Genomic DNA, 53,027 nt, shown 5'->3' with positions numbered 1-53,027 from the left:
TCATTGGACTTTGCTCATCCGCAGGCAGCCGTCATAAATATGAGTCAGTTGCCAAGCGGCCAAATTGTGATCACGCGACCGCGGGAATGCTGCAACGGTCGTTAAGTGTGAATAATAGTCCAAAGTTACTTATTTTCAGTGAGGTCGTAGCTTCGAATGGTCACTCATTGAACTATTGTAAATTGAGGATTAATCATATTCCCCTGTCCCAACCAGGTAGTCCTCAAGCTATGGCCGAGGTGGCGCAGTGGTTAAATGCAGCACTGCAGGCTACTTCAGCTGACTGCAGTTCTGCAGTTCGGCTGTTCAAATCTCACCGGCTCAGGGTTGACTCAGCCTTCCATCCTTCCCAGGTGGGTAAAATGAGGACCCGGATTGTTGGGGGCGATATGCTGACTCTGTAAACCGCTTAGAGAGGGCTGAAAGCCCTATGAAGCGGTATATAAGTCTAACTGCTATTGCTATTGCTATTGCTAACTGAGCCCACAGCTTCGGTCATTAAACGGATCATCTCCTGACCATGCCCAATGTTGATTGTAAGTCAAGGGGTACCTGTAATTCAGGGACACGATGCGTTTAAGCTGGTTTAATTGAGGTTTTTTTCATTCTTTTGCTCTTTTGTGGCTGGGCTCACTTCTTCTCTGTGGGACTTGATCTCCTCCCAGGAAAGGTTTCAGAGTGATCTTTATTTTTATTTTTTAAAGCTTTGGTCCTCCTTCCCCGCTTCCCCTGGACCTAGGGCCCAAAAAGGCAGAAACCGATACCTTCCTCCCCTCCTCCCTCCAGTTCGCCGGTGATGGATGAAAAACAAAAATTAATGCTCAAGGTGAACACACAGTACTAGGACAAGGGAGTGTTGCTGACTCAGCGCAAAGCAGGACGGGGGTCATGTGCGACCGGGGTGCGTTGTGTGCGCGCTCGTGGGTCCTTTGCAGCAGGAAGGCTGCCTGAGGCTTAGTGGGGGGGCGGGAAATACTGGCGTGAGCAGCCACTAGGAGGCGCTGTACGGAAGGTTGGCATTTGGCCATGGGACCATTTCCATTTATCTACTCGTTTTTGCTGGAGGCCCAGTGAGGATTCACGGCTAAAGGGAAGATGTGCTGAAGTGAAGGGCAGGGAGAGTCAAATGGGTAACCAAGGGCGTAATGACAGGCAAGGGAAGCTCTGAGATGCTGGCAGAAAGGAGGAGGGGGAGCAGCATTTTCCCAAAGACCCTGCAGGAAGGAGCAAAAGAAATATTTACTACGGGTAGATGACTTAGTCCCCATTCGTCTTAAAATAAAGCATCCTTAAAATCTAAACATAAACTTCTTTCTTTTGTTCTTCTCTCTCTCTCTCTCTCTCTCTCTCTTGAGAGAGAGAGAGAGAGAGAGAGAGAGAGAGAGAGAGAGAGAGAGAGAGAGAGACATGGTGGCTCAGTGGCTAAGATATTGAGCTTGTCGATCAGAAAGGTTGGCTTTCTTTTGTTCTATCTGTCTGTCTGTCTGTCTGTCTGTCTGTCTGTCTGTCTATCTGTCTATCTATCTATCTATCTATCTATCTATCTATCTATCTATCTATCTATCTATCTATCTACTGTATCTGTCTACATCTATCATTTCTCAATCCATCCATCCACCCCCTTCATATCTCTATCTCTCTACTATCTCTCTACCTATCTCTCTCTCTCTCTCTCTATCTATCTATCTATCTATCTATCTATCTATCTATCTATCTATCTATCTATCTATCTCTATATCTATCATCTATCTCTATCTATCTATCTATCTATCTATCTATCTATCTATCTATCTATCTATCTATCTATCTATCTATCTATCTCTATATCTATCATCTATCTATCTCTATCTATCTATCTATCTATCTATCTATCTATCTATCTATCTATCTATCATCTATCTATCTATCTATCTATCTATCTATCTCTCTATCTCTATCTCTATCTCTATCTCTATCTCTATCTCTATCTCTATCTCTATCTCTATCTCTATCTCTATCTATCATCCATCCATCCATCCATCCATCCATCCATCCATCCATCCATCCATCCATCTCTCTCTCTCTCTCTCTCTCTCTCTCTATCTATCTATCTATCTCTATATCTATCTATCTATCTATCTATCTATCTCTATCTATCTATCTATCTATCTATCTATCTATCTATCTATCTATCTCTATATCTATCATCTATCTATCTATCATCTATCTATCTATCTATCTATCTATCTATCTATCTCTATCTCTATCTATCATCCATCCATCCATCCATCCATCCATCCATCCATCCATCCATCCATCCATCTATCTATCTATCTATCTATCTATCTATCTATCTATCTATCATCTAGAGATGTGGTGGCTAAGACACTGAGCTTGTCGATCAGAAAGGCTGGCAGTTCAGCGCTTCGAATCCCTAGCGCCGCGTAACGGAGTGAGCTCCCATTCCTTGTCCCAGCTTCTGCCAACCTAGCAGTTCGAAAGCACGTAAAAAATGCAAGTAGAAAAAGAGGGACCACCTTTGGTGGGAAGGGAACAGTGTTCCATGCACCTTTGGCATTGAGTCATGCCGGCCACATGACCACGGAGACGTCTTCAGAGAGCGCTGGCTCTTTGGCTTTGAAACAGAGATAACAGCACCCCCTACAGTCGGGAATGACAAGCACATATGGAAACACCACCCATAGCCAACTCTGCCAAGAGTGGAGGGCTGGGATGGCCCTTTCCCTGCCTTGAGCCTTAATTCCAAGAAAATGTCAAAGATGTTCTTCCAAGGAGCCCAAGTGCCGAGAGGAAAATGCAGGAAGAAGCAGTGTGCAAAATGAGGGACAGGGAAGCCACTTTTCTCTATCAACAAGGCAGTAATGTTATAGGACAGAGGGGGTCTCCAAACGTGGCAACTTTAAGGCTTGTAGACTTCAACTCCCAGAATTCCCTGGGCCGGCATGCTAATGAAGTTAAGATGCGTGAACTTCAATGGAGAATGGGGAGCAGGGCATTGGAGCAGGAAATGGATATGCTGAAATGCCAGTATGGCTGAACGTATGCCTCAAGAAGACCTCTTCTAGCCCTCATGCCTCCAACCACGTTTATGATCCTGTAGCTAGTCTCCCTTGCTCAGTCCTGAGATCAGTTTGGCCTAATGTTTTAAGGCACCAGGCTCGGAAGCAGAGTTCTAGTCCCACCTTAGGCCTGAAAGCCAGCCTGGGGACTTTGGGCTGTCCCTTTCGGTCAGCACCAACTCACCTCGCAGGGTTGTTGTTGTGGGGGAAGGGATGCTGGAGAAGTTCACCGCCTTGAGTTACGTATAGAAATAATAAAGGCAGGCTATAAACAAGCCAAGCAAATGCACAACCGATGATGGGGAGAACCCTATATTTCTGCCCGGGTTAATTAAAAAGGTAACGAACCAATAAACGATAGGGGGAAATTAAGGATGCTTTATGCATGCAGCGGGAAACAGTGAAGCATGAACCTGTGGTCTGAAGCCAATTTGCAAGGTCCCCGAGAGACACGGTGCAGGGTTTGCAGTCCTCAATCTCCTTTGATTCAGCTAAATTTGCAGATCAGCGGGTTGATTGAACTTTCTCTTGCAAAAACCTTTTCAAAGGTTTTTTTAAAAAACATCTACCGGGTTTCCCTGAAAATAAGACCCTGTCTTATTTTTGGGGAAACACGATAGATGTTTTTTTTAAAAGCCTTTTAAACAGTTTTTGCAACAGGAAGTTCAACCAACTCCCAGATCTGCAAATAAGACTTATTCTCTTTTGACCCCCAAAATAAGCACTTGGCCTTATTTTCGGGGAGGTCTTATTATTTTTGAGGTGCAGGAGGCGGCGACCGTGGTCACCTCATGGCTGCTGCTGTGTTGCAGTACTTTCGTGGAGGGCTTATTTTAGTGCATGCGCTCAAAAGCCCGATTGGGCTTATTATCCGGGGAGGTCTTATTTTTGGGGAAACATGGTATTAAACCCAAGTTTCTTCTTGTTCCATGTCATCCCGATCAGCAAATTCCCTGCTTTTACCTGGGTTTCAAGTATGTCCAGAAGAACTAAATTACAACCGCTTGGATCTTCCTTCTATGAGGTCATTCGCCTTCAGTTGTCAAATGCTCATCCACTGAAACGTGTTCCAGGTACTCATGCAAGGGGGGGGCGTCTCTCTGTCCTGCTTGCAGGTGGCAGCGCAGGGGCCACGGCCGAACTTTCTCCATGAGGAGGGGTAGAAGATGCCGGCTTTGCCCGCGCTGCTGCTGCTGCTGATACTCGGCTTCACCCACCAGAGCCTGGAGCTGTTGTCCTCCCTGCGCATGGGTGAGTAGAAGGCTTTTCCTGTGGGGCAGGGGGCATCAGTGGCATGGCTTGACTCCAGAGGTTGTGGGGGCTCCATCACTGGAGGTTTTGAAGAAGAGGCTGGAGAGCCATTCGTCTGAAATAGTTTAGGGCAGGGGGTGTCCAACTCAATTTCATCGAGGGCCGCATCTGGGTGGCGTTTGACTTTGGGGGCCTGGGGTGGGAATGGCCAGCACAACGTCACTTGTGCTGGGGGCGCCTTAGGTGGCCCAAGTGCTCTACCAGCAAAAACAGGCTTCCTTTCATTGTACTGGCCCGGGAATCTGGGAGATGTCACCTCCACGTATTTGGAAGGGTTGACAGTCATCTTTCGGAGGTGGGTGAGAAAGTCAACTTCTATGGCCCAAAAAGTTTCATATCAGATGAAAGTTTCTTTGGCAGTGATCAAAACAATCCTTCCTTCTTTCCTTCCTTCCTTCCTTCCTTCCTTCCTTCCTTCCTTCCTTCCTTCCTTCCTGCTTCCCTGCCTTCCTACCTTTTCTGATCCTTCCTTCTTCTATCTCTCTGATCCTTCCTTTGTTCCTTCCTTCCTTCCTTCCTTCCTTCCTTCCTTCCTTCCTTCCTTTTCTGATCCTTCCTTCTATCTCTCTAATCCATCCTTCCTTTCTTTTCTGATCCTTCCTTCTTCTATTTCTCTGATCCATCCATCCATCCATCCTTCCTTCCTTCCTTCCTTCCTTCCTTCTTTCCTGCCTTTTCTGATCCTTCCTTCTATCTCTCTAATCCATCCTTCCTTTCTTTTCTGATCCTTCCTTCTTCTATTTCTCTGATCCATCCTTCCTTCCTTCCTTCCTTCCTTCCTGCTTTCCTGCCTTTTCTGATCCTTCCTTCTTCTATCTCTCTGATCCTTCCTTCCTTTCTTTTCTGATCCTTCCTTCTTCTATTTCTCTGATCCTTCCTTCCTTCCTTCCTTCCTGCTTCCCTGCCTTTTCTGATCCTTCCTTCTTCTATCTCTCTGATCCTTCCTTCCTTTCTTTTTTGATCCTTCCTTCTTCTATTTCTCTGATCCTTCCTTCCTTCCTTCCTGCTTTCCTGCCTTTTCTGATCCTTCCTTCTATCTCTCTGATCCATCCTTCCTTTCTTTTCTGATCCTTCTTTCTTCTATCTCTCTGATCCATCCTTCCTTCCTTCCTTCCTTCCTTCCTTCCTTCCTTCCTTCTCTCCCTCCCTCCCTCCCTCCCTCTTTTTTGTACCCATCATCGGTTCCTGTCCCATAACCAGCTGCCATTTTGGATGACCAGACTGTGTGTGGCCGTGGGGAGCGACTCGCCTTAGCTTTGGCCCGTGAACACATCAACAGCATCATAGAAGTGCCCGCCAAGGCCCGGGTGGAGGTGGAGATCTTCGAACTGCAGCGGGATAGCCAGTACGAGACCACCGACACCAGTACGTTGGGTGCCCTCAAACAGGGCGTGGATAGTCTTCTCAACTCATGAGACCAGGAGGCTGAGAAGGTGGAGTTCTTGAAGTTAAGGAGGGACCACTGTAAGGAGCCATCAGTTCCAATAAAAAAGAATGAGAAGGAGGACTAGAGGAGGCATGATAGCAGTCTTCCAATATCTCAGGGGTTGCCACAAAGTAGAGAGAGTCAAGCTATTCTCCAAGGCACCTGAGGATAGAACAAGAAGCAACGGATGGAAACTAATCAAGGAGAGAAGCAACTTAGAACTGAGGAGAAATTTCCTGACAGTCAGAACAGTTAATCAGTGGAACAGAAGTTGTGAATGCCCCAACACTGGAAGTCTTTAAGAAGATGTTGGATAGCCTTTTGTCTGAAACAGTATAGGGTTTCCTGCCTAGTCAGGGGGTTGGACTAGAAGACCTCCAAGATCTCTTCCAACTCTGTTATTCTATTCTAAAGTATGAGTAACATGTTGAGCTGGCTCTGTCCATCCATCGAAGTGGGCTTAACTGTACAAAACCCACACTAGGACGCAACTGCGTGTTGTGTTGAACCTGTCAGTTGCACAGCTGGAGGTGAGCGGTGGATGAGTGAACCCTACTCTAAACTGCACATGTGTGGGATCTAGGTTGCGTTCTCCTCCTCCCTATCCCGAGTCCGTGGAAAAATTGTCTTCCACGACACCGGTCCCTGGTGCTAAAAAGTTTGGGGGCCGCTTTTCCAGAAGACCAAGAGACAGTGAAGTTTTGATCAGGGGGGTCGAACCTTGGCAACTTTTTAAGACCCGCGGTCTTCAGCTCCCAGAATCCCTCAGCCTGGGGGATTCTGGGAGTTGAAGTCCAGCGGCCTTAAAAGTTGCCAAGTTTGTACACCAGTGGTATTCAGCCATTTCTGAACGGTTCTGGCAAACCGGTAATGGAAATTTTGAATAGTTTGGAGAACTGGCAAATACCTGGCTGGCTCCGCCCACATCTATTCACTGCCTCCCGAGTTCCAGCTGATTGGCATCTTAGCTGATCAGCTGGGTCTTCTTCTGTTGCCCTGCACAAGAAAACGGAGCTGGAAAGCAGGTTAGTGGGGTGTTCTCACCCCCTCCTCCGTCCAGTAACGAATGCCGAGACAAGCTTAACTGAAATGTACTTTAATAGCAAGACACCAAAACCTCGGTGGCTGAAACAAACAGATAAGGACCTTGGCAGCAACTCAGACAAACTCAGGCAGCAATAAATACAGATAAGGCTTGGCAGCAATCCAGCCTGCCAAGCTCACAGTACTGTCCTCCAACATTCAATCCTGCGTTGACTTCTGCAAAGAAAGCCGTGTGCACCAGAAGCTTTTTATAGTCTGGAGAGGAGCCTAATGACCACCAGCTGAGTACAATCACCTCCTGTAATTGCGTAATTGTTCCTGACGCCTAGTACCTCTTCGATGGCGTGCATCCAGGAACAACTCACTATTGGCCTCCGGCTCACTCTCCCTTGTCTCCTCCCTACTGGTCCAAGGCTCAGGTGCCTCCTGGTGGCCAACCAGCCTCTCTGCGCCCTGCTCGGAGTCGGAACCCTGTCCAGGATCCTCAACATCCTCCAGAGCCGACTCAGAGGGTCCCTCGCTGTCGGAGTCTGGTGGCAGCTCCAACGGCACCTGCTGGGCCACAACAGTGGGGTGGGGAGGGAATGGAGATTTTACAGTATCCCTGTCCCTACTGTACAATCTCCATTTCCCTCCCCCAGATTGCACAGTATCCTTCGACCGGAGTGGTGGAGGGAATGGGTAGATTTTGCAGTATCCTTCCCCAGCCACGCCCACCAAGTCCGCCCCACCCACAGAACCGGTAGCAACAATTTTTTGAACCCCACCCCTGTTGTGCACCCCCTGGTTTAGATAGTTTGCTTCAGGGGAAGATTGTCAAGATGGCTCCTCCGGCAAAGTTCTCACAGCATCTCTGGAAGGCTGCCAGTCTCTCCCAAGAGTTGGGCCAGAGATTTCTGTCTGCAGGTGAGGAACAATAGAGGTTAGTGCTTAGAAGTAGCTCTTCTCTTTCTTGCTTTCTGGAGTACCGGCGGGTAACGAGACTAGAATAAAGACTTTTCACCCACTAAGTTCTCGACTCCGGTCTTTTCTACTTTGCCAGTATGACATGATTGGCAGAGAGTAAAAAGAGAAGTCGTACAATAGACGCTTGCAAAGCCTATAATTTTGCACAACACAGGAAGCTTGGATTGTGGAAACATCAGGATGTTTGGATGTGTGTTTGTGTGGAGTTTTTTTGCACAACCTTCTTCTTTTTCATGCAGTGTGTCAGATTCTGCCCAAAGGAGTCGCCTCGGTTCTGGGACCAGCGTCCAGCCCAGCCTCCGCTTCCATCGTCAGCCACATTTGTGGAGAAAAAGAGGTGAGTGGACCCTAGCCCAATCACCGTCCCTTAGATTTTTGGCATCGTCTAGCATTTAGCAAGAGCAATAGCACGTACCGCTTCACGGGGCTTTTACAGCCCTCTCTAAGCAGTTTACAGAGCCAGCCTCTTGCCCCCAACAATCTGGGTCCTCATTTGACCCACCTCGGAAGGACGGAAGGCTGAGTCCATCTTAAGCTGGTCAGGATCGAACTGCTGACAGTGGGCAGAGTGAGCCTGCCACGTTGCATTGTAATCGTTGTGCACCATGGAAGGGAGGGAGGGAGGAAGGAAAGGAAGGAGAAAAGGAAGAGCAATAGCACTTAAACTTACATACCGCTTCACAGTGCTTTACAACCCTCCCTAGGTGGTTTAGAGGGTCAGCCTCTTGCCCCCCCCCCAAAAAATCTGGGTCCTCATTTTACCCCCCTCGGAAGGATGGAAGGTTGAGTCAACCTTGAGCCTGGTGAGCTCAAGGTTACCCTATCTTATCCTACCCTTATTATTCCTATTCCTATTTCATCCTGTCCTGTCCTGTCCTGTCCTGTCCTGTCCTGTCCTATCCTATCCTATCCTATCCTATCCTATCCTATCCTTATTATTCCTATTCCTATTTCATCCTGTCCTGTCCTGTCCTATCCTATCCTATCCTATCCTATCCTATCCTATCCTATCCTATCCTATCCTTATTATTCCTATTTCATCCTGTCCTGTCCTGTCCTGTCCTGTCCTACCCTACCCTACCCTACCCTACCCTACCCTATCCTTATCATTCCTATTCCTATTGGCAGGTTTAGTTCTGTAGAATTTGGACCAGGTGAAGCATTCGTTCTGCCCTGTTTTTGTAGCCTTATGGTCAAGAAATGCCAACAATGTCCTTATCTCCCCCTAGATCCCCCACGTTAAGGTGGGTCCCGAGGAAACGCCAAAATTGCAATACCTGCGCTTTGCTTCGGTCAGCCTCTACCCCAGCAACGAGGATGTCAGCCTGGCGGTGTCTTGTATTCTGAAGTCCTTCAACTATCCCTCAACGAGCCTCATCTGCGCCAAGGCGGAATGTAAGGAAGTCGCTTGCGCTGTTCGGCAAGGAAGAAAGTTTTGGGGTGCTTTGGCATAGGGTGTGTGTGTGTGTGGGGGGGTGTATTCTCCATGTACCTTTGGTTTATGGTAAAAAAAGGGAGCCAGGATTTAAATCCGCCTGAATGAATATCATGCCCTTTTGACGGAATCTTGCCAAGAACTCCAATGGGTGGCACAGTGTTGCACAGTGGGCAATAGCAATAGCAGTTAGACTTATATACCGCTTCATAGGGCTTTCAGCCCTCTCTAAGCGGTTTACAGAGTCAGCATATCGCCCCCACAGTCTGGGTCCTCATTTCACCCACCTCGGAAGGATGGAAGGCTGAGTCAACCTTGAGCCGGTGAGATTAGAACCGCTGAACTGCAGATAATAGTCAGCTGAAGTGGCCTGCAGTACTGCACCCTAACCACTGGTTAACCAGTGGGCAGAGGAAGTTCCTACTTTAACCGGATGTCGACAAAATAAGATCAGCTAGCCCTTGGAGTTCAGGGACAAAACATCTGATCAAGTACAAGTGCACACTATTTTCCCCAAAGCAGATAGAAACATGATTCTTCTTGTAGCCTGCCAGTGGCCAGTGGAGCTGGCAGCAGATTCAGACAGTGAGGAGGTTGGGGAGGAACCTGGGCCAGTCCTGGGGTCTGGGGAGGCTCTGATGAGGGCTCTGTGTCAGAGGCAGAAATGGGGCCAGGGCTGCCTGACAGTTATCAGCTGCCTTCAGAGTCAGACATCAGTGAGACAGACAAACAGCTGGAGCCTGTTCCCAGTGTGTGCATGCGCAGAGTTGCCAGACGAAGGGAACAGCTAAGGAACAAGGGTTGACATGGGAGTGAGGCCCCTCCCATAGGGAATAAAAAGAGGAGCGAAAGGGGAGTGGAGTTTGCAGGAGACAATTAGTTCATTCCTGCATTCTTGCCAAGTATTGCGGCGTCTGAAAGATATCGGCCTGGCCACTCTCCAAGACTGATAAAGATCAGTAATTGTGAACTGTCTTGAAAGACTGTGGGCCGGGATTTTGCTGGAGAGGAATTCACTGTGAATTAAATAAAAGGGGTTTATCGGGACGAGGACTCGGCTTGGTGCTCCTGGGGAAGCCTCGGTCAGAACAATTCTGCTGGTGACTGGATGTAATCAGTGCTAGCAGTAGAGGAAAAATTGCAGGAAGGGCAGAGGAAGAAAGACAGTAAATTTGAAATTCTTCTCTCTGAGTGATTTTAAGTGTGGGAGCGCTTATACATTCCCAGGAAACTTATTGGATAAGATCTTCTTTTTTCTCTGAGTTTAAGCTTAGTATAAGATAGACGAAGCTGCTTTTAGAGGTAATGTCAGTGTTCCAAGCAACACACCCATTGAAAGCAGAACCCTGAGGCAGGTCGATTCCTCAAAGAACATGTTTATTGGATGCATCAAATCAGCACAGCCAGGGAAAACTAACTTTGAAAAATTTCTCCTAGTCACAACATAATTAAAACAGCATTTAATCCCCTCCTCTATTGGCACAGGTCAAATGACATTTGGCGGGTGCCTTGGTTAACTTTCCTCCTCTTTCAATGGCCACCTGTTTTTGACCTTGGTTCCCAAGAGAAAGCTTTTTGTTTTGGCTACTAGCTAGGTTATCAGGTCTCACCACTCCCCACTTACGAGTTCGTTGCAGCTATGAGGCTGCAGCAGATGGCTTCAGCCAGGCTCACTTCAGAGTTGACAGGTAGTCAGCCATGGTTACTAGCGCGTGCACACACACACACACACACACACACACAGAGCCAACGTGGCCTCTGTGATTGATGGAATGGTACCTCTTTGAAAAGGCTGAGATACAGGTAGTTAAATCTGCATTCAAAATCAAAGCCGCTAAATTAACAAGCCGTTAAGAACATGCAAATAGCAATGGCTGCTGAGGTTGGGGTGAGCAGAGATTATGCCTATTAAAATTATAACAGGCAGGAGAGTGAGAGTATAGAGTTAATAATAACCAGTCCTTCAGATAAAATTGGAGCAATTTTATTCAGGACTGCAGTCGTGAAAATTGCGTCCCTCCGTTCAGCCTGCTGGGCTGCTGATAATTATCAACACCTCCCTGCGACTGTAATTTTGGATTTAGAGGGGTAGGGGGGTGGGGGAGGGGAAAGGCAGACATGTTAAATGCAAAAATCAATTTAGCATTACGTCTCTTCGTCTCTCGTGTGGGGCGAGCGGATTCGAAGAGCAACGTTCCTTCCCTCTAAAGTTGATGGCTCAGCAGATGGGCCACCAGGAGACCCTCTTGTGGAGATCAAGCCCTCGTCGTGTTTTCGTGTTTTCCCGAAAAGCAGAAGTCAAATAAGCCTCGATTCCTCGAAGATATGAAATCATGTTTTATTTCAGTGCAGAAGCATTGTTGTGGCCTGCCAGCGGCCAACGGGGCTGGCAGCAGAGTCGGACAATGAGGAGGTTGGGGAGGAACATGGGCCAGTCCTGGAGGCTGGGGAAGGCTCAGACGAGGGCTCTGCGTTGGAGGCAGAGAGGGGGCCAAGGCCGTCTGGCAGTGATCAGGTACCTACGACGCTACAGTGAGGCAGAGGAACAGCTGGAGCCTGTTCCCAGTGTGCACATATGCAGAGCTGCCAGAAGAAAAGAACAGCTCAGAAATCAGGGTCGACTTGGGAGTAAAGTCACAGGTGGAAGGTGAATAGGACATAAAAGAGGAGCGAAAGGGGAGGGGGCTTTTGCAGGAAACAATTCATTCGGTCCTTAGATTTGTTTCAGGAGTGTGAAGATCTGTCCGTGAATCTCAGAGACTCTGTGCCCAGCCTTTCCTTGCACAGCACCTCATTTGGAAAATATTTACATGGCAGCTTTCCAAGATAGATGAGGTCTGTAGTCATAAATAGTCCTCTGAAAGACTGTTTGCCAGCCTTGTGGAATGGGAATGAGAGGAATTCACATTCGTTTCATAAAAGGGGTTTTGTCGGGACCAGGAATCTGTTTCGTGCTTTTTGGGGAAGCCGAGGTCAGAACAAGCATTTACGTTCTGATTGAATGTGTCCGGGGGCCAAGTGGGGAGCCTTGAAGGCAGACCACAGGACTGAAGGTCTGGCTTGGAGACAAGGTTGGCATAACCCCCTGCTCCTTTCTCTACCCATCAGGCCTGTTGAGGCTGGAGGAGTTAGTCCGCCAGTTCCTCATCTCCAAGGAAACCCTCTCGATCCGGATGTTGGATGACACCAACGATCCCACACCGCTGCTCAAGGAGATCCGAGACGACAAGATCTCCACCATTATTATCGACGCCAATGCTTCCATCTCTTACCTCATCCTGAAGAAGGTGAGAGAGGGTGCCAGGGCTGAACGGAGGCAGAAACACAACAGTTTTGGGGTTTGCCAATCGGGGGCAGAGTAAGCAACCAGGTTAAATTCAGTTCAATGGTCTTTGGTCTTTCAGCATTATCTGACCTGTTTGTTCTTTAGGACTCCATGTGTCCCATGAGTTGGATATGCCTGTATAAACCTTAGTAGGACCAAAGTAAAAACATTTTTGTACCTATTTGGGGTCACCTGAAATACATAAAAAATTTTTTTTACTCACCTGGTTATGTTGAAAAGAGCTGGAAATGATAGTATGCATTGTGACCCAACAGCGGCTGGTTGAGCTGTTGGTGGAATCTGACAACAATGAACATTATGGGACTGCCCTGGAGGCTGAGGAAGACGGGGGGGGGGGGGTGTTCGGAGTCAGAGCAGGGACTAGAGAGGCCTGTTGGCCACCAGGTGGCATCTGAGTCAGGGAGCAGTGAGGAAGAACAGAGGGAGGCTGTTTAGGGCTGCGAGGAGGAGGGAGCAACTTTGGAAAAAGGGTCAAAAAAGGAAATAGGAACAGGTGGCTACTGATTGGCCCCACCCAGAGAGCTTATAGGTGGGGCGACGGGAGGGGAATTTTGCAGGAAACAACAATTTACTGACCCAGCCGTAGAGAAAGATTGGGAGAATTTCGTGAGTTCAAGCCTTGTTTCAGAGATAGCTTTCTGGGCTCCCAGCCAAGGGGTTGCTTATCTCCCTCCTTAGTTGTGGCAGACAGCCGAGTCTGCATCCGTATATATTGTAGAGACTTGGGACAGAACAGTATATCAGGCCAAACCAGTCCAGCAGCTTCTGACCTGCCTGGTTTTAGAACCCACCAATCATCCATATTAAATTTCTCAAAAACTCAGCAAATTTTTCTGGTGTTCTCAGCAAGCATAGCATGTTGTCAAGAAATTGAGACGCTCCCATTGTTGATTCTCGCGAACTGTATTTTTCCCCCCCCACAGGCTTCAGAGTTGGGGATGACATCTGCCTTCTACAAGTACATCTTGACGACCATGGTTAGTATCCTTATGTTGTGGCCCGCCAGCAGAGCTGGCAGCAGAGTCGGACAGTGAGGAGGTTGGGGAGGAACAAGGGCCAGTCCTGGGGTCTGGGGAAGGCTCTGATGAGGGCTCTGTGTCGGAGGTAGAGAGGGGGCCAGAGCCGTATGCCAGTTATCAGCTGCCTTCGGAGTCCGACATCAGCGAGGCAGAAGAACAGCTGGAGCCTGTTCCCAGTGTGAGCATGCACAGAGTTGCCAGATGAAGGAAACGGCTAAAGAACAGGGGTCGACTTGGGAGTAAGGCCACAGGTGGACGATGAACGTCCCCTCCCAGAGGAAATAAAAGAGGAGCGAAAGGGGAGTGGATTTTGCAGGAGAAAATTAGTTTGCTTAATTGGTTTGTGACTCTCCAAGACTCCTTGCCAAGTTTTGCAGCTATCGGCCTGGCATGCACACACCAGGAAGCTTAGCTTCCAATTTCCAGCATGTACATGCATGCCAGTCACCTGGTCTTCCAATTTTTGGCGCACACGTGCTCACGGAATCCAGAAGAGCAACGAGCAACGGTTGGCGTGCCCAGAGAGATGGCTCTGCGTGCCACTTCCGGCATGGGTACCTTTAAAAAAAAAACCTTGTTTGATGCTTATTTTTCGCTGCTCCCTCAATATTAAGACGGCGCATTGCCCGTATTAAAATATAATCTTACAATACCTCTTAGCAATTCCTTAAAGCAGCTGCCTCTTTTTCTAGAATCTTCCCAGGAAAAGACATAGCTGCTTTTAAGACGGATGCGCTGTTCGTGCCCGGTGTGTTCCTAAGCATCTTTGGGAATTGCATTTGAAGTATTGTGCAGTTCTACTTAGCATTGCAAAACAACAACTCTAAAAGGGTTTCTAAGACTCATAGCTTCAGGGCAGTGTGTCAGAGGAGAATATATAAGCTCTAGGCAGCTTGTAGCTCAGGCTGTTATAAGTAGACAGAGAAAACCAGCACGAATTGTGAAGTCTGGACAAATGCACAGTGCTTGGTGCAGTGTAGGAGGGACACTATACTACTTAAATAACTCAATTTTATTTAAATAAAACCTGATTTCCAATCTAATCAGCAATGTAAAGTCCATTAAAAAAACCACAGTGAAAATCAAAGTTTGTTCTTACTCATTTTTTGATAAGTAGATAGAATTCTTTATTGGTCAAGTGTGATTGGACACGTAAGGAATTTGTTTTTGGTGCATAAGCTCTCAGTATACATAAGGAGAATAAAAGACATTCATCAGGAATAAAAGATGCAACAACACTTAGTGATAGTCAAGGCTACTAATAAGCGATCAAATCATACTAGGAAACAAATAAAAACAATACAAATTGAAAGATACAAGCAACATGGTTATAGTCATAAATGGGAAGAGATAGATACTAGGAAGGAAGAGAAGAATAATATTTTTTTTCTTTTCTAGGTGTTTCAAATTTGCGTGCCTTTTCCAAAGACGGCTGAAAAATATTCCTGAAAAGGAAAATGACTTTGCAATCTTTTACATTTACCTTATAAATGTAGTTACATTTCAGGGATAGGGATCGGCTTTTTAAATCTGCATTGGCAGATAGCTTTAGTCTATTAATAGAATTCAATTGCATATATGACTTGATAGGGTTGTATTATGGGACGTGGTGGCTCAGTGGCTAAGACGCTGAGCTTGTCGATCAGAAAGGACGGCGGTTCGAATCCCTAGCGCCGCGTAATGGAGGGAGCTCCCGTTTCTTGTCCCAGCTTCTGCCAACCTAGCAGTTCAAAAGCACATGAAAGTACAAGTAGAAAAATAGGAACCACCTTTGGTGGGAAGGTAACAGCGTTTTGTGCACCTTTGGAGTTGAGTCATGCCGGTCACATGACCACGGAGACATCTTCGGACAGTGCTGGCTCTTTGGCTTTGAAACGGAGATGAGCACCGCCCCCTAGAGTCAGGAACGACTAGCACATATGCGCGAGGGAAACCTTTACCTTTACCTTAGGATTGTATTAATTTATCTCTCTCTTTATTATGTGTCTAATTTAGTGTTTCTTAACCTTGACAACTTGAAGTCCACACGTCTTCCAGTTAATCAAGTTTGCAAAACACTAGATTAATTTTATGTTCAGAAAGACAGTTGATGCTTTTTGATGAGTGGATGAATGTAACAGATTACAAATCATGCTAGCCTTTCTTTGCAATGTCTTTATAACTCATTTTGATTCTTTGTGATTCTTTGAGATGCAGATTGGGCCAAAGCTAAAAACAATGCCACCAAAATGCCAGTCTTTAACAATTTAAAAAAAAAAAGCTTTATGACTTCAACCCTGCGTGGATTAATTAACAGGGAGCAAAAATGACCCATCGCGGCAGGTTAACGCTGATGTGGGATCCGCCCTTCAGAAAGGCGGGTGGGCAGGTTGAAGAAATGTGTGGGATCGTGACAGAAAAAAATTGTTTTAACTTAGGCTTATATTTAAATCTAATTGCAGTTAAATTAAATATAACTATTTTAATGACTCCCACACTCAAATAATAGATCTCTGGTTTATATCTCCTTAAGTCTGGAGAACCCCAGTTAAAAGTATGTAATTTTTCCTTAGGTCCCATAAAAAACAACAATGGTTCAGCCTCCCCAGCTGCTCAGCACAGGTTTTTCAAATGTTTATTCCCTCTTTTTAACACCCCCCCTTTTTTTTGAGGACTACCTGTATAACTGCCTTCGTAATGGTTTCAGGTGTCAAAAATAAATCAAGTCAAGATGAAGCCCTTTAAAAAAAAAACGAATATGGATTTTACTTGGAAACTGTAAGCAGATTGCCAAAGGTTTTTATATCCCTGTAATCTAGTCATAGGGATGTGATGGCTCATTGGCTAAGATGCTGAGCTTGTCGATCAGAAAGGTTGGCAGTTCGAATCCCTAGCACTGCATTACAGAGTGAGCTCCCGTTACTTTTCCCAGCTTCTGCCAACCTAGCAGTTCGAAAGCATGTAAAAAAAAATGCAAGTAGAAAAATAGGAACCACCTTTGGTGGGAAGGGAACAGCGTTCCGTGCGCCTTCGGCATTTAGTCATGCCAGCCACATGGCCACGGAGGCATCCTCGGACACCGCTGGCTCTTCGGCTTTGAAACGGAGGTGAGCACCGCCCCCTAGAGCCGGGAACAACTAGCACATATGTGCGAAGGGAAGCTTTACTTTAATCTAGTCATTCTTTCACCTGTCGGAACCGAATTTTCAAAAGCATCATCTTTGACTTCCCACCTGATTGTCATTTGCTCAATGTAAAGTGACACGGATGCTCATTTTATTTTAGCCTTCACATATTCCCCGACTGCATCTGTGGTCGGGATGTGTCTGTCGGAGACACTTTCCCTTGCCAGGTGATAAATTATAGATGGATTAAATTTTCTATCGAGGTACTGGATACCGTTGATGAAATGCAAAATCAAAGCGTTCCATTTGTTTCTGATCACGTTTTTTGCCAGAATTCTGAGCGGCTGAGAGAGATGTTCAGATGAGGGGGATACTGATTTATCTTTATGTATGCGATTGATCTCCCTCTCAATCTGGAGGGCCTCCAGATGGTTCATTTGCTTTATTGTTTCACAATCATTCCGCCTTCCTGTTCCTTTCTCTCTGGAGGGGATCCCAACGAATCAGTGGTGGGATTCAAATAATTTAACAACCGGTTCTCCGCCCTAATGACCAGCTGGGTAGGCGGGGCTCGGTGGTCATGTGACTGGGTGGGCGTGGCCAACTCAACGTCACTCACGTCGATGGGCGCTTCGCCTTAGCTGTGACAATGTAATAAGGGTTAACCGGAGAGGCAGTTTCTGTAAGCAGGGCAATAAAGATTAGGCTAGAAACAACACCAGAATGTTTCCTTCCTGCCTTCCTTACAGGATTAGCCATGGAAAGTGGGGGAAAAAACAAAAGATTTCTTCCAACAACCGGTTCTCCAAACTGTTTAGAAAGTTAACAACCAGCAGTGGTGGGATTCAAATAATTGAACAACTGGTTCTCTGCCCTAATGATTTCTTCCAATGATCAGTTCACCAAACCGCTCAGAAAGTTAACAACAGGTTCTCCCGAAGTGGTGCGAACCACTGCAACGAATCAGGAATCGTGAAATAAACATACCGGTGATCCTTCACTGGCAACCACATGGGGACCAGGATTTCCGTGGTTCAGACAAGGCCCTTGGGAAGAGAGTCAAGCCCAATTTTGAATTTTTTTTGCCACGGTTGTTGAGCAAAGCATGCGGTCGTTAAGCGAGTCTGACTTCCCGCTTTGATTTTTGCTTGTCAAAAACCAGCCGGGAAAGTCACAAGGGGGCAATCATATGTAACCGGTGGCTGCAATTGTTGTAAATCCATGCCAGTTGCCAAGCACCCGAATTTGGATCGCGTAACCGTGGGGATGGTCATAAGTGCGAGGTCTTGTCCTAAGCCACTTTTTTTCAGTGTTGTGACTTTGAACAGTAACTAAACAAAAGGTTGTAAGTTGAGGATTACCTGGAATGACATCATTTAGTTTAGTTTAGTTTACTGTCATTGCACCTTGTACAACAAAATTAAATGCCATCTCCAGTGTACATTATACATTAAAAAAAACACAAACACACCTCCTTCTCATGCTATATAATTGAAAACACTTGAGATTGCATTAATATTGCACTATACAATAGAATTCAATATATAGTTACTGCCCTGGGATAGAAGCAGTTTTTCAGCCTCTTTGTCCTTGTTTTTATTGTCCTGTACCGGCTGCCAGAGGGTAATAGTTCAAAAATAAAAAATAAAAAAAGGGTGCTCAGGATGAGATGGATCTTTTAACAATGTTTTGAACTTTCTGCTGTTGATCTCTAGGTTTCAGTCCGTGTTTCTCCTTCCTGTTCCTTGGCCGTCTCTCTTCTGTAGCTTTTTCCCAGGTTGACCTCAGTCGACCTTTTTGAATGTATGTTAAAGAGGAAGTTCAGTCCACTAATATTGTTCACCATCTTTCCAGGACTTCCCAATCTTGCACTTGGATGGAATTGTGGACGAACATTCCAATGTCCTGGGCTTCTCCATGTTTAACACCAGCCACCCTTTCTACATGGAATTTGTCCGTAGCCTCAACATGTCATGGCGAGAGAACTGTGAACTCAATCCTTACCCAGGACCGGCGGTAAGTGTGACATCCCAGGAAGGAGAGATGACCATACAGGTGCACTTGTGTGAAGGATTGTCTAGCTCAGGGGTGTGAAACTCAAGGCCCGCGAGCCAGATCCGGCCTGCGGGATGCTTAGATCTGGCCCACAGAGCTGCCCTGGAAACAGTGAAGGACCAGCTCACAGTGCTTCTGCCAACGAAAACGGAGCTCGGGAGGGCTGTGTGTGGTCCTCCCGACCTCCGTTTTTGCTGGCAAAGTGCTCGGGCCACCACAGTCACCACCAACATGAGTGATGTCAAGCTGGCCACGCCCACCCTGACCACACCCACCCATCCCCCAAAGTCAAACCCAACCGTGATGTGGCCCTCAATGAAATGGAGTTTGACACCCCTGATCTAGCCGAATAAGGACCACGGGATTTGAAAAAGTGCATGCATCTCTTCTTACAAATGGAGCTACAGAATAGCCATCACAGTGTCATACAGTAATAGTCTTTCTGGGTTCCTCTACATCAGGGGTCTCCAAACTTGGCAACTTTGAAGACTTGGGATCTTCAACTTCCTCGGCTTCAGCAGCCAGTTGAGGAATTCTGGGAGTTGAAGTCCACAAGTCTTAAAAATTGCCAAGTTTGGAGACCCCTACGTATTTGTGGGCAAATGAACACCCATCATCCTTCTCTTTGGAGAATTGTGACCTTCAGTTGCTTTAGAATGGAATGTCTGCAGATCGGGGATGAGTCTATCAACTGTTGTCCTTTGCTGGCAACCAGAACCCATTCTTCTAACCTAATGTCAATTCCACCCAAAGGCAAGAGGATTGTAAGCCCCAACCTTCACTAACTCTGTTTTCAGTTTCTTAGTATACTGAAATCAACTGAGCCTCTAATATTATTAAATAAACTTGGCAGGCAATTAAAATGCCTGTAAAAAAATCACCTCTGGCTTGCCTTGATCTGAAGTTTGAGTCAGTTTTGCTCAGTCCATCGTATGTCATAATTTGAAGTTCATTAAAGGGAAGAGAAGGGGATGCAACTCTTCTTAACCACTAAAGCCATGACTGCTTTCTTGAAGATGGAAATTAATATGACATTGTAAATAAGCAAGGGTTTATTTGCCTGGATATTCATTGGAAGAGATATATTTGATAGGTGTTCATTTTTTGACATTTGCAGAAATTCTTAGTTCGAAATTGTCTGGCAGTTTTAACATCTGAAGAATGTTGGGTTGAAGACAAGTGAAGTTAGGAATCTATGTTTCTTGGTGGACTTCAGCTGTCTTCAATACAACATCTGCAGGAAGGATGTTGGGTTGAGGAAGGGTGGATTGTTGAGTTGAGAAACAAAGGATTTTGGGTTGAAGGAGGATGGATTTGGGAGGGTTGAGGAACAAATGATGTTGGGTTGAGGAAGAATGGATTGTTGGCGTGAGGAACGAAGAATGTTGGGTTGAGGGAGGATGGATTATTGAGTTGAGAAACAAAGGATTTTGGGCTAAGGAACAATGGATTGTTGGCTTGAGGAATGAACAATTTTGGGTTGAAGAAGGATGGATTGTTGGGTTGAGAAACAAATGGTGTTGGGTTGAGAAAGAATAGATTGGGGGGGGTTGAGGAACAAATGGTGTTGCGTTGAAGAAGAATGGATTGTCAGCTTGAGGAATGAAGGATGTTGGGCTGAGAAGGATGGATTATTGAGGTGACGAACAAAGGATGTTGGCTTGAAGAACACAGCTGAAGTCATCCAAGAAGACCTGGATTCTTAACTGCAGAGTCTCCTAACTGCTTCTAACTAAAATTATTTCTGTCCAGCTGAGCTTCAGGATTAACACTCCTCCACTGTTGACTTGTAGAGATTGTTCAAGATCAGGTTGACTTCATCCTGGTGGAGCACATCCACGCTCACTATCTGACTCACCCAACCCGCCTCCCGTTCTGCAGCTGCACCGATGTTTTAGCGTGGTATCCAAAGGAAGAATAGCTCTGGAAGAACAGGGTGGCAAGGAGGTGCCCCTGTCTGTGCCCGTCCCCCCCCTCCCCACCAAATGCCATAATTAGCAGCAGCTGAATTATTTTTGTTCCCCTCCAGCTATCAGCAGCCCTCATGTTTGACGCGGTACACGTGGTCGTGAGCGCCGTGCGGGAATTGAACCGTAGCCAGGAGATTGGGGTGAAGCCCCTGGCTTGCACATCAGCAAACATCTGGCAACACGGGACCAGCCTGATGAACTACCTGCGTATGGTGAGAGGCTGCTTCACCTAGAAATGACAGTTTCCTCCCCCCCCCTTTTTTTTAAAAAAAGCAAAACAAAAACATGGAAATATGTGAACATGGTTGTGTAAGCGTTGATGTCTGTCTTGTTAGATTTGCCCAAAGAAAGGTCAGATGTTCTCAGTTGGAGCAAATACGCCAATTGCCCGCAGGGCCCCCTAAGAGAGATGTGGCCACTGACTTTTCTGCTCTTGCAACAATGGATGGAAAATTTATCCAATGAAGTGGATGTGCACAGTTCAGTCACAAGAGATTTTTTTCAAAAAAAAAACTATCCAAATTTAGCATTTGGAGTGAACCTGGCTGCCGGTTTTTGTTCACAGCCAAACGCAGCCAAAATGGGAGGGTGGCTTTCAGAGTCCTCCCCTGCCTTTTCAAAATTTGGCAAGAGAAAAAAAAACACGCTCAGAGCAGTGGTAACATTCAATTATTTTTTTTACTAACGGTTCTGTGGCAGGGGAAGGATACTGCAAAATCCCCATTTCCTCCCCACTCCTGAGGAAGGGTACTGCAAAATCTCCATTCCCTCCCCACTCCTGAGGAAGGGTACTGCAAAATCTCCATTCCCTTCCCACTCCTGGGGAAGGATACTGCAAAATCTCCATTCCCTTCCCACTCCTGGGGAAAGGATACTGCAAAATCTCCCTTCCCTTCCCACTCCTGAGGAAGGATACTGCAAAATCTCCATTCCCTTCCCACTCCTGGGGAAAGGATACTGCAAAATCTCCCTTCCCTTCCCACTCCTGGGGAAGGATACTGCAAAATCCCCATTTCCTCCCCACTCCTGAGGAAGGGTACTGCAAAATCTCCATTCCCTTCCCACTCCTGGGGAAAGGATACTGCAAAATCTCCCTTCCCTTCCCACTCCTGGGGAAGGATACTGCAAAATCCCCATTTCCTCCCCACTCCTGAGGAAGGGTACTGCAAAATCTCCATTTCCTCCCCACTCCTGAGGAAGGATACTGCAAAATCTCCATTCCCTCCCCACTCTGGGGCCAGCCAGAGGTAATATTTGCCGGTTCTCCGAACTACTCAAAATTTCCGCTACCGGTTCTCCAGAACCTCTCAGAACAGGCTGAATCTCACCCCTGCCTGAAAGGCTATTTTACTAACACATTTCTGTGGCACAACTTAGCACAGGGGTGTCCAAGCATGGCCACTTTGAGATTTGTGGACTTCAACTCCCAGAATTCCTCAGACAGCTATTCTTCAGCCAGCTGGACTATCCAATGTCTTAGGTCAGAGGTCTCCAAGCATGGTCACTTTAGGACTTGTAGACTTCAACTCCCAGAATTCCTCAGACAGCCGGACTATCCAGTGTCCTAGATCATGGCTGGCTGAGGAATTCTGGGAGTTGAAGTCTACAAGTCTTAAAGCGCCCCGTGTTTGGAGACCACTGACCTGGGACATGGAATAATCTTCTTCCTTATTTTGGGAGGATGGAAGAGAACCAGAGTTCTCCCTTCTCAAGCTAATTGTAACTTGTGAACCCGTTTTGGCCATGCCTCGCTCTCATTCTCCTGTGTTCTTCTCTCTGTCTTCTTCGATTTGTGCCCCATTCCTCTGTCTCTCCATCCCTGGCTAGGTAGAGTATGACGGGCTGACGGGACACGTGGAATTCAACAGCAAGGGTCAAAGAACCAATTACACCCTGAGAATTCTGGAAAAAGGACGGCACGGACACCGGGAGGTAAGAGGACTAGTGTCATTCCTGCAAACATATTCCTTTTAGGATCTTTGGCCTGCCACACTCTCTATTATTTTACTATGCTGTTTCATTAGTGGGGTAATTGGGAAGTGGGGAATAGTAAGAAGCAGAATGTGTTGTCAAAATAAAACATTCCTTTCTAGAAGCCCAAGGTCTCTGCACCTGACCGGAACTAGGTGGGTGGAAATGCCAGCGTGGCAGAGAAAGATTGGACCATGTGATGGTCTTGTGGGTGTGGGGGCCAGGTTTTGAACTTTCAACTGGGTGGAAACCCCAGGAAGCTTTCAGATTCGGGTTTCCACAATGTGTACCAACATGTCTCTCTTATTAAATTGGAATTTTGATGAAAGCTATGCCTTGGACTCTGATGTAATTCTGGATGATATTTGGAACGCTGACAACTAGAGCTTCAACTTAGGATACCCTGTTTTTGCAGAGATTTCAGATAGTCCTCGACGTAAAATGGTTTGTTTAGTGACCGTTCGAAGTTACAACGACACTGGGAAGAAAAAGATACCATCGTTTTTCACACTTAAGACCTTTGCAGCATCCCCATGGTCACCTGATCAAAATTTGGACACCTGGCAACTGGTTCCTATTTACCACGGTTGCAGTGTCCCGGGGTCACGCGATCCCCTTTTGCGACCTTCTGATAGTCCATGGGGGAGCCAGATTCACTTAACAACGGGGTTAGGTACTTGACACCTGCAGAGGTTCACTTTCTTGCCAGAGCTGTGGGGTGGGATGAGACTCGCTTAACAGCGATCTGGCTTAGCAGCGGAAGTGTTGGAGGGGTCATAAGCCGAGGACTGCCTGGGTACAGGATAAATCTAGTAAGAACCTATAGGCCGGGTGTCAGGGTTACACCCGTAACAAATTAAGACTCCAAAGCTTGAAGTCCCTCAAAGTTCCACTTTATTAGAGATGTCATATTGGGACATCTGGGAAAATCCAAATCTGAAAGCTTCCAGGGTTTCCCCACCCAAATGAAAGACCAAATCCCTGCCCAGCCGCCACAGGTCCATCACAAGGCCCAATCAGGAACCGTCCCAACTGGAGATGCCTCTCAGTCACACCACTCCAGGTGCAGGGCAAGATGACCTTGACGCTCTGGGAAAGGAATGTTATTTAGATTGTATATCTTCCATATAATCCCTCCTCCCATTTCCCCACAGCATTAAATGTGGCAGGCCTTAAGGCTCAATGCAAAAGATGGTTCCCAGGCCTGACACCGTTCTTTCTCAACAGATTGGGGTGTGGTACTCTAACAAGACCCTTGCAATGAACGCCACAACGTTGGATATCAACGCCTCAGAGAGCCTCGCCAATAAGACTCTGGTGATCACCACCATCTTGGTAAGTGCCCCCCGTTGTCTTATTCTTAGGGGTATTTCTTCACCTTTTGAAAAGCAGGCTTTAAACAGTTGTGGAGGTGGCTTGGTTAAAGTCAATCAAGGATGCAAAAAGTGACTAGGGGCCCTTGGAGATGTGAACATGAGGGAATTGTAGCAGAGGGTGAAATTAAGCAGGTTCTGGAGAAGCGGTAGTGGAAATTTTGAGTATTGTATTTTCCGGAGTATAAGTTGCACCAAAGTTTTGAAGAGGCAAATTTAAAAAAAAAAAAGTTTTGGCACTCTGCAAATCTCCCCAAAACAGTCCATTTTTTGCGAAAATGGGCCCATTTTCCCCCCCAAAAAGGGTCTGAATAGCCTTTAGGAGACTTGTAGAGTGCTCTGGGGGAGGGGGGGTTGGGGGGGAAAATGAGCAAAAAAACAGCCTGTTTTTTTGTCCAAAAAAGGGCATGGATAGCCTTTAGGAGGCTTATAGATTGTTCCTAGGGGTTAGGGGGGCAAAAATGAGCAAAAAATGGCCCGTTTTTCCGCATGGCCATTTTGGGAGGCAAAAAATGCTGTATTCAGTGTATAAGACGCACCCAGATTTTCAGCCTCTTTTTTGAGGAAAAAAGGTGTGTCTTATACTCTGAAAAATAAGGTAGTTTGGAGAATTGGTAAATACCACCTGTGGCTGGCTCCAGAGTGGGGAGGGAATGGAGATTTTGCAGTATCCTTCCCCTGCTACGCCCACAGAATCGATAATTTTAAAAAAAATAAATTTCACCACTGAATTGTAGCTTGTTTCAGTGTTTCATGTGAGAAACAGACTCCTACAGCAAAAATTTCCTCTTTCCTGTTTGGTGGTTGCTTGATTCATTCACAGACCCTTCAAAGGTGATTGTGGAAGGTGAATAACAGAATAACAGAAGAGTTGGAAGGGAGCTTACAGTAGAATAGAATAACAGAGTTGGAAGGCACCTTGGAGGTCTTCTAGTCCAACCCCCTGCTTAGGCAGGAAATCTTACACCACTTCAGACAAATGGTTATCCAACATCTTCTTTAAAACTTCCAGTGTTGGAGCATTCACAGCTTCTGGTGGCAAGTTGTTCCACTGATTAATTGTTCTCACTGTCAGGAAATGTCTCCTTAGTTCTAAGTTGCTTCTCTCCTTGATTAGTTTCCACCCGTTGCTTCTTGTTCTACCTTCAGTTGCTTTGGAGAATAGTTTGAGAATAGAGAATAGTCCTGCTCAGGCAGGAAACCCTATATACCCTATATACCATTTCAGACAAGTGGCTGAAACTGAAAAACATGGAGTATCCACAATTTCTGGAGACAAACCGTTCCACTGATTAGCTGCTCTCGCTGTCAGGAAGTTGCATCTCTCCTTGATTAGTTTCCACCCATTGCTTCTTGTTCTGTCTTCTGATGCTTTGGAGACTAGCTTGACTCCCTCTTCTTTGTGGCAGCCCCTCAAATATTGGAACACTACTATTGTGTCTCCCCTAGTCCTTCTTTTCATTAAACTCAACATACCCAATTCTTGAAGACGTTCTTCCTATGTTTCAGCCTCCAGTCCCCTAATCATCTTTGTTGCTCTTCCATGCACTTTTGTCTAGAGTCTCAACATCTTTTTTTACATAGTCCCTTGACATAGCGAAGACTTCCTCCAAATAGTTTGGAGAAGTTCTTCCCTTCCAAGAAAAGAGTTGAAACGGCTGCTTGAAATGGTCAAACTCTTCCGTCTCGTCTCAGGCTGAAAATGGGATGGTGGTTGTGATGGGTAAACAATAATTAATGTCTGGCATGCTCTTCCCTACAATGGACTGATGACAAGCGTGCTTCAGTTGAGAAGAGGGAATAAAAATAAAAGAATTAGGCAAATTAGTGAAGAGCCGTGATTGCGTCTGTGATTTTCATGCACAAAAGAGATGTCCGTCCTTCTGCATATGAGTGGGTACACAGAAACAAAGGCGCAGATTGTTGGGTTGTTATGATGTGCTGTTGTTGAACCTCTGGAGGGAGGTGGCTGGTTCCTCTTACCATTCAGGGACCAGGCGCTCTTGAGCTAATTTCAGAAGTGCTCTTAAGTGGTCAGGACAGATTTTTTGGGGAAAAACCATGGCTCCATTCTCTAGTAGGATGATGAATGGGAAGGGAAAGAGAGAAATAGAGGAAGAGGGAAGGGATGGGAAAAAGGAATAGCAACTCCATCCTCTCAGGACCATTAGACCAATAGGTCAGCGAGTCAGTTTGGCCTAGTGATTAAGGTGCTGACCTATAAACCAGGAGACAGTGAGTTCTAGTCCTGCCTTAGACATGAACGAGGGCTGGGAGTTTTGGGGCCAATCATCAGGAGACTCCTGAGTTCTAATCCCACCTTAGACATGAAAACTGGCTGGGGAACTTTGGGCCAATCATCAGGAGACTCCTGAGTTCTAGTCCCTCCTTAGACATGAAAGCCAGCTGGGTGACTTTGGGCCAATCATCAGGAGACTCCTGAGTTCTAGTCCCGCCTTAGACATGAAAGCCAACTGGGTGACTTTGGGCCAATCATCAGGAGACTCCTGAGTTCTAGTCCCGCCTTAGACATGAAAGCCATCTGGGTGACTTTGGGCCAATCCTCAGGAGACTCCCGAGTTCTAGTCCCACCTTATCCATGAAAGCCAACGGGGTGACTTTGGGCCACCTCACAGGGTTGTTGTTGTGGGGAAAATAGGAAGAAGGAGGAATATTGTGTATGTTTGGGTTTGGGGTTCTCCTGACCAAAAATATGTCAAATCTCGAGGACAGTTGCCTGTTATCTACTAGCTCAAGAGTCTTCACACTTGCCAACTTTAAGACTTGTGGACTTCAACTCCCAGAATTCCCCAGCCAGAGCATGCTACCTCATATTATATCCTGGCTTTCCCGCTTACAGGAGAATCCCTACATGATGCGTCGGGCAAACTTCCAGGAACTCTCCGGTCCTGCCCAGTATGAAGGCTTCTGCGTGGACATGCTTCACGAACTTGCCGACATCCTTAAGTTCCGTTTCCAGATCAAACTGGTGGATGATGGGCTTTACGGGGCTCCTGAACCGAATGGGTCTTGGACTGGCATGGTGGGAGAACTCATTAACAGGGTAAGGCTGTTAGGAAAATCCCAGATTGTTATTCTTTTCCCCCCTGACAAAAATTTCCATCAACCAGACAGATCTTCACAGTGAAATTGCATGTGGAAAGCAGGTGGAAGTTGGTTTTAGGAACCAGACTTGGAATCTTACCTGAAGATGTAGGTTGCGGGTTGCGGGGGAAGATCAATATAATAGAGCCACGGTGGCGCAGGGGTTAGAGTGCAGTACTGCAGGCTACTTCTGCTGATCACCGGCTGCCAGCAGTTTGGCAGCGTGACCCGACAAAAGGGCGAACGACAAAACCGCGCCTGACTAAACCACGTCGCTAAACCACGACATCATCAACGCGGCGACAACAGCGCTGCGACAACAGCGCGGAGACAGAAAGGTGCTTTACAACAGCGCGGCGACAGAAAGCCGATTTAACTTAAGGTAAGGGTTAGGTTTAGGGTTAGGTTCAGGGTTAGGTTTAGGATTAGGTTTAGGGTTAGGTTCAGGGTTAGGTTCAGGGTTAGCTTTAGGGTTAGGTTTAGTGTTACGTTTAGCGTTACGTTTAGGGTTAGGGGTTAGGTTTAGGGTTAGGTTTAGTTTTACAGCGCGCTTCTGTTGCCGCGCTGTTGTCGCCGCGATTCAGCGCTCATTCGTCGGAGCGCTTTAGAACACACGGTTTTGTCACCGCGGTTTAGTCGGGCGCGTCCTTTTGTTGGTGAACCGTTTGGCAGATCGAATCTCACCAGGCTCAAAGTTGACTCAGCCTTCCATCCTTCCGAGGTTGATAAAATGAGGATGCAGATTGAGGCTGATTCTGTAAAACCGCTTAGAGAGCGCTGTAAAGCGGTATATAAGTCTGAGGGCTATTGGTGTTGCTATCCCAGGTTTGGTGCATCAGCAGCTAAATGGACCTGGCTTTTTCTGCCTGGCCATTCAATTCTTCAGGTGCTTTTTTCTTCTATTCCCACCCCCCTCCCCAAGAAAGTCAGCTCTATCTACCACCTGCTAGATTAGCTCAAATGTTTAAAAATATGTCTAGCAAATGTTGGAAATGTAACCAAAAATAATCCGGCACATTTTATCATTTGTAGTGGACTTGTGTCAAAGAAAAAAAAATGGGCAAAGATACACAGGTGGTTAGAAAAGATAACAGGAAGACTTTGCAGATTTTAAACCTGAATTGTTTTTTATTTGGTATAATATCAGAAAACCTTAATAAGTAAAGTATGTATTTAATATTACATGCGAGTCCCTTGGACTGCAAGGTGATCCAACCGGTCAGTCCTAGAGGAGATCAACCCTGTCTGCCTTTTAGAAGGCCAGATCCTGAAGGTGAAACTCAAATACTTTGGCTACATAATGAGAAGGAAGGACTCCCTGGAGAAGAGCTGAATGCTGGGAAAGAATTGAGGGCAAAAGAAGAAGGGGACGACAGAGAAGGAGGAGGCTGGATGGAGTCTCTGAAGCAGTCGGCGTGAGCTTGAATGGACTCCAGAGGATGGTAGAGGACAAGAAGGCGTGGGGGAATGTTGTCCATGGGGCCGAGATGGGTCGGACACGACTTCACAACTGAACAACAATATTACACATCTTAACAGCAGCGAGGATTATTCTTGCACCGTATTGGAAAAATGAAGATATACCACGAGACAAAGATGTACTCAAGACTATGCTAGATTGTGCAGAGATGGATAGATTGACATTGAAAATGAAAGAGAAAGAGGATGTAGAATATTATCCAATATGGAATTTATTTTACCAATGGTTGGGAAAAAAGGGGCGGAGACGAAGAATGTAATTTGTATTGTTAAGCAAATGAAATACCCAGACAACAGATGTTTATTAAGCACTAAGAAAATGAATTTAATAGAAAATCAATAAAAAAGAAAGAAAGTCAGCTGCGTGCAACGGCAGAGAAACGATTAATAAAGAGACGGCAGAAGAGAGAGAGAGAGAGGGAGGGAGGGAGGGAGGGAGGGAGGGAGGGAGAGAGAGGGAGAGAGAGGGAGAGAGGGTCAGATCTGATAACAGCTCCCTGCAAATAGAAAGCTATTTTGCTCGCAGGCTGGACTGGAATATTTTCTCAATGATGATGCTTCTTAAAGAATTGATGCTGGTGTGTTTTTTGCTTTTGCTTTTATCTCAAAAGAGAGAGACAGAAATGGCATTTCTGCTTCTAGGATCTGAATGGGTTAGAGTAGACCACAATTGAACATTTGTTTGTGGGTGCACTTAGCCAGCACAGAAAGACTCTCTACAAAATGACTCACAATTACTCAGTAGTAGGCAAGCCAGATCTGGATTCAAACATTCGGATAAGAAAGCAGCAAGGAGATATTTGTGTGCGTATGTCTCTCTCTCTCTGCCACCTTTCTAATGGTTTTTGAGGTTTCTGCAAGCAAGATCTGGTAGCTTAGATCAATCATCCTCTTTTTAACAACCCCAAAATCCCTTGCAGGATGGAGTCTGGGCAACAGAATGGAGCTAGCAGAGTGTTTCCTGGCCAGATGCCCTTCCCTGTTGCCAGTGCAGAGTTTTGTTCAGCAGATATATTCCCATTGTGCCCAGAGAGAGAGAAATATCTGCCTCTACCAAGGATCGAACTAACAGCTTCCTGATTGTGAGGCGAGAGTTCCACCTCTGGGCCACCGCACCTGGTAGCTCAGACCAACGCAGTTACAACCATCAAAGGACTTGCTGATAATCCTTGACTTACAGTAGTTCATATAGTGGCTGTTCAGGTTACAATGAGCCCCCATAAAAAGCTAAGTAGGACCGTTCGTCACACTAACAACTCGTCCAGCATCCCCATTTTTTTGCCGCAGTTGTTAAATAAATCACTGCAATTGTTACACGAGTGACACAGTTGTTAAGTGAGTCTGGCTTCCCCATTAACTTTGCTAGTCTGGAGGTCGCAAAAGGTGATCACATGACCCTGGGACACTCCTAACGTCGTAACTGTGAGTCAGTTGCCTGTTGTGGCCCGCCAGCAACCAGAGAAGCTGGCAGCAGAGTCGGACAGTGAGAAGGTTGGGGAGGAACATGGGCCAGTCCTGGAGGCTGGAAAAGGCTCTGATGAGGGCTCTGTGTTGGAGGCAGAGACGGTGCAGAGGCCATCTGGGAGTTCTCACCTGCCTTCGGAGCTAGACGGCAGTGAGGCAGAGGAACAGCTGGAGCCTGTTCCCAGTGTGCACATGCGCAGAGCTGCTAGAAGAAAAGAACAACTCGAAAATCAGGGTCGACTTGGGAGTAAAGTCACAGGTGGAAGGTGATTAGCCCCATAACCCATAGGAAATAAAAGAGGAGCGACAGGGGAGTGGGCTTTTGCAGGAAACAATTCATTCATTCATTCGTTTGAGGAGTGTGAAGATCTATCCATGAATCTCAGAGACTCTGTGCCAGGGGTGGGTTCCTGCCAGTTCTAACCTCTTTTATAGAAGAGGTTCCACAAATCTATAGTGCCGTTTAGAACCGGTTCCAGCTCCCTCCCCCGGCCCATCTGCACATCATCAAGATGAAGAGCGAGAGGAGGAATTCTGGGAGTTGAAGTCCACAAGTCTTAAAGCTTTCAAGTTTGAACACCCCTGAGGGTTTTTTCCTAAAGGTTTAGGGGTGCAAGGGTCTTGGAACTTGACAGCTTTAAGACTTGCACGCTTCAATGCCAGAGTTCCTGAGCCAACATTTTGGTTGCTAAGCAAGAGCGTTGTTAAGTGAGTTTCAACACATTTTACAAGTTGGCCATGCCTGACCAGTCACATGACTGCCAAGCCACTGCCACTTGGTCACATGGCCGGCAAGCCACTCCCAAAAAGTAGGCTACACCTACAGAAGAAGTTCCAAAACATTTTGAAACCCACCACTCCTCTGTGCCCAGCCTTTCCTTGCACCTCATTTGGATAATATTTACATGGCAGCTTTCCAAGCGAGATAAGGTCTGTGGTCATAAATCCACCTTTGAAAGACTGTTTGCCAGGCCTTTGATGAATGTGAATGAGAGGAATTCTCATTCGTTTCGTAAAAGGGGTTTTCCCAGGACCAGGAATCTGCTTCGTGCTTTTTGGGGAAGCCTAGATCAGAACATTGCCAAGTATCTGAGTTTTGATGAACTCAGGGTAATAAGTCACTTTTTTCAGTGCCGTTCAAACAGTCACTAAATGAACTGTTGTAAGTCAAGGATTATCTGTAGCCTTTGCTTGGGTTTCAACCAGCCAATGAAAAAAAGAAAGGGAAAGGCAGAGGAAGAATGGGAGGGAATGTAAGAGTAGGAAAGAGGGGAGGAATGGGAAGAAGAGGGGAAGGGTAAAGGGAAGGAAGGGGAAGGAGAGAAGGGAAAGGAGAGGAGGAAGGAAGGAAGGAGAGAAGAAAGAGAAGAAAGGGGGGTAGGAAGGAGGGAAGCAAGGAGGGAAGGAAGGAGGGTCGGAAGGAGAGAAGGAGAGAAGAAAGGAGGGAAGGAAGGAGGGAAGGAAGGAGAGAAAGAGAAGAAAGGAGGGAAGGAAGGAGAGAAGAAAGGAGGGAAGGAAGGAGAGAAGAAAGGAGGGAATGTAGGAGAGAAGGAAGGGGGGAAGGAAGGGGGAAAGGAAGGAGAGAAGGAGGGAAGGAAGGAGGGAAGGAAGGAGAGAAGGAGGGAAGGGGAAGGAGGGAAGGAAGGAGGGAAGGAAGGGGAGTAGGAGAGAAGAAACGAGGGAAGGAAAGAGGGAGGGAGGGAAGAATTAGGACCGTTGTAAGATAAGATGGATCTATGGGATGGTAAGAAAGCAATCTTCAAGTATATTGTCAACTGTAGGGAAAAATTGTTATAAATACATATTATTAATAACAGTTATGAGATCATATAATTGTGAATGTATATATGAAATTGATTAAAAATAAATAAATAAATAAAAAGAAAACCTAGAGAGCAGCAGTGTCACTCTGTCTACGAGATGATTAGCATTCCCTTTGCTTTTCCAGAAAGCTGATCTGGCGGTGGCTGCCTTCACCATCACGGCCGAACGGGAGAAGGTTATCGACTTCTCCAAGCCCTTCATGACGTTGGGAATCAGCATCCTGTACCGTGTACACATGGTAGGCACAACCCGGTCTTAAAAGTGGAGGGAGGAAGAGTGGGAGATGACCTGAGCATCCGGGAGAGATCTGAGGTGATCCCTTCCTTCTGGCCTTTCATTACTTCTACTGAGTCAAGAAAAGGGACGCGGCGGCTCAGGGGACTAAGACGCTGAGCTTGTCGATCAGAAAGGTCGGCAGCTCGGCGGTTCGAATCCCTGGCGCCGCGTAACGGAGTGAGCTCCCGTGACTTGTCCCAGCTTCTGCCAACCTAGCAGTTCGAAAGCATGTAAAAAATGCAAGTAGAAAAATAGGTACCACCTTTGGTGGGAAGGGAACAGCGTTCCGGGCGCCTTCGGTGTTGCTTCATGCCAGTCACATGACTACGGAGATGTCTTCGGACAGCGCTGGCTCTTCGGCTTTGAAACAGGGATGAGCACTGCCCTCTAGAGTCGGGAACAACTAGCACATATGTGTGAGGGGAACCTTTACCATTACCTTAGTCAAGAGATGGTAACAAAATCAATCATCCCAGAATTTTGAAACTTAAGTCCACCCATAGAGAACCAGTTTGGTGCAGTCACTAAGGACACTGGAATAGAAACCAAGGCACTGGGAGTTCTAGTCCTCTGCCTTGGACACCAAGTTAACATGGTGACTTTGGGCCAGTCGCTCTCTTAACCGTAGGAAGAAGGCCATTGCAAATCATTTCCAAACCCACCTACCCCAGACCCCAAAACAGTGCCGGGGCTTTGGAGTTACGCACACACATACACACACTGAGAGAGGGAGGGAGAGGGGGGGGAGGGAAAGAGAGAAAGGGAGAGAGAGAGAGAAAGGGAGAGAAATGGAGAAAGAAATAGACAGGAAGAAAAAGAGAGATATTCACACATCTGGAAGTTGGTCAGTTTGCAGAAAACATTTTATTCAACACACTCTTTGGAATTATGCTTGATATTAGGAAATTCAGAAATACTTCATTGAAGCTTTTCTACTCTTTTTTTCCCCATAGGGACGCAAACCGGGGTATTTCTCCTTCCTCGACCCCTTTTCCCCAGCTGTTTGGCTTTTCATGCTTCTTGCCTATCTCGCCGTTAGCTGCGTCCTCTTCCTTGCTGCTCGGTAAGTCCTACCTATGAGAGATTCATCCTAGGCTTAAGGTACCACATTCAGAGACCAGAGCCCTGAGGAGGTCATTTTCATCCTCCTGGGGGCTCGAGGAAAGCCTCCAGAGCCTGGGGGGGGGGGTGAAAACTCCCCCCACCACCTGTGGTGCAGGAGGCCAAGTAGGCCACACCCTCCCTGGGCCACACCCACCCAGCAACCGGGCAGAGAACTGTTTGCTAAAATTTCTGAATCCCACCCATGGTGTTCATCCCAAATTGTATAGCTAAAAGTCTGTAGAGATTCTCAGATAGAAAAGTTGCTTTGCAGAGTGAGAGAATGTCGGCGTATACCGTATTTTTCAGAGTATAAGACGCACCCTTTTCCCCATTAAAAGAGCATGGAAATGTTGGTGTGTCTTATACACCAAATACAGCCATTTCTGGCCTCCCGAAGCCCCGCCCCTGCATCCTATTTTTGCTAAAAACATCCCGTTTTTTGCAAAAGCAGAGGCATTTTTGCCTTCCCTCAACCCCCAGCAGCCCTCTGCAGGCTTCAGTAGGGTTGGTGGGGGGGAGGCAAAAAGCCTCAATTTTTTTGCGAAAAACAGCCCATTTTCTGCCTGTTTTTTGCAAAAACGGGGGCATTTTTGCCTCCCCCCCCCAGCCCTGCCCTCCAGAGGGCTGCTGGGGGCTGGGGAGGACAAAAACTTTTTTCTTACTTACCTCTTCGAAATCTTGGTGCGCCTTATACACCTGTGCATCTTATAGTCCGAAAAATACAGTAAATGTAATAAGCGAATAAGGAAAAGAGTCTGAAATGTTTCTTCCTTCCACAGGCTGAGCCCTTACGAATGGTACAACCCTCATCCTTGTCTCCGGGAGCGTCATAACATCCTGGAAAACCAGTATACGCTGGGAAACAGCCTCTGGTTCCCAGTCGGGGGCTTCATGCAACAGGGGTCAGAAATTATGCCCCGAGCTCTTTCTACCCGTTGTGTCAGCGGCGTCTGGTAAGCAACTCTGCGAACAACAGCCGAGCCGGCATGGGGTACATGCAGTCCTCGACTTACGACCACGATTGAGCCCAACCTTTCTGTCGCTAAGTGAAACATTTGCTAAAGGAGTTTGGTCCCATTTTACGATCTTTCTTGCCGCGATTGCTAAGCGGACCACTGCCGTTGATAAATCAGTCTCATGGTTGTTAAGTGAAGCTTGTCAGAAAGTCACCAAAGGTGGATCACAACTCGTCATAAATACGAGTCTATTGCCAAGCATCTAAATTTTGATTTCGTGACCATGGGGATCGTGCCACGGTCGTAAGTGTGAAAAACCGAAGTCCCTTTTTTCAGTGCTGCTGTATCGTTGAATAGCCACTAAACAGACCGTCGTAAGTTGAGGACTGCCTGTGTTTAATTTGCAACAGGTTTGGAAAAAAATCACAATCATCTTATCTTCCACCTATTTTGAAATATTTAATGTCTAGGGAGGTTGTTGTTGTTGTCGTTGTTGTTGTTGTTGTTTCCCCCCACTCTGGAACACAGTCACCTCTTAAATGCATCACGCCAGCACCTACAGATTTCAACCTTTTTAAAGGAATACTAATGAGGTTTGCAATCCTTAATTGGGAGCTTAATTGGCACTAAAACTTTAGCTGATTAATCAGTGGGGAGCATTTTTAATTGGTGAGAACAACACTTCATCTGGGGGATTGTACATTAAGGGCATATTGGTTTTGGCATGTTGATGCAATAGGCAATAATTTCTCTTTTTCAAACGATGATTCCCAAGGAGGAATGGCAGTATATCGGAGTGTAGGTTGTGGTGTCTTTCCTTCAAAAATCTCAGTGACGTTTAAAAGGGAAAGGTTCCCCTCACACACATGTGCTAGTCGTTCCCGACTCTAGGGGGCGTTGCTCATCTCCGTTTCAAAGCCGAAGAGCCAGCCCTGTCCGAAGACGTCTCCGTGGTCATGTGGCCAGCATGACTTAATGCTAAAGGCTATTACCTTCCCACCAAAGGTGGTTCCTATTTTTCTACTTGCATTTTTACGTGCTTTCGAACCGCTAGGTTGGCAGAAGCTGGAACAAGTAACGGGAGCTCACTCCATAACGCGGCGCTAGGGATTCGACACGCCGGACTGCCGAACCTTTCTGATCGACAAGCTCAGCTTCTTAGCCACTGAGCCACCGCATCCCTCAGTAACATTTACTGACTTATTACTTTTAGCGACGTCCAACTTTGAGTGACCTGTTAAGAGCAGATTACGAATAGGCCTCGAGTTACGACCACAATCGAACCCCAGATTTCCGTTGCTAAGCGAGTCAATGGTTAAGCGAGCTCCGTCCCATTTTGTGACCTTTCTTGCCACAGTTGTTAAGCAAATCACTGCAATTGTTAAGTTAGTCACACAGTTGTTAAAGTGAATCTTGCTTCCCCGTTGACTTTGCTGTCAGAAGGATGCCAAAGCAGATCTCTGCAAACCCTGGAATGCTGCGACCGTCATAAATACACTTAGTTCTCGACTTACAACAGTTCCTTTACTGACCATTCAAAGTTACAACGGCACCCACCGCTCGCACCCGCTGTTTGTGCATAACCATCCCCTCTCCCCCCCCCCCTACCACCGAGATGGAAAGGTTTCCGGCCGCTGTCTTAGGAAGCGCATCGAAAGAATTGTCTTGCCAAGATTTGTACATTAAGTAAAAGTTGAAGGTGAAAAGTAGAGGATTCTCCCGTGTCGCTCTAAAAATCAAACCGTGATTCCTTGCTTGTTGTTGTTGTTGTTGTTATAAAGGTGGGCCTTCACTCTGATCATCATCTCTTCCTACACGGCCAACCTTGCTGCCTTCCTCACCGTGCAGCGCATGGAGGTGCCTATAGAATCGGCGGATGACTTGGCCGACCAAACCAACATTGAATACGGCACCATCCATGCCGGTTCTACCATGACCTTTTTCCAGGTGAGCATCGTTTTCTCTTTTCTGAGGACGGTCTTCTCTAAACCCCTGCCATCTCAGGTGATGGGGGCTACCGGGTGGTTGGGCGTGGCAGAGTTTTTGTAGTCTCCCCAAAGAAGTCAAAAACTGGTGTGGACTAGTAGCGCTCCATTGTCCGGATGTGTTAGATCTGAAGGCCACCCGTGTACACCTCTGTAGTGTTTTGATGAGGACATTGCTTTCTGCGTGATTGTTTGTCTGGTATTAATTCCTTCTTATCTGGGTGTAAGCTGCCAGAGAGGGTGCGTTCTGGTCTCTTTTGTTTCTTTCTTTGGGTTTTTTTTATGGTCTCTTTCGAAGGGTGTACAAACGTGGTGTATCTCTATGTGCCTGTTAATGGCTGGTTTGTCTGAATGATAGGTTTCCAGCAGATTTCCTAGTGGTTTTGGGATTTTTGCTTGGTCTAGGAAGCTCACACTTTCCCAGATGAAATAATGGTTGAGTCTATCTATTGACCAGTCTACTTGGATCTCTTCTCTTCTCTTCTCCTCCTTTTCTGATCCATCCTTCTTCTATCTCTCCGATCCTTCCTTTTCTTCCTTCCTTCCTTTTCTGATCCTTCCTTCTTCTATCTCTCTGATCCTTCCTTTTCTTCCTTCCTTTCTTCCTTCCTTCCTTTTCTGATCCTTCCTTCCTTTTCTGATCCTTCCTTCTTCTATCTCTCTGATCCTTCCTTCCCTCCCTCCCTTCCTTCCCCTTCCTGCCTTCCTTCCTTTCCTTCCTTCCTTCCTTTTCTGATCCTTCCTTCTTCTATCTCTGATCCTTCCTTTTCTTCCTTTCTTCCTTCCTTCCTTCCTTCTCTGATCCTTCCTTCTTCTATCTCTCTGCTTCCTTCCTTTTCTGATCCTTCCTTCTTCTATCTCTCTGATCCTTCCTTTTCTTCCTTCCTTCCTTTTCTGATCCTTCCTTCTTCTATTTCTCCGATCCTTCCTTTTCTTCCTTCCTTCCTTTTCTGATCCTTCCTTCTTCTATTTCTCCGATCCTTCCTTTTCTTCCTCCCTTCCTTTTCTGATCCTTCTTCTATCTCTCTGATCCTTCCTTCCTTTTCTGATCCTTTCTTCTTCTATCTCTCTGATCCTTCCTTCCTTTTCTGATCCTTTCTTCTTCTATCTCTCCGATCCTTCCTTTCCTTTCCTTTCCTTCCTTCCTTCCTTCCTTCCTTCCTTCCTTCCTTCCTTCCTTCCTTCTTCTGGCAACCTGTATCCATAGTAACAGCGGCTGTCTCCACTCCAAGAGACATTAAGGAAGGGAAATCAATCATCAAACAAGGTCGCAGGCCTTGGTGACAGAAAAGGAAAACCTCCACCTGCTTTGCTCAGATCTCTGAAAATTGGTTTCTTGTCCTGATCCAAAAAGCCCAGCCTGTTGCAGTCTGCAAGACCATAGTTATTTTTAACAAGGAGACCGGCTTGGCCCTGCCACGTTTAAAATGCTTGTCTTGAATAATTTGGGTTTGGTTTTTTTGTTTTTATTTTAAAACCAAGTTTCTTAAAAGCTGCCTTTCTCTTTTGGCTCTGCCACAGCATTTTAATGATAAGCCGAAGCAGCACAAGACCAATTCCCCCTCCTCCCCCCCCCCCCAATTTTGAGGAGCACCTATTTGTTGGGAAGATACACTAGAGAGGCAGGAGAAGAAATATATGCCTGTATTATAAACGCTTTAGAGAAAGTTTGCAAGAGCAGTTAGTCAACAAACAATAAAGGCAGGAGTCATTCTACTACAGGATGCCTGGAACCCGTCCATCTGTCCCATTAAAGTTCCTGATGTTTTAACTTCCAGTGTTGGAGCATTCACAACTTCTGGTGGCAAGTTGTTCCGCTGATTAATTGTTCTCACTGTCAGGAAATGTCTCCTCAGTTCTAAGTTGCTTCTCTCCTTGATTAGTTTCCACCCGTCGCTTCTTGTTCTACCCTCAGGTGCCTTGGAGAATAGTTTGAGAATAGAGAATAGGCAGGAAGCCCTATATACCTATTTCAGACAAGTGGCTGTCCAGTCTCTTCTTAAAAACGTGGAGTATCCACAATTTCTGGAGACAAATCGCTCCACTGATTAGCTGTTCTCGCTGTCAGGAAGTTGTTTCTCTCCTTGATTAGTTTCCACCCATTGCTTCTTGTTCTACCCTCAGGTGCCTTGGAGAATAGCTTGACTCCCTCTTCTTTGTGGCAACCCCTGAGATATTGAAAGATTGCTATCCTGTCTCCCCTAGTCCTTCTTTTCATTAAACTCAACATACCCAGTTCCTGCAACCGTTCTTCGTATGTTTTAGCCTCCAGTCCCCTAATCATCTTGGTTGCTCTTCCGTGCACTTTTTCTAGAGTCTCAAGCCGAAGCAAAACAAGACCAATCCCCCCCCCCCCCCCAATTTTGAGGAACACCTATGTGTTGGGAAGATACACTAGAGAGGAAGGAGAAGAAATATATGCCTCAGTGGTGGGTTTCAAAATTTTTTTGAAGCTACTCTGTGGGTGTGGCCTCCTTTGTGGGAGTGGCTTGCCGGCCATGTGACCTGGTGGGAGTGGCTTGTCAGCCATGTGTTTTCCTTCTTTCTTTCTTTCTTTCTTTCTTTCTTTCTTTCTTTCTTTCTTTCTTTCTTTCTCTCTTTCTCTCTCTCTCTCTCTCTCTTTCCTTCCTTTTGTCTCTCTGTCCCTTTTTCCTTTTTTCTTTCATCTCTCACTTTTTCTTTCTTTTTTTCTTTATTTCTTTCTTCCTTTCTTTCTCTTTCTCTCTCTGTGTGAGTGTCTGTCTGTCTGTTTGTGTCAGTGGTGGGTTTCAAAAAATTTTGAAGCTACTCTGGGTGTGGCCTCCTTTGTGGGAGTGGCTTGCCAGCCATGTGACCTGGTGGGAGTGGCTTGTCAGCCATGTGTTTTCCTTCTTTCTTTCTTTCTTTCTTTCTTTCTTTCTTTCTTTCTTTCTTTCTTTCTCTCTCTCTCTCTCTCTCTCTCTTTCCTTCCTTTTGTCTCTCTGTCCCTTTTTCCTTTTTCCTTTCATCTCTCACTTTTTCTTTCTTTTTTTCTTTATTTCTTTCTTCCTTTCTTTCTCTTTCTCTCTCTGTGTGAGTCTGTCTGTCTGTCTGTCTGTTTGTGTCAGTGGTGGGTTTCAAAAAATTTTGGAACCTCTTCTGTAGGTGTGGCCTGTTTTCTGGTGGAACCTCTTCTAACCGGTTCAGTAGATTTGACGAACCGGTTCTACCGAGCTGGTGCGAACTGGTAGGAACCCACCTCTGATATGCCTGTATTATAAACTCCTTAGAAAAAGTTTGCAAGAGCAGTTAGTCAACAAACAATGAAGGCAGGAGTTATTCTACTACACGGTGCCTGTAAGCCGTCCATCTATCCCATTAGTTGTCCTGACGTTTTGTTCCTCTCTCTCTATGCAATCAGAATTCTCGCTATCAAACTTACCAGCGCATGTGGAATTACATGCATTCAAAGCAGCCGAGTGTCTTCGTAAAGAGCACGGAAGAGGGAATTGCTCGGGTGCTGAATTCGAAATATGCCTTTCTTTTGGAGAGCACGATGAATGAATATCACCGAAGGCTCAACTGCAACCTGACCCAGATTGGGGGGCTACTAGATACCAAGGGCTACGGCATCGGGATGCCCCTGGGTGAGCAGAAGTAACTGGCTTGGCTTGGAGGAGAAGGTGGAAGAGGAGGGGGAGGAGGAAGAGGAGGAGGAGAAAGAGAAAAAAGAGAAGGAAGAGGAGAAGTGGGGAAGGAGGAAGAAAGGGAAGAGGAGGAGTAAAAAGAGGGGAGAGGAGGAAGAGGAGAAGAGGAAGAGGAGGACAAGGAAGAAAAAAAAGATGGAGGAAGAGGAGAAGGAAGAATGGGAGGGCAAAGAGGAGGAGGAAGAGGAGGAAGTGGAGAAGGAGGAAGAAAGGGAAGAGGAGGAGTAAAAAGAGGGGAGAGGAGGAAGAGGAGAAGAGGAAGAGGAGGACAAGGAAGAAAAGAAAGATGGAGGAAGAGGAGAAGGAAGCGTGGGAGAACAAAGAGGAAGAGGAGGAGGAAGGGGAGAAGGAGGAAGAAAGGGAAGAGGAGGAGGAAAAAGAGGGGAGAGGAGGAAGAGGAGGACAAGGAAGGAAAGAAAGATGGAGGAGGAGGAAGAGGAGAAGGAAGAGTGGGAGGGCAAAGAGGAGGAGGAAGAGGAGGAGGAAGGGGAGAAGGAGGAAGAAAGGGAAGAGGAGGAGGACAGAGAGGGGAGAGGAAAAGGAGGAAGAGGAGGAGGAAGAGAGGGAAGAGGAGGAAAACAAGTGGGAGGAGAAAGATGGAAGAGGAGGAGGAGAAGGAAGAGGAGGACAAAGAAAGGGAAGAGCAGTACAAAGAAGGAGAAAGAAGGAAGAAGAGGAAGAAAGGAGAGAGGAGGAGGAGAAAGGGGAGATGAAGAGGAGGAGGAAAAAGAGGGAAGAGAAGGAGAAAGGATAAAAAGAGGGAAGAGAAAAAGGAGGAAGAAGGGAAAGAAAGGAAAGAGGAGGAGGAGGAGGGCAAGAAGGAGGAGAGGAGGAGATGATAGAAGAACGCTGATTGGTTTCTCATGGTTTGCCCCCTTACCCTTCCGCAGGTTCTCCATTCCGGGATGAGATCACCCTCGCCATTCTGCAGCTTCAAGAAAACAACCGATTGGAAATCCTGAAACGCAAATGGTGGGAGGGCAGCAAATGCCCTAAAGAGGAAGATCATCGGGCCAAAGGTCAGAGGTTAACAAGTAGAACATTGGAAGGGTTGATGGTCACCAGTTCTGGTCTCTTCAGTACAAAACAACCCGATCGATAGATGGATCATCTTTTCAAATGAAAAGATGATCCTGTCCGAAACTCAGTGGGCGGCCCTACTTGGCCAACCCAATCTAGGCTTGTAATCTACCTGGGGTCCATCTGATGATGCTTCCACCTGTCCCCGAGTGAAGGATAAGTCCTGTTCCTAAATGTGACTTGAACTTGAAGTCTTACGTAGCGTATGAATGAGGCTCAGAGGTGGGATTTGCTGGTTCGTACCAATCCGATTCTGCGCAGTTCGGCGAACTGGCAAAGAGCTCTTTTTTTTCGGCCCGTTTTCCAGGCCGTTTCCCGGTTGTTTTTTAGGCCAGGATGTTGCAACCGTCATAAATATGAACCAGTTGCCAAGCATCTGAATTTTGATGGCATGACCATGGGGATGCTGCAGCGGTTGTAAGTGTGAGAAACGGTCATAAGTCACTTTTTTCAGAGCTGTTATGGTGACTGCGAACCAGGGGTGGAATCCAGCAGGTTCTGGAGAACCGGTAGCGGAAATTTTGAGTACTTGGATCTACTTGGATCTCTTCTCTTCTCTTCTCCCTTCCCCTCCCCTCCCTTCCCTTCCCTTCTCTTTCCTTCCACCCTCCACTCCCTTCCTCTCCTTCCTCTCCTCCTTCTCTTTCCTTCCTTCCTTTTCTGATCCTTCCTTCTTCTATCTCTCTGGTCCTTCCTTTTCTTCCTTCCTTTCTTTCTTCCTTCCTTTTCTGATCCTTCCTTCCTTTTCTGATCCTTCCTTCTTCTATCTCTCCGATCCTTCCTTTTCTTCCTTCCTTCCTTTTCTGATCCATCCTTCTTCTATCTCTCCGATCCTTCCTTTTCTTCCTTCCTTCCTTTTCTGATCCCTCCTTCTTCTATCTCTCCAATCCTTCCTTTTCTTCCTTCCTTTCTTTCTTCTTTCCTTTTCTGATCCTTCCTTCCTTTTCTGATCCTTCCTTCTTCTATCTCTCTGATCCATCCTTCCCTCCCTCCCTTCCTTCCCCTTCCTGCCTTCCTTCTTCCTTTCCTTCCTTCCTTTTCTGATCCTTCCTTCTTCTATCTCTCTGATCCTTCCTTTTCTTCCTTTTGAGTAGTTCGGAGAACTGGCAAATGCCACCTCCGACTGGCCCCAAAGTGGGGTGGGGATGGAGATTTTGCAGGATCTTTCTCCTGCCACGCCCACCAAGCCACGCCCACAGAACCAGCCGTAAAAAAAAAAATGAATTTCACCACTGCTGTGAACAGTCATGAACCGTTGTAAGTGGAGGACTACCTGTATTTCATGGGGGGAGGGGAGTTGCCTGCAATCCCAGATGTAATTTTGCAAAAGCGGCCTCTTGTGGCCATACAGTAGATTGCAGCCAGGAAAAGGCTGAGCTGCCAAGAGATCTCTTATTATTTATTACCAAAGTTGCCATTGCAGCTTTGAATGGTCACTAAATCAACAGTTGTAAGTCGAGGACCACCTTCCCAGAGAGGACATATGCATCCATGCTCAGGTGTCTCCTATCCTCGCCTAACAACCTGCATCGTTCCCATGTCCTTTTTTACTCCAGGCCTGGGTATGGAGAACATTGGAGGAATATTTGTGGTGCTGATCTGTGGACTCATCATTGCCGTCTTTGTGGCTGTCATGGAATTTGTGTGGGCCACACGGCGCTCAGCGGAGCATGAAGAGGTGAGTGAAACTGGGGAGAGAAGTTGGGAGGAAAGCCCAAGGCTAAGAAGGAAGCTATACATTCTTCTTTACAACCAGCCTTAAGCAGAGAAGGAGATGAACCACAAGCTCTTGCAAAGCCACAATTAAAAGTGCCAATTGTGGTGATGTGTCTCTGTTCTGACCCTCCGGCCTGTGAATAAACCAGAACACAGGCTTGGCTGTTTGCCACTGTTTGATTACTGAGATAACGAATCCTTTGGCTGAGAGCCCAGGCAACTCACTTTCAATAGTGTAGCTTGGCAGCAACGCAGATAATCCAAACAGACACGGCTAGAGTACAGACAGATTTTCTTCACTACTAATTCCAACGGTTGTTTCCTGCAAATGTCCCCTCCCAACGCCTCACCTATATTCTCTCTTGGGAGGGGCCAATCAACAACCACCTGTGCTTAATCATCTTCTGTGAGACTGCCTACATAGTTGCTGCTTCCGTTGCTCAGCCCTTTCTCAATCTAGCGTCAGGGACAAACTGCCTTTGATCCTCCCCACTGCTCCATGCCTCAGGCGCCTCCTGGTGGCCAACCAGTCCCTCGGGTCCCTGCTCTAAGTCTGAACCCTGCCCAGGGTCCTCCACATCTTCCATGGCAGACTCATATGGTTCCTCACCATCTGAGTCCATCAGCAGCTCCACCGGATCCTGCTGGGCCACAACATGTATCCATGGGCAAACAGTTGGAAATCGAAGGCTGAGTTTAGTAGCCCCGCATAATCCTTACCAAAAGGCAACTGGACTTTGTTTTTCCTTGAAGATGTTTCGCTTCTCATCGAAGAAACTTTTTCAGTGCATTGCTCATACTTCCAGAATGACACTAGTTTGAGCGCAGACAGCCTTCACTTAACAACAATAATGGGGACTGGAATTTTTATCACTAAGTGTGACATCATGTGTCCATAATGCTCAGTGGGGGAATTTCTGGCACTTCCAGTTGCCCTCATTCAGCAAATCCTTAATGGTCGTTTAAGTGAGGATGTTGCATGGTCTCCATTTGTGACCTGCCAGCTTCCCTATTGACAAGAAGGTCGCAAACGGTGTTTGTGTGAGCTCTCAAATGACGTAGGTAGGAGGACCGGTTTTAAGTATCATTTGCTTCGCATTGTTAAGTTTGAACAGTCAGCTAATGGGTGGATATTAAGTGAGGACCCACCGGTATTTTGTTGTACGGGTAGTGCTCAGCTTATAACGGGAAATCGGGACCGGAATTGCCGTCATTATGTGACACTACATGACGATATTGCTCAGTGACAGAGGTTCTGGTGATCCAAATTGCTTGTTAAACAAGAACCTTGCAGGTCATTAAGCAACGATCTCCAGGACTTCCGATTTCCTGATGGCTTCCCCAATGACTTTGTTTATGGGAAGCTGACAAGGAAATTGTGATCATGGAATCACAGCTTCTTGCAACATAATCACGAGAGCTGGGGGGGGGGCTGAGGGTCCACATCACAGTCACACATTTGTGGGGACGCTGCGATTAGTTGTAACTACACCCTCTCAGCCCTGTTGTAAAGTTTGAACCATCCCCCAGAATTCCCAGCTCATGCACATTCATTCATTCGGTCTTGACTGAACGATATAGGATCTCCAGCTGGAACAAGAGGTTGAACTTGATGACCTCCAAGGTCCCTTCCAACTCTAATAGTCTGACTGTTCTCCTTTTCAACCTCCTGCAGATCTCGGTGTGTCAAGAGATGCTGAGGGAGCTGCGTCACGCCGTTTCTTGCCGCAAGCCGACTCGCTCCCGACGGCGTCGGCGTCACTACCCCATCCGCGGGGGACTTTCGCTGCGATCCGTCCGGGAGATGCGCCTCAGCAACGGCAAACTCTATTCGGGGACTTTAGTGACAGAACCAGCCCCTCAGCGCCTGCTGGAAGATCCCCCCAGGCCTTGTACCCACGTCCGCATTTGCCACGAGTGCCGGCGCATCCAGACTCTTCGGGGAGCTCCCCCGCCGCCCCGGGGGCCCCCGCCGCCTGAAGAAGGCACTCCACGGAGGGCAGCCCCCCGCGAACTCAACGAGCAGGAGTGACCCCTCCCTGCCCTTGCTTTCGGGGCCCCTCCTTGTGGACCTTGCCTTCGCTCGCTGGCGGAGGTGCCTCCAGTTAAGAGATGTACGCTATGCGTATGCCCTGAACGAGGGACCCAAAAACTGGGAGGACCCACCCAGCCCCACACAGGGACCCTTGCCCTTGGGGGCTGCGGGAGTTTGCAGCTCTCCTTCCAAAGTGGCCTGGAGAAAGAAATCCACCTACTCTTTCCAAAATACACGGGATGGGGGGGGGGTGTTCCCCTTTTTTTGTGTCGCCCTCCTTCTACGAGAACGAGGTACTCATGCCTGGTCCGTTCCTCCGTCTCCCCCTCGCTCTCTGCCCCCCCCCCCCCAAATTTCACCCCTGGGTGAGTGGTTCCTTAACACAAGTCTGGGCCGCGACAAGCAAAGAGCGCAGTTGTGTTGTGGGAGAGAAGAAATCCCCAAACTTAACCTACTTTTCAAGAAGAGTTTTCTCCTCTAGATCGTCCTCCATGTTTTCTTTCCATCGTCCCCCCACCATTCCGTCAACCTCTGGAGGATGTGCTCAGCAAGATGTACTGAAGGAACAAGGAAACCGGTGTGGGGTATGACCCCCCCCCCCGCTATGGGGAGGGGGGGGGAAGAGGGGGAGGTAGGGTCCCCACTCCTGAAATGCCCCACCCACCTACTCCAGCAGAAAGCACACTTCGCTCCGTGTGACTCCCAAACTCAGCTAAGATGAGTACGGTTTGGGGTTGTGTGGACAAAATAAGCACTGGGCACTAAGGTTAAGCTCGGAATCCGCTCGGATTGTCTTTGGAGAAGTCAGGGGACCCAGTGGGTTCCACACGCGGAGATCCCAGGCCCGAGAACTTGAAGGAACAGCTGGAAGAGAAGATCAGAGGTGACCGACAGACCAATTTCGGAAGAAGGGAAATTCACAACACGGGATGCTTGCTCCCCCAAAGCGGGGAAGATAAGTTGGGTGTGCGGAGGAGCTGCGTCCTCACAATATCTTGTCTGTCTTCTTTTTTTGGTTTGGTTTTAAGTTTTGTTTCATTATTATTTTTTTTCCCTTTTGGGATAAATTTCTATAGAAGCCAAAACAAAAAACAACAACAACAAAAAAAATCTGGAGACTTTAGTGACAACCCCAAAAGACAAAATAAATGTGAAAATACCTGGTTCTTTTAAGTGAGTGATGGGAGAGGAAGTTTTCTTTTTTTTAATGCTGTTTGTGAGAGTTCCCTACGCTTGTGGTACAGTCACAGGTGTGTATACACACGCACATACACAAACAAACCCGGGGAAAGGGAGTGATCACTGCATAATTCGCTTTTTGTTTTCTTTACTAAATATACGGGAATTCATGAAAAGAAGGGGGGGAAGAATGAACAAAAGTTGAGAAAGCTTTATGGGGGGGGGGGGGTGGATGGAACTTTTTTTTTTTAATGTCCCAATGTGTTGGGTGTCCCAACCCATAGGGACATTGCCCCAAATGTCCCATCTCAGGGGCTGCCACAAAGAAGAGGGAGTCAAGCTATTCTCCAAAGCACCTGAGGGTAGGACAAGAAGCAATGGGTGGAAACTAATCAAGGAGAGAAGCAACCTAGAACTGAGGAGAAATTTCCTGACAGTGGAAAACAATTAACCCGTGGAACGACTTGCCTCCAGAAATTGTGGGGGCTCCAACAATGGGAGGTTTTTAAGAAGAGATTGACAACATTTGTCTGAAATGGTAGAGGGTCTCCTAGAACAGTGGGTCTCAAACTTCCTAATGCCGCGACCCTTTAATACAGTTCCTCATGCTTTGGAGACCCCCAGCCATAAAATCATTTTATGTTTTCCGTATTTTTTCAAAAAAATAGGTGTTTTCTGATGGTCTTAGGCGACCCCTGTGAAGGGGTCGTTCGACCCCCCAAAGGGGTCCCGACCCACAGGTTGAGAACCACTGGACTAGAAGATCTCCAAGGTCCCATCCAAATTCTGCTATTCTGGTCAAAAACGCATGAGGGCAACAAAGATTGTGCTGTTACTGAACATCTGCACGGATTCAGAATCCCATAAGTTGAAACGATACTTTCCTTTTGGCTTTAATTCCTCAGGGTGGAAGGAATATTAATTAAAATTAAAAGAAATGGATGTACAGTAATATAGGAACATAATTATAATCAAGGGGAGGCTGTAGCTCAGTGGCTAAGACGCTGAGCTTGTCGATCAGAAAGGTTGGCAGTTCGAATCCCTAGTGCCGCGTAACGGAGTGAGCTCCCTTTACTTGTCCCACCTTCTGCCAACCTAGCAGTTCGAAAGCAGGTAAAAATGCAAGTAGGAAAATAGGAACCACCTTTGGTGGGAAGGGAACAGCATTCCGTGTGCCTTTGGCATTGAGTCATGCCAGCCACGTGACCACAGAGACGTCTTCGGACAGCGCTGGCTCTTCGGCTTTGAAACGGAGATGTGCAACGCCCCCTAGAGTCGGGAACGACGAGCACATTGGTGCGAGGGGAACCTTTACCTTAATTACATTCGAGGCCTAGTTTTTCCCGCCTTTAGGCAGACAGGATGAGGAAGGCCATCCTGAGCCAGCTGATCTCAAGGTAATGAAAAGCAGCAGATGCTCAAATTAATTTTCTACTGTATATTTACAACATGCCCATTCGAATACTCTTGAGTGGCAACGGTGGTTTGCATGGTGGTAGAGATTTGAGTAAAGAGCACAGAAATAGATTATTTGTAGCTCAAAGTTAAACTGTGGGGTCCTTGGTGCTCTCTGAACCTAGTGGTTTTCTTGCAGGCGTTTCGTTACCAAACTAGGTAACATCATCAGTGCTGGGGAGTAGAGTTTGCAGGCTGCGGGTGATGGTAAAGGAGGAGGCGGAGAAGGGACTGTGAGGTCCTAGGTGGTCTTTTGTCCTTGGTGGTTTTCTTGCAGACATTTCATTACCAAACTAGGTAACATCATCAGTGCTGGGGAGTAGAGTTTGTAAAGTGGGCTGGGAGAGGAGGAAGAGGAGAAGCACATGGATCCTTAATGCTCTTTGCACTCAGTGGATTTTTTTTTGGTAGATGTTTCATTACCAAACAAGGTAACGTCATCAGTGCTGGGGAGTGGGGTTTGTAGAGTGAGGTGAGAGGAGGGCAAAGAGGAGGGCCGTGGGGTCCTTAATGCTCTGGCCTTGGTGGTTTTCTTACAGACGTCACACCACCAAGCTAGATAACGTCATCAGTGCTGGTAACGAAACATCTGCAAGAAAACCACCAAGCTCAGCGAGCACCAAGGAGCCCACAGAAAAGAGCACATTTGACGGCTCAATGGACAAAGTCAAAAAGAAATGTAACCTTTAAAAAAAAAAGTAATGTACACCAATCCCATCCTGGAGCGTGAAAGGACCCCAGCATCTGAAGGTATCACCCCCAGCTTCACGTCCTCCAAAGTAGAGAAAACTTAATTTGTACGTATTATCTGAGGTCCTGATTTTTCCCAGCATCCTGGCTACCATGATTGCTAAAGTCCATGTTCCTTTGATGCGTTCTTCACTGGAGCATCTCTCCCGCAAATCCAAAGTGATGCTGCTGAGAACTTCCAACCACGACGGAAGACAACATTTCTGTTGCTAAGCGAGGCATTTATGGAGTGAACCTTGCCCCATTTTACAATGCGGTGGTGGGTGGGTTTGTCCTTGACTTATGATCACAAGGTTGAGCCCCAAATTGTGGTTGCTAAGTGAAGCATTTGCTAAGTAAGCTTTGTCCCCATTTTGCGACCCTTTTTTGCCCCAGTTGTTAAGTGAATCACGGCAGTTCTTAAGTTAGTAACATGGCCGTTAAGTGAATCTGGCTTCCGCGTTGACTTTGCTTGTCAGAAGGTCGCAAAAGGGGTTAAAACTTTGTCGTGAAAGGGGGAATCACATGATTCCGGGACACTCCTGGGGACCGTCAGGAATAGCAATAGCAATAGCAGTTAGACTTATATAGCGCTTCATAGGGCTTTCAGCCCTCTCTAAGCGGTTTACAGAGTCAGCATATCACCCCCAACAATCCGGGTCCTCATTTTACCCACCTCGGAAGGATGGAAGGCTGAGTCAACCCTGAGCCGGTGAGATTTGAACAGCCGAACTGCAGAACTGCAGTCAGCTGAAGTAGCCTGCAGTGCTGCATTTAACCACTGCGCCACCTCGGCTCATACGAGTTTGTTGTCAAGTGCCTGGATTTGGATCACGTGAATGCTGCAACGGGTGTGTGGAAAACGTAGGGGTGAAATCAACTTACCGTTCGCTACCAGTTCAGGCAATATGAGCGAGCAAATACTCCTTCCTCTCCTATTTCCCCACCTCTGCATGCGCAGGACCTTCGATTTCTGACGACCAGCTGTGACGCGCAATTTAAATTAGCTAGAAAGCAGGAAACATCCAACGATTCTAGTCAATATAAACCGTGTGTCACAGCTGATCGTCGGAAATACCAGTTCACCTGAATTGGTAGCATTTTTTACGCAAGCACGAGAGATCGGGTGTACCTAGATACACCCATGTTACACCCATCCTCCGCGAGCTGCACTGGCTCCCTATTGGTCTCCGATCGCGCTTCAAGGTGCTAGTCATTACTTTTAAAGCCCTACATGGCTTAGGACCTGGCTACTTGAGAGACCGCCTCCTGCCACATACCTCCCAACGACCAACAAGATCTCACAGGTTGGGCCTCCTCCAGGTGCCGTCGACCGGACAATGCCGGCTGGCGGCCCCTCGAGGGAGGGCCTTCTCTGTAGCTGCTCCGGCCCTGTGGAACGATCTACCCGTAGCGATCCGGACCCTTCCCACTCTCTCGGCCTTCCGAAAAGCCACTAAAACCTGGCTGTTCCGGCAGACCTGGGGCTGTTGAACAATGTCCAGCCCCATCTAGACAGAATGGATGGTGTGTTACTTTTAAAAACTGTATCTTTTTATTCCTGATTTTTAACTATTTTATCTTGTCTCTGTAAGCCGCCCAGAGTCCTACAGGATTGGGCGGCATACAAATTTATTAAATTTCAAATTTCAATTCAGGCGAACTGGTAGCATTTCACCCCTGGAAAAACGGTCACATAATTTTCCTCAGTGCCGTTGTTCACTTGATGAACGGTTATAAGTTGAGGATTGCCTGTATTTTCCTTGCCCCCCCCCCCCAAATCCATTTTATGGAGGCTGACTGGGATTTTGAATTAGTGTGAATTTGGGGCGGCAAAAAGAAGTGGATTTGGGGACAGTGTTTGATGAGTTGCCTGCAAGTTACTTACCTAGTTCTCCCAGAATAAAACCCATTAAAAGCTTGTGCGGAAAGCCCACGGCTGATCAGATTCGCAATCGTTTTTTTTGCAATCCTGGAAGAGGCGGCGTTTCTCAACCTCAGGAATTCGAAGATGTGTGGACTTCAATTCCCAGAATTCCCCAGCCAGCCATGAATTCTGGGAATTGAAGTCCACACGTCTTCGAATTGCTGGGGTTGAAAAACGTTGGCTGCTATGGTCATAATTTTGTGCAAAATTATGATTATGAGGGAAAAATTTTCAGACATAACATTCCGTGACCTGTCAAAACCGCGGTCCACAAAAGCGCGCTCGACGAAAGCGCGCATTTGACGTCATCATAGCGCGACGAAAAAAATTAAAAATTGAAATAAAAATAAAATTAAAGCAAGCCGATTCACATAAAGGTAAGGGTTAGGGTTAGGGTTAGAGTTAGGGTTAGGGTTAGGTTTAGAGCGTTAGGGTTACGTTTAGCGTTAGGTTAAGGGTTAGCATTAGGTTAAGGGTTAGGTTTAGGGTTAGGTTTAGGGTTAGGTTTGGGGGGGTTAGGGTAAGGTTTTCGCTTTATTTTTACATTTATCGATCACAGCGCGATCTTTTCATCGCGCTGTGATGACGTCAAATGCGCGCTTTCGTCGAGTGCGATTTTGTCATCCGCGGTTTTGTGGTGGAACCATAACATTCGGTCTAGGTCAGTGTTTCTCAACCTTAGCAACTTGAAGATGTCTGGACTTCAACTCCCAGAATTCCCCAGCCAGCGAATGCTGGCTGGGGAATTCTGGGAGTTGAAGTCCGGACATTTTCAAGTTGCCAGGGTTGAGAAACATTGGTCTAGGACAGTGATGGCGAACCTATGACACGCGTGTCAGTGCTGACACGCGTAGCCATTTGGGGTGACATGCACAGGATTTCATGCGATTCATCCTCGGCTCCTGCACGGCCGCCGAGGATGAAAGAATCTGTGCTGGAGGAACGGGGGGGGGGGCGGGACGTGTGATCTCCCCCGCCCACACTCACTTACTGTATCGCCGCCGCCCCTTTCTGAGCGCAGGGGCTGCTGGTAAGGCGTCATCAGCACGGCGAGGGAGGACCCGCAGGAGAGGAGCGCGGGAACAGTGCGCGCCTCTCTCCAGTCAGGCTGGCACAGAGAGTCTACTCCTGGGACTGTTGGTTACGACCGCACCACACTTATCTCAGTTCACGGCAGGGCTGTGGAGTCTGCTGCTTCCAGCTCCACGTCCTCATCAACATGCCGCTCCGGCCCGCCCCCGCTATGAATATTCATATTCTTCGCCCTCGCGTCACTAGGAATATTCATAGCAGGGGCGGGCTGGAGCGGCATGTTGATGAGGACGTGGAGCTGGAAGCAGCCGACTCCACAGCCCTGGTTCACGGCACCCCAAACAAGTTCAATAATATCAAGGGCAACATACGAAATCGACTGATGAACAAAGAAGTTACTAAGCAGGTATGTTAAATAATTTGTTTTTGGTTTATTAAATACAATTATATATTGCAATTATACATTTTTGTAGTTTAAACTATAAATTGCGCAAAATTATGTTTTTGTCGAAGTGACACACAACGCGAGTTATGCTCGATTTTTTGCCGATTTTTGACACACCACGCCAAAAAGGTTGCCCATCACTGGTCTAGGATATCCATCAAGAGGGGGGGGGGGAATCCCTTCATTTAAGCCATTGATTTTAGTCAGTCGCCGATTCTCATTTATGTTTTTCACGATCAACAGGGACATTTTTATGGATTGACACTTATTGATTGGCACGGCTATTATTTGCAATTAAAGCATACTTCTGTAAAAGATAGAGAGTACATTTTTTTCCATCCCCGGTGTCTTTTGGAGGGCACGCTGTAGCTAAATTTATTATTTAGTCCCATATAAAGAAATGAATCCAGTAGGGTTTTTTCTTTTTTAATGGCTCCTCTTTCATTATTTTTCCTGCCTTCCATTTCCTTGGTAGAATAAAGGTAACCCTCTGGCCCCACTTTTTAAAATGTTTATTTTCAAATAAAACCTTGTGGATTCACCGTACTGCATTCATTTTAAGTTCGTCGGTTCAAATCTCAATTCGGATTCATTTATTGCCCTCCGTGACCCGTCAAAACCGTGGAGGACAAAATCGTGCTCGACGAAAGCGCGCATTTGACGTCATCACAGCACGACGAAAAAAAATAAAAATTGAAATAAAATTAAAATTAAAGCAAGCCGATTCACATAAAGGTAAGGGTTAGGGTTAGGGTTAGGGTTAGGTTAAGGGTTAGGGTTAGGTTTAGAGCGTTAGGGTTACGTTTAGCGTTAGGTTAAGGGTTAGCGTTAGGTTTAGCGTTACGTTAACGGTTAGGTTTAGGGTTAGATTTAGGGTTAGGTTAAGGGTTAGGTTTAGGGTTAGGTTTGGGGGGGTTAGGGTAAGGTTTTCGCTTTATTTTTACATTTTTCGATCACAGCGCGATGTTTTCGTCGCGCTGTGATGACGTCAAATGCGCGCTTTCGTCGAGCGCGATTTTGTCCTCTGCAGTTTTGTGGTGGAACCATTGCCCTCTACAGGAAGAGCTTGGCTTAGGAGTCCAAAATTTGTGTTGCTAAGTGAGACATTTCTTACGTGATTTTTGCTCCCTTTCTCGCCACACTTGTTAAGTGAATCACTGCAGCTGTTCAGTTAATAACATGGTCGTTAAGCAAACCTGGCTCCCCCATGGATTTTGCTTGTCAGAAGGTGGCAAAAGGACACTGCCATCATCATAAATATGATTGCGTTGCCAAGCATCCAAATTTTGATCATGCAACCATGAGTTACTGCAGTGGTTGTGTGAAAAATGGTCATAAGTCACTTTATTTCAGTCCTGTTGTAGCTTCAAACAGTTACTAAACAAATAGTTGTAAAGCTAAGATTATGGCTACCCATCCATAACAACTCCAGCTAGTTTAATGCCTTCAGTGGGTGCTTTATCAGTGGAGGATTTTAAAAAGAGACTGGACA

At 46.7% G+C, this 53,027-nt stretch overlaps 1 protein-coding gene across 1 annotated transcript; it reads left to right on the top strand.

Annotated features, from left to right (window-relative positions):
- The first annotated feature begins 4,225 nt into the window (after positions 1 to 4,225).
- GRIK5 (glutamate ionotropic receptor kainate type subunit 5) lies at positions 4,226 to 44,765 on the top strand. Its single transcript, XM_032227666.1, has 19 exons — positions 4,226 to 4,310; positions 5,571 to 5,735; positions 8,046 to 8,143; positions 9,036 to 9,201; positions 12,350 to 12,528; positions 13,511 to 13,564; positions 18,565 to 18,726; positions 20,795 to 20,947; positions 22,563 to 22,667; positions 23,934 to 24,041; positions 26,940 to 27,143; positions 32,076 to 32,189; positions 33,181 to 33,290; positions 34,111 to 34,284; positions 36,069 to 36,234; positions 39,652 to 39,877; positions 40,828 to 40,956; positions 42,574 to 42,695; positions 44,409 to 44,765. The coding sequence occupies exons 1-19, from the start codon at positions 4,226 to 4,228 to the stop codon at positions 44,763 to 44,765; spliced, it is 2,877 nt and encodes a 958-aa protein (XP_032083557.1).
- Positions 44,766 to 53,027: the final 8,262 nt, after the last annotated feature.

This window comes from Thamnophis elegans, chromosome 12 (genome assembly GCF_009769535.1).
Source record: "Thamnophis elegans isolate rThaEle1 chromosome 12, rThaEle1.pri, whole genome shotgun sequence".
NCBI classification, from domain to species: Eukaryota; Metazoa; Chordata; class Lepidosauria; order Squamata; family Colubridae; genus Thamnophis; species Thamnophis elegans.
The sequence above is the reverse complement of the archived record's forward strand: the minus strand, read 5'-3'. Positions and strand labels throughout refer to the sequence as shown.

What these genes read in the sequence shown, in the direction of transcription:
- GRIK5 (XM_032227666.1), top strand. Translation starts at nt 4,226, where the DNA reads ATGCCGGCTTTGCCCGCGCTGCTGCTGCTGCTGATACTCGGCTTCACC. An exon ending in GTACGAGACCACCGACACCA is followed by an intron (nt 5,736 to 8,045) that starts GTACGTTGGGTG and finishes TTTTTCATGCAG; the next exon opens with TGTGTCAGATTCTGCCCAAA. An exon ending in CGGCATCGGGATGCCCCTGG is followed by an intron (nt 39,878 to 40,827) that starts GTGAGCAGAAGT and finishes ACCCTTCCGCAG; the next exon opens with GTTCTCCATTCCGGGATGAG.